Source organism: Ricinus communis, chromosome 5 (genome assembly GCF_019578655.1).
Source record: "Ricinus communis isolate WT05 ecotype wild-type chromosome 5, ASM1957865v1, whole genome shotgun sequence".
Lineage (NCBI taxonomy): Eukaryota > Viridiplantae > Streptophyta > Magnoliopsida > Malpighiales > Euphorbiaceae > Ricinus > Ricinus communis.
Genome location: NC_063260.1, coordinates 16,981,031 through 17,053,119, shown reverse-complemented (window position 1 = coordinate 17,053,119; position 72,089 = coordinate 16,981,031). Strand labels below are relative to the sequence as shown.

The 72,089-nt window shown below is 33.1% G+C and overlaps 1 protein-coding gene across 2 annotated transcripts; it reads right to left on the bottom strand.

The window, feature by feature from the left end:
• Nucleotides 1–27,093: 27,093 nt before the first annotated feature.
• LOC8261183 (protein SWEETIE) lies at nucleotides 27,094–69,705 on the bottom strand. Of its 2 annotated transcripts, none has more exons than XM_015717746.3 (48): nucleotides 69,392–69,705; nucleotides 69,089–69,296; nucleotides 67,059–67,165; nucleotides 65,394–65,630; nucleotides 65,200–65,289; nucleotides 64,995–65,082; nucleotides 64,339–64,403; nucleotides 62,369–62,473; nucleotides 61,298–61,387; nucleotides 61,138–61,218; nucleotides 60,797–60,865; nucleotides 60,228–60,353; nucleotides 58,116–58,219; nucleotides 56,916–57,048; nucleotides 56,727–56,833; nucleotides 56,139–56,249; nucleotides 55,846–56,013; nucleotides 55,577–55,663; nucleotides 55,236–55,329; nucleotides 54,438–54,506; nucleotides 54,224–54,346; nucleotides 54,079–54,147; nucleotides 53,818–53,922; nucleotides 53,525–53,613; nucleotides 47,314–47,470; nucleotides 46,486–46,635; nucleotides 45,975–46,024; nucleotides 45,342–45,441; nucleotides 45,197–45,253; nucleotides 45,033–45,100; nucleotides 44,552–44,645; nucleotides 36,725–36,951; nucleotides 36,007–36,148; nucleotides 35,828–35,896; nucleotides 35,154–35,210; nucleotides 34,681–34,767; nucleotides 34,461–34,589; nucleotides 34,071–34,274; nucleotides 33,516–33,971; nucleotides 31,965–32,030; nucleotides 31,238–31,335; nucleotides 31,038–31,128; nucleotides 30,739–30,883; nucleotides 29,537–29,847; nucleotides 29,312–29,446; nucleotides 29,056–29,220; nucleotides 28,849–28,974; nucleotides 27,094–28,251 (listed from the first exon to the last, which is right to left on the bottom strand). In XM_015717746.3, the coding sequence occupies exons 1-48, from the start codon at nucleotides 69,554–69,556 to the stop codon at nucleotides 27,367–27,369; spliced, it is 6,759 nt and encodes a 2,252-aa protein (XP_015573232.2). In that variant the 5' UTR covers nucleotides 69,557–69,705; the 3' UTR covers nucleotides 27,094–27,366. The 2 variants fall into 2 exon arrangements, with proteins under 2 accessions (XP_015573232.2, XP_015573233.2); XM_015717747.3 differs by having other exon boundaries at nucleotides 30,739–30,877.
• Nucleotides 69,706–72,089: the final 2,384 nt, after the last annotated feature.

Sequence of the window (72,089 nt, the reverse complement as noted above, 5' to 3'; positions counted from 1 at the left end):
TCTTAACAAGTTTACACACTGTATTTCTAATTATTCCAAAATAAAAACAAAAACTAGTATATAAATTCTTCTAAATTTTTGTTTATTTTTAATAATATTACATTCAATTATCAAGCTAAGTAATATGTATTTAATTTTTTTTAATTATTTTATATTTATTACTCATTCAACAGTAAAATATAAAATATTTTGAAAAACTATTACATTTTAGATTTCAATTTACCTTAAAAGAAACAAGAGTAAAATAAATATAGATTATTTTACTTTCTATTTATAAGAGAAATATGGATAATGACTTTAATATTTAAGTATATATATACATTGTTTTACTTTCTATTTAAACGGAAAAAATAATTTTTTCATTAAATAAGATTTGAAAAATAAAGCAGGAAAAATATCAAATATATATATATTTTTTCAGTTAGTGAATAGATGAATTATCATTTAAACTCTCAGTAATATATTATATTATTTAAAAAGCCGACTTGTCATTTTTCATCCTACAAAATATTAAATACGAAATGACAAGTCATCAACTATCTAAGGCTTGTCACATTTACTTTGCAATATAAATGATAAAACTAATAAACTAGTAATAAATAAATAAACGCATGAAATAAAGAATAAGAATAAAGTGTGTTTTTAAATAAAAAAATAAGAATAAAAAAAAAAGAGAAAAGAAAGAGTAATTTTTTTGTATATATGTGTATGACATTTATTGTATCACCTATTTATAGATGTAAAGGATTACAGAGATATAGTTCAATTTACACAAGAATATTTATTTATAGATATAACGATGGACATTCAATATAATCCAAATACTTTAATATTACCATAACACTCCCCCTTGGATGTCTATTACGATGAATATGCCTTGTTAAAACTTTACTAAGAAAAACCCTATGGGAAAAAAGTCTTAATAAAGAAAAAAATACATTATTCATGAAGAAACTTGTGCCATAATATTGCATCGTTAAAAGCTTTGCTAGAAAAGTCCAATGGGATAAAATCTAAGCTAAGGAAAAAAAATACAGTGCATCAAAATCTCCCCCTCATGAAAACGTGACTTCTAATAAAGATCTCTTAGTCGGCGCATGCCAATTTTGTTCACCAACTTCTCATATGTTGTTATATGAAGTGCTTTTATAAATAAATCTGCTAGATTATCAACAAATCAAATTTGATGAACATTTAAAACTCCTTGCTTTTAAAGCTTATGTGTGAAAAAGAACTTTAAATGTGCTTGGTTCTATCTCCTTTAATATATCATCCTTTGAGTTGTGCAATACAAGCAACATTATTTTCATATAGCATTGTTGGGCTTCCTTTATCAAATGGGAGATCACATATTTCTTTGATATGTTGGATCATATATCTCAACCATATGCATTCTCTATTAGCCTCATGCATTGCCAATATTTCAACATGATTAGATGATGTGATAGTTAGAGTTTTCTTAGTAGAGCGCCAAGATGTAGTAGTGCCACCAAATGTAAACAAGTAACTCGTTTGTGATTGAGCTTTATATGGATCAAATAAATATCCAGCATTTGCATATCCAATTAATTCTGATTTTGAGTCTTGTGGATGAAATAAACCCATATCTGATGTACCATGTCGATAACGGAAAACTTATTTCACACCATTTCTATATCTTTGAGTTGGTGATAAATTATATCTTGCTAGCAAATTCACACAAAATGCTATATCAGGTCTTGTACAATTAATAAGATACATTAATGCTCTAATAGCACTAAGATACGGTACTTCTTGACCAAGTATTTCTTCACTATCTTCCTAATAACGAAAAGAGTTCTTTTCCACATCAAGATGTCTAACAATTATGGGAGAACTCATTGGATGAGATTTATCCATAATAAAATATTTTAATAGTTTTTCAATATAAGTTGACTCACGAATAAAAATCCTCCAAATAAATGTTCAATCTGCAGGGTGAGACAAAATTTTATTCGTCCCAAATCTTTCATTTCAAATTCATTTTTTAAATAAATTATTATTTCTATAAACTTTTCAGAAGTTCTAATGATGTTTAAATCATCAACATAAACTGCAATTATAGCAAAAACTAGAATTTATTTTTTTAATGAAAACATATGAACAAATTGAATTGTTAGTATATCATTCCTTCAAAAGATATTCACTTAGGTGTTATACCACATTCGTCTAGATTTTTTTAATCCATACAAGGATTTTTGTAGCTTAATTGAATATATTTTTCGAGGTTTTGAGCTAGATACTTCAGGAATTTTTAGTCCTTCAGGAACTTACATATAAATGTCATTATCAAGTAATCCATATAAATAAGTTATAATGCCAGTCATAAGATGCATATGAAGTCCTTCTAAACTTGCCAAGCTAATTAAAAATTTAAATGTAATTGCAACCATAATTGGAAATAATTTTCTTCATAATCCATGCCAGGTCTTTACGAGAACTCTTGTGCTACAAGTCATGCTTTATATATTACAATTTCATCTTCTCATTGTGTTTATGCATAAAAATCCATTTATAGCCTACTGGCTTAATATCCTCAGGTATTAAAACGATAAGCCAAAAAGACTTGGTGTTTTTCTAATGAGTTTAATTCTATATGGATTGCATCTTTCTATTTAGGCTAATCATTTCTTTATCGAAATTCAATGAAGGATTTAGGTTCAATGTCCTCATTTTCTTTTGCAACATTAATTGCCACTGCATATGCAAATACATTGTCGACAATAGTTTCACTTTGATTCTATCTCTTACCTGAAGTGACATAGTCGATTGATATCTTATTGTTTTCATTATCTTCATACACTTGAACTTCTTCTAGGGTTACTTGTTTATCTTTGTCTTATGTTATAGGCTTTTCAGGAACATCAATTTTGGGATTGTCACTTGGTTTTTGTTCTCTTTTCTTTCTTGAATTTTTATCCTTGAAACCAGGTGGCCTACCACGCTTCTAGTTTGTCATGGACTCATTTGCTACAATATTAATATGTTATGTACTTAAACATCAATTCTAGTTGGAGCATTTTCAGCTGGTATACGAGATTTAGTAACTCTTTTTGGATCACAAAATGATCTAGTAATTTGTTTGCTATACTTTGCAAATGAATGATCCTTTGAACTTCTAGTTCATATTGTTTTGAATAAGGATCAAGATAATTTAATGATGGCTCTTTCTAAACAATTTATTTTTTTAATTACTTGTTCTCTCCCTTCAACTTAGGAAACAAAGCCTCATTAAAATGACAATCATTAAATCTCGCAGTAAAGATATTCCCCATGAATGTCTCAAGATATTTAATGATAGATGGAGATTCATATCCAATATATATTCCCAATTTCCTCTGAGGTCCCATTTTTATGAGATGTGAGAGGTTAATTGGAACATAAACAACACATTCAGAAGTTCTCAAATAGAAAATATTTGGCTCCTGGCCAGAAACCCACTGTAATGGTAAAAATTTATGATAACTAGTTAGCCTGATGCGCATAATAGATACTGCATATAAAATTGCATGTTCCCATATAATTATTGGGAGGTTTGTCTTCATAAGCAATGGTCTAGTTATTAATTAGAGATGTTTAGTAAAAGATTTTGCTAGACCATTTTGAGTATGAACATGAGCTACTGGATTTTCAACAATTACTCCAATTGACATGCAATAATCATTAAAGACTTTAGATATAAATTCATCAGCATTATCAAGACGAATCGTCTTAATAGCATATTCTGAAATTTATGCTCTTAATCGAATTATTTGAGCAAGTAATCTAGCAAATACCAGATTTTGAGTTGATAATAAACATACATGTGACCATCTTATTGATATATCTATTAATACCATAAAATATTTAAATGGTCCACATGGTGGATGAATTGATCCATAAATATCACCTTTATACGTTCTAGAAATCTAGGTGATTCATTTTGAATTTTGCTCGATAAAGGCCTAATAATCAGCTTTCCTTGAAAGCAAGCCGAATATGAGAATTCATTAGACTAAAGAATCTTCTAGCTCTTTAATAGATGGCCATAAGAGCTTTTAATGATTTTCCGCATCATTGTTGATCCAAGATGACTTAATCGATCATGCCAAATAAAAAAAATATTTGGGTCAATAAACTTCTGGTTTACTACTACATTTGTTTCAATAGTACATATATGTGTGTGATATAAAGGGTAACTTGCCCAGCTGGTATCAAACCTTGGGACTGTATATCAATTTGATACCAAGTCTTTAATTTGAATCAAAATGGTACCAAAATTACAGGAAAGTATATCAATTTAGTCCTAATGTCCAATTTCTGACAAAGGATGCTGACGTGGCAATCTGAGGAGGCATATTTCAATTGATTCACCCCTCAGCGTGTGCCACATCAATTAAAACAGCTTACTCAGCACAGGTCCCATTCCTTTCCCAAATTAAATCCTAATTTCTCCTAATTTCCCCTAATTTTTCCTAATTGAATCCCTCTCTTATTGAACCTAAAGCACCGTCGCTATACCTATTATCCCCACTATGACCTCAATCTCTCCTTCTGATCTCGTCTTTTCTTCGAGTAAGTAAAAGTCTATCCTTAAACTTAGTTGTTATCAATCGTTACCTGTGATTTGAGTTGCACATTGTTGATAAGCTATTGCACCATGTCTCTTGAATGGAGGCGAATGGAAGAAAGTGAAAGGCAACCTGTGCACTATAAGTCATATAACTTACATTTTATATAGTAGTTTAGCTTCAGTTAAAATAATGGTAACTTGCATTTTGTTCTTCTGTTCTATATGTTGCATGTTGATGGTTGTGTTAGGTTTTTGGTAACTTGCAAAGGATGGTCTTTTGTTCTGTGTTTTCTTCTGGTGTTTGGTGTTTTGAAACTCTTTCTCTTAATGATTTTCTGTGTATGATATAACTTAGTATTTGCATTGAGTGATTAGTAGAAGTATTTTACAGATTCTGTAATATAGAGAAAATTGATTTGTTTTATCCATTTAACATATATAGTGCCTCATACAGAGTACTTCAGTATAGATTGGCATTGTTTTGGGCAGATGCTAGGGGTAGGCTAGAAATTAGAGATGTTGGGAGTATAGATTTTTGTTCTGCTGATGTGATGTCAAGATTGGAGATAGATGCAATGACTAGAGAATTGGGTCTGGTACCTGCATCATTTTGTATTTTTAGAAGCATCTAAAGAAAAGTGACACAAATGGTTTGAGAAATTTAGATAAGGACAGTGATAGTATTGAAATGTCTTTAAGTATTGATGAGTCAAGAGTGATTCATGTTTATGCTAGGGATAAGGTAAATATGCAACAAGATTATTTAAATACTAAGAATATTGTGTATGCTGATAATATTGAATCATCTGAGGAAGTAAGAATGCTAAGTAGTAATGACACTAACTTAGAAGAGGTACAGATTAAACAGGATGGTCATGGTGATGATGATAGTAAGGAGTATGAAAGTGAGGCTGATGAGGAAGACCATGAATTTGTTGATTCTGATTATGACTTGCATGATAAAGACGATAATGAATTATTTGAAAAATTTGTTGATATGGAGTTAGAAAGGGATAGAACAAGGGTTAATGAAGAATTTATTGGTGGTGAGGGTTCAAATGAGACTGTTTATGCACTAAGTGATGAGCTTAGGTCATGCTCCTCATCTGATGACAGTGATATTGATTCAAGGAAGAGAAAATAGCCAATTTTTAATGAAGAGACAAATATGGCCAATCCTAATTTGAAGATAGGCATGTTGTTTAGTACTTTTATGCATTTTAAAGATGCAATGAAGAACTACTTAACAAGAAGTAGGAATCAAGATATTTTTGGTCCAAATACTAAAACAAAATGTAAAGCAAAGTGCAAAAAGGGCTGTGGATTTTTTTTTTGGACTTACTTGAAGACAGATAATAAAAACACTATGCAAAATCAAGTTTGCAAACTTTGATCACAGTTGCATTAAAGAGCACTATAACAGACATGTTAATGCTAACTACATTGCCATGAAGTATGTAGCGAGGTTTAGAGTTGATCCAAGTAGGACAATTCAAGGTATTATTCAAACTGTTAAGGAGGAGTTGATGTGTCTAAGCTAAAAGCTGGAGAGCTAGGAACATTACTCTGAAGTTCATTGATGGTGATGAAAGAGAGCAATTAGGTAGACTGCATGATTATAAACTTGAGTTGCTAAGGAGTAATCCTGGATCCATAATTGTGCTTCATTTGGAGGAACATGTGTTCAAGAGTTTACATGTATGTTTTGCTACACTAAAGGATAGGTTCAAGTATTGCAGACCTTTAATCTCAATTGATGGTTTCTAGTTGAAGGGGATTTATGGTGGGCAGCTACTAATAGCTGTGGCAATTGATGCCAACGACCTTATATATCTAGTTGCATAGGCAGTTGTTCAAAAGGAGAACAAGGATAACTGGAAATGGTTCCTAGACTTACTTGTAGCTAACTTAGAACTCAACAATAGTCACCACTAGACCTTTGTGAGTGACATACAGAAGGTACAAGCTTCTAATCCTTTTCTTTTAATTTAGTTTAACATTTATGTGAACTATTCTATGTTTGAGTTGTTAATTGTGGTTTATTCTTTTTTATGCTTAATTAGGGTTTAATTCCTACAATTGAAGGGATATTTCCCAATGTAGAACACAGATTTTGTGTTAGATATGTCCACAATAATTTCAAGAAAAAGTTTAATGCATTAGGTCTAAAAGAGTTAGTTTGGGGGGCTGCTAGGGCTAGTTATGTGCAAATGTTTCAGAAAATAATGGGTAAACTTGCATAAATTTCTAAAGGAGGATATAACTATATGAACAATATACTCCCCCACCATTGGTTTAGGTCACATTTTAAGACAACCTCTAAATGTAACATGTTATTAAACAATTTATGTGAATATTTTAATTGCTTTTTTCTAGAGTCAATGACTAAGGGAGTTATAACAATGAATGAGATCATTAGAAAAAAGTTAATGAAAAGGATTCACAAAAAGAGAGATGCCATGAAAAGAAATAAGAGTCAATATTATCCTAAGATTATAGCTAAGTTAAAGAAGTCTAAAGAATTCTGCTGGATATTCAGAACTGAGTGGTCAGAGGAGGGGGGGGGGGGGAGATAGGTTTCAGGTGGTTGGTCCTGGGGGACAGTTTGTGGTTGACATTAAGAAGAGAACATATACTTGTAGGAGGTTTGATTTAACTAGCATACCATGCTGCCATGCAGTGTGTGCAATCTGGTACAAGCATGATAATATTGAGAATTATCTAGATGATTATTACAAGGTAAATACTTATTTAAAAATATATAGCCACTTGCTAAATCCTACTACTAGCTATGAATTTTGGCCAAGAGCCACAATACCACCTGTGCTACCTCCTGCTCCAGTTCAACCAAAACAAAAAGTCAGATTTGTTACAAAGAGGAGATTAGAAGAAGATGAGATGACAACTCTACTAAAAAAAGGCAAAGTAAGCAAGAAAGAGTCAGTGATGACTTGCACTATTTGTGGAGCTAAAGGCCACAATAAGAGATACCATGGTAATGGCAAATTTAGATCAAAATAACCAAGGAGGAAAAAATTACAAGTAAGAGCAATTTTAATAAAACCTTATGTACATTAAGTTTCTTTAAAACACCTTAAACAATATTATTTACGTGTTTTACTAGGTAAAAAGAAGAGCAAACTAGAGAGACAGTAGCAGCAACCAAGAAGTTCCTCATGATGAGAATGACCAACTCCCTAATGACCAATCCTTAGAAAATTATCCAATTGGGACTGCACAAGTAATAAGTTCATATTATATGTATATATTTAATAAGTAAATGTATATTTATAATAACCTAATGTACATTTACTTTAACTTATGTAGGTGCAAAAAGTAACTCCTAACCAATCAAGCCAAACTAAGTTTAACATACCTAGTCATCTAGTAGATCTAGATGACTTTAATCTTCATTGGACAAATCTGTCCCAAAGTGTTGCAGGAGCAGAAAGACCTCATCAAAATACTAGAAGCATCAATGAGTTGTTAAGTGATATTCCAAGTCAATCAAGTGGCCTGAATGAAGGCTTGCACAGAGTAATACGAAGACAATTAAGGAGAAGGGCAAGGGCAAGACAGTGAAAGTTCACAAGATTTACCTCTAGATCACCAAGAGCCATAATGCCACTGTCACGACCCGATCTGTTGGGAAAGGGGAAAGATAAGGTGCAAGCAACAACTCAGAAGGCTAAGAGGAAAGGAAATATTGAGACTACAACCTCAAACAAGAAGAAGACTTGGATGCCTGCAGGTCTTGGAGACAAGAGCAAGCCTTAGCTTAGCCTTATCATTGTTTATGTGTAGGAACATCTTTTGTTGCTTTTGGGACTAAAGATGCTTTTGTGATCCTGTAGGAAAGATTTTCACATGATTTTTTATTGTGCTCAGTGTAAACGCTGTATTTTGAATAGGACCATAAAATCATTTAATTATATTGTCATGTTCTTGTGTTCCACACTTAATACAAGTTACTATTTTGTAATTACTTAAAGTACAATGGTTAACACTTTTGCAATATCACTACTTAAGCATTTGTATTTTAAAAAATAATCTACATATATAAATAGAAATAGCAGTTTCTTTTATTGATTTAATAGTAAGTTCTACAATAAGAAATCATTGTAGTTTTACTACACTATAACTGTGAAAGAGGTCCTACAAAATAAAATAACTAACACTAACACTAACAAAAGGTCCTACAAAATAAAATACTAACACCAACACTAACAATTAAAATCATATACACAAACAGCTTACAAAAAAGAAATACCAACTACAACAAACAATCCAATCTTGTAAAAATCTCTCATATCTTTAACTTTTGCTAACTCCTCTGTCGTTCTCTCCAACTTGGCTTTCAGTATAATATTTTCCTTTTTCAGCTGCTTTGACTGAACCCTACCAACTTCAACTCTAGAACAAACAATCAAAGTTTATCTAAGCTTGAAATCAGTCGCCTCAACTCTTCTAATTCAGTCACAACTTGAAGCCTACAACCATAATACCAAAGATTCATCAAACATACAGAATAGAAGAAAACGCAGAATAACAGAAGAACATCCTTTGCAAGTTACCAAAAACTAAACAAAACTATCAACATGTAACATACAGTATAGAAAAATAAAATGCAAGTTACCAATACTTTAATCGAAGCTAAACTGACACACTTGTTTAAGGCTTCTGACGAAGCTAAGTAGGTGGATAATCTATGGGAAAAGCTTCCGAGGATACGAAAATACAGACCACATCTCGTAATGGTTGTACTAATCCCAGCACTTTAGCAACTTACTGAAATTAATGTGGTCCTGTTTTACGCTCCAGTGTTGTTTCAAAGCATTTGGTTTAAAAACGATGCTTATCTTCTCTCTGCAATAGCGACGATGCTTTAGTTTCAATAGGAGAGGGGTTCAATTAGGGAAAATTAGAGAAAATTAAGATTTAATTTGGGGGAGGAATGAGACCCTTGCTGAGTAAGTTGTTTTAACTGACATGGCACATGCTGAAGGGCGAATCAACCGGAATATACCTCCTCAGATTGTCATGTCAGCATCCTTTATCGGAAATTGGACATTTTAACTAAATTAATATACTTTCCTATAATTTTGGTACCATTTTGATTCAAATTAAAGTCTTGGTATCAAATTGATATATAGTCCTAAGGTTTGGTACCAGCTGGGAAATTTACCCTAATATAAGCCAGAAGAGAAAGCAAGTAATTCCTCCAATACACATTTCTTTTCCATTGTAAGGATTATAATATAAAGACATTCAATATTTCCCACATTTGTTGTTCAATATGATATCGATTTCAGTGAATATCTTTAAAGATCAATAAATTTCTATGAGATTTTGGGAGGAATAATGAATTTTTAATAAAGAAATATGTACCTCTAAGTCGTAATATATTTGCTCTTCCTGAGCCTTTAATTATTCTTTTATCATAAAATATTGTATTACATAAGTCTTTAGGCATTTATATTGCCATTGCTGATCAAATTATCAAATTTTCCTTTAGAATCTTCAAAGAAATACGACAAATCTATACGTGCGAGATCAGCAAAAATATCACCAAAATCATATCGTTTTCTTCTATATCTTTACTTTTCTATATTTACTTCTATATTTTTACTTTTCTTCTTCAAAGACTCTTGATATAGATCAATAAGATGATTTGGTGTACAAGTACGAGACTAGTGCCATTTCATGCCACATCGATAGCATTAATTTTCTGAATTTTGCTTTGCTCATTATTCTTTTTATGATTCTTCCGTTTCTGGTGGAAAAATGTATTATTATTTATACCGCCATAATTATTGTTATTATAATTACAACGATAACCTTGGCTATGCCCTCGACCGTGATTCTTTTTCATCCATGCCTAAGCTTATTATATGTTGTCTCATTCACTTCAGGAAAAAGAGCAAAACCATTTGGATAACTTTCATGATTTTGTTTAATAAGAGCTCATTATTTCTTTCAGCAACAACATGAAATTAATTTAAAGTATTTCTTAAAACTTTTTTTTCGATATTGCTACTGCAGAAGTATATTGGAGGAATGAAAAGTAACAAATGTCTTCTCTAATATATCATGGTCAATAATATTTTATCTATATAATTTCAAATTCTGTAAACTATATAATCATATTCACTTACAATTTGAAAATCTTACAATCGTAAATCCATTCATTTATAACAAGTCTATTTATAGGTGTAAAGGGTTACAGAGATAGAGTTATATTTACACAAATAAATTCATTTGTAAATATAGCGATAGACATCTAATATAACTTAAATAGTTTAATATTATCATAATTATAAATAAATTATTATTTTTATGTATAATTTCACTGTAGGTATATATTTTGAGAATTTACCATTATTTATTCATAAGTAAAAAAAGTTATTATATTTTTAATATATAATGACTCGTCCTTGAGTTTATTTCATTGCGCATTAGCTATAGCCGGTAAAATAGTCGCCGGTTTCTTTAACATTCATGGGAAGTCGTGACTAATATGATTTTCTAGTGAACAACGACAAATTAGGGTGCTAACATTTTCAATAACTGGGCTTTCAGTACTTCGGGCAAGAAGAGGAAGTGGAGTAGAATAAGTAGTTATAAATTATAGGCAAAATATAAAAACGGACCTATTTAAACCTTAAGAAACTCTGCTCATGAAAAATTAGATATTTAAAATGTAATAAATTCAAAGAAAAAAAATTAGTTAGTAAATGTCTGATGAACAACTTCAATGTATATTGAATAGTTAATAATTTTAGTATTTTGTAATGAATAAATTTTGACAAACATTCTTTATATAGAGCACATTGTTAAGCTCGATTGCCAGTTGGGAACTTTCTGAAGTTTTTCAGGACATAATTTCTTTTTATTTTTATACATATAGGCTTTGAAAATTATTTTACAAACCCTATCTTTATAAAATTAATAAATTATATTTTATATTTAATTATATTTTAGTTTATTGAGCATATTCCTTAAAATAAATTACTAATTTCCTCCTGCATTTTAACTCTAGTTACACTTTTATCTGTTTTATTGGAAAATCAATCACATTGAATTATCAACAAAATGATGATTCCCTTAGATATTTGGGTAAAATTCTTTCATCAAGTCAAAGTTAACGCGGAAATTGCAGATTAGCTACTTATTGTTTGCAGCGGATAACTCATTAGGCCCTAATTAATAATAACGAAAAGAAATTAATGGAAGCCAAATTTTATTTTCAAGCTAGTCTCATCTCTAGAAAGAGATGAGAAAACTCAACCTCTGCGGAAAAAGAAAAAGAAAAAGAAAAAGAAAAAGATAAATTTATATCTCTAGGTTTAGATTAAAGAGTAAATTTAATTTTTCCAACTTTATTTCACAGTCCTGCTAGTTATCTTTTAACAGAAAAATTAAACTATTTGCAAATTAAAAATATAAATAACAGTTCAGTACAATTTTCAACAAAAGAAAGAAAAATATAATTAGACTAAAATTTCTGGAAAAAAGTTGTAACTTTTTTGAAGAATTTTCATAGTGCACCGTATTTTGGAAAATATTTTTTTACGGTTATTTATGTTTTTCGTTTTAAAATTCTTTACAGTTTTTTTAAAAAATAAAGAGAAGTGAAACACATATCTTTCGTATTTCTTAAATCATATACACATGGATCCAAGATATAACAATTGCAAACCATATGATTCCTCTATAAATAGAGGCACAAAACATAAGAATGAATGTAAGAAACAGAAAGCCATATATACTTATATACCCTCACATAGATACATCTATTATGTTTTCTAAAGCAGCAAAAGTGAAGAAGACAAGGGTGAGGGACAAGGAAAACATAAGTTATAATGAGGTAAACAGTTAGCATTCTTTTTCTATTTTTATTTTCTTGCCAGGATCAACTAGTCTCTTTGTCTTTTAATGTTCATGTCTACATAGTTATATTATGTTTTATTAATTTCTTGCTTTTAGTTGTCTCAAGCAAGGCAACTTTGCTCATTAGCAACTCTTCTTCCATCTCCCTTGAAATTTATCTTTTTTGTTGATATATGCAAATAAATTTTTGTTCATTTAATTTATAGAAAGTAGGGCTGAGCATGGATCTCGGTGATTCCCGCCTGAACCGAATAACGTACCGAAAAGTACCAGAACCGAAAAGACCGAAAGTTTTTATAACTGAATTGAACCGATCCGAATTTTTTTACTATTACGGTTTGGTACTGGTTCTTTAGTAAAAACCGTACTGTAACCGTACCAGAACCGATCCGTCTTGTACTGATCCGGACCAAACCGTAGAACCGAATTTTTTACATATACTTATAAATAATTATTTATATTATATAAATAATACATATATTAAAAAATAATACATATACTCTATAAAAAATTATTTTATATTTATCATTTATATAATTCAAGCAATTGCTATCGAAACACAAAAAATATTACATATTAAAAATAACTATAATATTATAATATACTTTATACTCTATAAAAAATATAAGTTATATATTAATATGTCACATAGTATATTGATACTAGTAATCTAGTATACATACTATAATACTAGATTTAAAATTTATTTACTATCTACAATTTTTGACAAGTTAATTAAAAAATTACTTAATTTAATAAAAAGTTATATAAATTAGTAAGCTTTATAAAAAGATATTATTATATAAATATAATATTATTTATACTATATTTAATAATAAATTAATTTTTAATTATATAATATTTTTATTTTAAGAATAATAATATTAATTATACTAAAAGTATTAATTTATATAAATATTAAAATTAAGAAATAAATATTTTAAAAATAATTTTTATATTATTATACTAATAAAACTTAAAAAATTAAATATTTAGAAATAATTAATTTATTAACTTTTAAAATATTATAAATTAATATTAAAATATAAAAAAATATATTAAATTATATTTATAAATTTATTCTTTTTTTTTGAAAAGGATAAAACAAAATTTGAGAAAAAATTGTCAAAACATCTTTTAACAATATAGAAGTTCTTTACTTCCTACAACAGCGGAGGTCCTCATTTGTTGTCAAGATTGGCTTAGAAGTTCAAATAAACCTATCCAACTAGAAGAATCAATAGAGGATATTGAAAGCATAGAGTCAGGTAACATTTCTTTACTTCTTACATATGTTTGTTTATTGTTGATGCTGTTAAGTCTTATTGACGTAATTTTTTACTTTTATTGTAGAAATTATTCTTGAGATTGGTGAATCCCTTATGCCAAGATTAAATATGGAGTGCTAATTTTGAGGGGAGGTAATAACATTCCTTTGCTAATTTTGGACATTTATTTTAGTGCTACATAAAGTTTGTAAATTTATTTATTTTAATGTTTGTCATCTGTAAAATATTTTTATGCTAGCAGTAATATATATTTTAATGGTTTGTATTTGAATATTGAATGAATTATTGTATTTGCAAGTGACTGAATTGCGAAACAGGTTGTTCAAGAATGTGATTGCAATTTTAATTCAGATTTTCATGCTCCTTTTTTTAGGTTGGTAATCATATTTTCTCTAAATGTATTTGATTAAAGATGAGATTAAAGTTGTGTTTTTAAAATTTTTTAGAACCAAAAATAGCACCGAACTGAACTGTATTGAACTGTAAAATTGGTACAATACGGTATTGGATCCTTTTATGTTTGGTACGGTACTGGTACCTTCAATTTTAAAATAACCGAGGTTTGGTATGGTACTGGTGATTTATAAATAACCGAATTGGACCGATCCATGCTCAGTCCTAATAGAAAGTATACGAAATATATATAGTTTTGATTTGATTTTAAATGGTGCATAACTATATTATTTATAATCTTATCAGGGATAGAGATATAAATATTTTAATTTCCTAATTTTTTTTTAAATTTTTTAAAGGTTTTATCTTTAAATTCCGATTTCTTTTTCTTAACATATTCTGGCTCCATTAATCCATGGAAATTATGATATATTTAAGAAGAAGAAGAAAAGATTTATATATAACACTTGTTTTTCTTCCCCTTTTCTCTATATTGTTCAAGTTGTTATTTTTATTCTCATATCATATGCTCTCTCTTTTTCTAGAACCCTCTATTTAATAATATTCGAACAAGCTAATATTAGCTCTTTCATTTAGCATTGACATAATTTATGTGTATGCTTTTTCTTTTGTAGAAAAAAGATGTTAAAGGCCAGACATAATTAGTTATGGAATACTCATTTGAGCAAGAAATCAGAAGTAACTTATGTTATGTAATGACTAGACCTGTTCATGGGCCTGGGTACCCGCCCGGCCCGCCCAGACCCGCACTCTTCGGGCCAGGCTTGGACAACAATTTTTGTGTACAAGCCGGCCTGGCTTGGGATTTCCATAAAAACCCAAGCCTGGCCCGGCTCGGCCCGATGTTTAGTTTAATTAGGAAAAAAAAATATCATACTTAGCATTTGAATTTGTGACCTTCAACTTATAATTAAGTGCTACATACCACTTAGCTACCTATTATTTTTGTTTATAATTTTATTGTTATTAATAATATATTTAAATAAAACTAAACTCAAGCCCGACCCGAACCCGCCCAGATCCGATCCGTATTTATAGGTTTAACAATTGGTCGGGCTGGGCCGGGCTGGGCTTTTTAAAAAAAATTCGAGCTCGGACTTGGGCTGAGAGATATTAAAAAATTCTTAGACTTGTTCAAAATAAAGTCAAGCCCGGTCAGGCCCGGCCCATGAACAGGTCTAGTAATGACCACACGTCTCACTGGATGGAGAGCCTCGACCTCGAACCTCCATCTGAGTTTAAAAATGATTTTATCTTTTATAATACGAGATATGTTACATGTCTTATGGTATATGTCACTTTGAAGAACTGCACTTCATATAATGTTAGAGTGCAAACTGTAAGAGATTGTAAGCAAAGATAATAAATAAGGAGTCATTTTCTCTTTTTTGTTATAAAAGTTAGGAAATCCAATATTCTTTTTATTCATTTGAATCGAATATGCAAAGATTATAATATGAAGAGTAATTATCTTTTTATAATTAGTATCATAAAAATGATGTCTTTATTAATTTTAATTTAATTTAAATATATGTCTCTATTTATATATTAAATTAATAAATAATTGATATTTATTTATTTTTAAATAATTATATATATATTAATTATTTAATATTAAAATATAAATTTTTATTTATATAGATATTTTTAATGTAAAATTTTTATTTATATATATATATATATATATATATATATATATATATATATATATATATATATTGCCCAATTCATATACTATAAATTAGATTTACCAAAAAAAAAAAAAAAACATAAATGAGAAATTTGAAGTCGAGGCCTTTCCATTCTCGCGCTAGGACAGTACCACTGGGACCACTCACTAATTGGCGAAACTGAACCACTTATTGGATGCTACAAGTCAGACAGCTAACCGTCGCCTTAAATTATTTGTCCGATAAATTAATAACAATATCCAACATTAAACAATAACGAAATCCAACGGTAAACGAACTTTTCTGGTTTTATCCAAAAAATTTAATATTGCCGCCACTTAAAGATTTTGTTTAAATAGTTTAGATGTGTAAGTTGAATATTTGTAATATTTATTTTGGATAATTATAAATTTTATCTCTTAACTATTTAATTTTTTTATTTATTATTTGAATTACTTTTTATTTAAATAAATATTTAATTTATATATAGTATGATGTTTTTATAGATTTTATATATTAAAATAATAATTTAACTTATTTTATATATAAAATGGATGAGATATCCTTATTCATCATTATTTATAATTTTTTTAATTTTATTTTTATTTTTATTAAATTTTTTTTAACACTAAAAAAATAAAGACGCTAGATTAGTTTCTTTTAATTTTTAATTATTTCTTTTTATAATAATTTAATCATAAATTTTTATTTTTTAAAATTATTTACCTTTTAAGAAAATTTTCTTTTCTTTTTTTTTTATTATTTTGAGGTAAAAGAACATGTTTTATTTTTATTTTTTTAAAGTGAATGCAAGAAAGTAAAGAAATAAGAAAATTGCACTTAAATTTTTTTTATTTTTTTTGTTTGGATGCATGGGAAAAGAAATTATATTTATTATTTTTTATTTCTTGATAAACAAACAAAAACATAAAAAATGCTAAAAATAGATTAAAAAGGAAAAAAATTTAAATGAAGGTATTTAAGTTAATTTACTACTCAAAATAAGTCAAATAAGCATTTTAACCTTAAAAACTGGCTAAAAACACCATATTGAATATTTTAGTAGATTCAAACACTTAATTGAACAAAAAAATTGTTTAGACACCAAAACAGAAAAAATAAGAAATTAAACTGCCAAATTTGTACTTTTTTCTATTTGTTTTGAGTAATTATTATGGTTTAGCTTTAAGCTAAGTCCAAGTGGGTTAAGCTAAGCCCATGTGGGTTAGGCGATGATCCCATATGGACTAAAGGCTCAAAATGCAGTAATTATGGGAATGCAAACCTAGGAGGCATATTCCCTCCTAGAGAGACGTGCCATCATCTCCACCCTTTCTAAGAAATATAAATATTGATCATTTACTCTTAAAACACAAAAATCAATAAAAAGCTAACACCTAAAATACTCTCCTAAACTCTAAATCTCAATATAAAAACATTCTTTCATTCTTTTCTTTTTCTGAAAACCTTAGCTTATTCATCCAAAAAAAAAAAGAAAAAAAAAGAAATCATAAAAAAGAAGAAAAACAATACTCTCCACCAATCTCTCCTTCCTCCAATCAATAGACAAAGAAACCAAAATCTTTTTCAACCATTCTTCATCTTTAACCTTTTATTTACTATCTCTACATTGAAAAACACTTAACCCTTGAAAAGACCTTGCTTAGAGAAGCATTTCCAAAAGTAAAACCCACCTTTGCTCTTCCAAAAACTCATTTTTCTTCAACCTAAACATTAAAACCCCTATTTTTCAACCCAAATAAGTAATTTCTTCCAAAACTACTAAAATCCATTATTGCACTCACATTTGTTTATTTTATAGGTCCATTTCCAGTCTATTCCAAGAGCTTTTAGAGCTCTTTTGGCGCTTGAAAAGCTTAGAAAAGCCTTTTTTCTACAAAGCCTTGCTTTTTTGCCTTTAACCATCTAAGGTATAACGCCGAAGGCCCAAACTCCAGATTAAACTTGCTTTAAGTGTTTATTTATATTCATTTTTATTTTATTTAGCACTTACATTGCACAAAATTTAGTTGTTTGTGAAGCAAACCCATTAAAATCTAAGTTTGAAGTTTTTATGATCCTTACCCCAAGCGGACTTTTGGTTAGCCCCCATGGGCTAAGGCTTATCCCACGTAGCGTAAGTTCTCCAAAAGCTTCACAAAGTTTATTTTTTGTATCTTTAAATGATTTAGGGCATAAAATTGTATTTTGATGTTCATGATGTTTTGAAGTATGATAATTTTTTGTTTAGATGTGTTTAAGTTAGATTTAGGGCTTATAATCATATTCTTTTAGAATAATACATGCCTTTATGTTTAAACATACTTAAATAGACTTTGCATGAATGATTAGTAGCATGTTTAGGGTTGTCTAAATACGTTTATTTTTTGTTTTGTTGGAAATGATTTGATTTTAATTTATATATAAAGTTTTTATTTTTATTATGCCTTGGATATTTTACGTATTAAAATCGTCATTTTATCTATTTAATGCTAGTATTTGAGTATTCAACTAATCTAATTTTCAGCATATTACAGGTGGGCCCATATTTGGCACGATCCATTTAAATGGAATTTCATTGATTAGGCTGGATATGGGTTTCATAATTGCATATGAATTTTCGTGATTTGTGTTTATGTTAACCAGGGTGTTAACTAATTTCTCTTTTACATTTTGTTAATATATTTTGTATCCTCATTAATTCCTTCTCTCCCATTTATTATATATGTCTTCTCAATTACTTTAGTACATTTAGATTTCACCTCACATTTTAAAGATAAATTGAATTTAGGTTGATTGATCACCTCACATGATAAACTAAAATGAATCAACTCATCCTGTGGCTCTACGGCAAGTTGGACAGTCAACTTCATTAATTTATATCTCGAGCTTTAGAGCACTATTACAGTTGGGTTTATATGTTGTTGGTATAATAGTCTAGTTTATGTGATAAAATTTATAGAGTGATCCAACGGTTGGATGTCCAGCAAATGCCCTCCGACTAAGGGCTGCCCAAGTGAGTTTGTCTTGTGTAAACAACCCTCTTTGTTTAGCCTTATCTTGAGTTTTATAACTCCAAATAAGATGGAATCTATAGAAACTTTGGTTTGTCCTCTAAAAATGTTTACTTTTAGGAAAGACCTGATTCTATTGTTTTGATGGTCAATTTGAGTGATACATTTTTGTGCTCAACCTGTCCTATGTGGTAATTTATAGATAATTGAGTAAATTGATAGTTTTAATTGGATAAATGCTTGAGTAAATTGTATTATTGATACTGTATGATTAATAAATGATGTAATTGATGATATATTAATGGTGAACATTTAGTTGGTAAATAAATCAGAGTATTTTTGAAATGAATCATGTGTGATTATTGATAATGTGGTTATAAATATGTATGAATTGAATATGATGAAATTTGCATGTTGATGTGATGATGTGTGATGTCTATTTGTAATCTTGCTTATGGCGCTCAGAATATAATTAGGAATTCTAGTTCGCTTCTAATAGTTTGGTTTGGATTAGATGTTGAGAGTCAATGATCGTCTAGGGAGTCGAGTTAACGGTGCACACTTGAGCCGAGGCTTTTTCAGGGTAGAAAGGTAGTATTGGTTCTTTGTTTTGCATGTCAAAGGTGAATAATATAACATATATGCTTATGTGTTAGTCCTCTAGCCCCTTGCATTTCATGCTTATTGTGTGATAAAGAATTAAGCATGTATTATAGTTGTGAGATAAGCAAAATGCATCGTGGTATTATATATTATGCATTTGAATGACGGGGATGAGTTATAACGACCTAGCCGATGGGGAAATCATTGGACCATGTGTACTCTGGCATGATTGAAAACTTAAGAATGTGTTCATTGTGGTTGGACGATTGGGCACTGAACCTTGAGGGGTGATGGGCGTCTCCATATATGATAGGAGGTACCACAAGGTTAGACACCAAGCTTTGAGACGTGACGGGCTCTTGTTGGTGAACCACACAAGGTAACTGGCAGGTCTAGCACTGAGCCTTAAGGGTGACATCGTTTTAGCAGTAAATCCTCAATATAATGTTTAGAAAGTGGTAAGAGCAATAATTGCATTCTTTCTATATTTTCCTTGTCTTATACATTGAGCATCTTGAGATTTGGTATGTAAGTGCGTATATAATTATATAAATGATATATTGCATGAATGTGTGCTCCACTAATGTTAGAGTATATATGTTATATTATTCACTCAATGAGGTCTGACTCTCCTCAATTATCTTTTCAGGTTAGCTCGTGACTTGTGAGATGTGGTGCTATATTTCTTCTTTGTGGCACTTCGCGATTGGTTTGAGTATTCATTTGGACATTATATTCTTAATATCCATAGTACAAATTTGGTGTAGATTAAAACCTTAGATGTGAGATGATAAGTATTGTATTGTAAATTATATAATTGGTTAATAGGTTTAATGATTCTTATGTTATGGACTTGTAAATAGTATATTCGAGAAATGTTTATATTTAAATTATGGAATGAAATGATAGATTATGGTTGATAATAAGTTGAATACTAATTCATTTAGTATGAATTGAATTATTTGGGAATTGGGGTCTCCTAAGCCTTAAAGGTTTAGTTGAGCTGTGATAGAGATGCACGAATTCAGTTTATGTTGTCTCTTGATGCACCAAGAAGAGGGAGTTGAATTGGTGTGTAGAGGTTAATAGGAAATGAAAAAAATTTAATTAAAAGACTAGATAGATAAGAAGGAAAATCAACACAAAGATTTATAGTGGTTCGGGTATTAACCAACCCTACATCCACTTCCAAACCTACAATTGGGTATCTCACTATCAATAATCCTTTTGCGGGTGCAAGATCAAACCCAAATATTTCCAAGCTCACAATCAAACTTCTCCCTAGGAGTTTTTCCAAGCTCACCCCCAAACTTAGTGTTTAGGCTCACACCAAACCTTAAAAGAGTTTTTCTTTCTAAGCTAACTCTCAAACCCTTACTCAAGCACTTAAGGCTAATACTCAAACCTTTATAAGTGTTTTATGGCTCACACTTAAACCTACACAAAAAGAATTTAATGTAGAAAGATGAGAAATCGCTTTGTAAGAGTTTGGGTACTTCGAAAATTGAACAACCATTGTCTAAGTCTTTAAGAGGGGTATTTATATATATATCAATCTCTTGGAGACATTATAAATAGCCTATACTTCATTAAATGCAAAGTAAATATGATTTGGCATAACTTTCTGCCAGAGAAGCACCCTCGTGCTTTAAAAGCGTCCCCGCGCTTTCTGAATATGGCCGTTGGAGCTTCAATGGCTCTTAACATGTGGCGCTGCTTTATCAGTTGACGACACAATAGTCACTGACTTAGCATTTAATGTGAATGTCAGCCCCGTGCTGGAGAAGCGCCTTCACAATTCCTTAAAGCGCGCCTAGAAGCACTACTGCGCTTGAGCTCGCACTACTCTCTGCCATACTCTATCTTTCTCTTTAATGGGAGGCGCCCTCATGCTTCATAAGGAAAATACTCTTTGACTGTTAGGTGTCAATGTTTGACTGGGAGGTTTCCAAGTGACTTTAAGAAAAGCACCCCCACACTTTGAAAGCGCGCTCGTGCTTTTGCAACTCTAGCGAAGCTATTTGATTTTCTCCAAAACTTTGTGTCCAATGCTTAAGCCACTTTAACACTATATAATAGTCACTCAAAGTATGATATTACTACACCTCAATTTGATTGTCAAGATCAAAATCAAGGTTTCCTAAAGACATCAAAGAACTTAGGCTAACAGTTTAGAATGTATGAATTTAGGCTTGGTGTGGGCACAGTTAGCCACGTGCATCTCCCGCGCCAATCCAGCCTCGAGCTTGGGTCATCACATGATGATGATAGGCATGATTTAGGAAGAGCTGGGATGGCTACAAATCAAGGCCCATCAGTTGCCCCCGCGATAGCTAATCTTCCTGCTACAATTGATTTAGTTACTATCGCTGCTGAAGTTGCCACTACTACTACTACTGCTAATCTGATGACCCTGCTATAAGGGAATGCCTTAGAATTTTTAGGATTTTAATGAGTTTATGCTAGATCAAGCTAAGAAAGAGACTGCTCTTGCTACTAATGAGGCCGTGAGTGCCTTGAGCGCGAGGTTCAATAAGATGCAAGGGATATTGGAAATTAAGGACTTGGACCTAACCTATGACTTTGATGAGTTGGTCCTGACTAGTAAAGACAAGCTGCCTGCTAAATTCAGAATGCCTGAGATGAACAAGTTTAATGGAACTGGTGATTCGAAGGTCCATCTAAAGCAATATGCTGCTATCATAAGGAGTACTCAACTAAGTAAGATTCAAATTGTTAAGCTATTTGTACTGTCCTTAGAAGGACCTGTCATGAACTAGTATCATGGCTTAAAAAGGTCAGCCAAAGCTGAGTGGTGAGAATTATGTAACTTTATTTTAAGCAATATGATTATAAAACTCATGTTGAAGTTTTGGTTAGAGATCTTGAGTTCACTAAGCAAAATCCAAACAAGTCCTTCTCTGATTCCCTAACCAGTGGAAGAATAAGGTAGGGTTGATGAAGAAAAAACCTTCTAAGAAGGACCAAGTTTGTATGGTGGTCCAAAATCTTCTTCCAGCTTGGGTTGAGTGGCTTTAGATGATAAATCCCAAAACATTCGTAGACTTGTGTAACGATGGACTACAGGTCAAAGAGATTGAGAACGACAAAAGGAAGAATGTCTAAACTAGCGGAACAAAGAATATCAAGCTGGAGATAGCATAACTCTTGATGTGAATGTTGTCCAGCAACTAAGGAGGTTCTCCAATATTAAGTAGTCTTTTTGGAAAATCTTCCAAAGGCTGGTGCAAAATGGCCTACTCTTATCCACTACCTTCAAAAACCCACCAAATCCTAATGCACCTAGATAGAAGCTAAACACTTATTGTAAATTCCACCAGGCACTTGGACACCATACCGACAAGTGTATTTGCCTCAAACATAAAAACCAAGACCTAATTGATGCTAGAGAGCTAACTGACCCTAACTAGCCTAGTACTAAAAGAAATCCACTACCAAACTACAATAACACATCACCCCTGAATTAGGTTTCCATGATTAGCCCTAACTTAAATGAAGAGGAACTCATGAATTCTTTCTAAAATGTACCTGAAACCTGAAATAGAGGCTAAAGCCCATAAAGAATCTTCACCGATCTGGGGGCATCAATATCTATAGTGTTCCAGTCACCTAGTAAGGAGTAGGAAGCTTGAACTGCTAACACCAAGAAGTGGTCCAAACCCTCACAGTGGCTAATACTGTGCGTATCATCAGACCTTTAGGTATATGAAAAATTAATGCAATCATTTGAGGCACGAGATCTAAGATCTAATAGATTATGGGGAATGGCAAGTGAAGCAACCTCCTCAAGATAAGTGTGAAGATTTTTTAAGGCAGCCTTCGGGAAAGTTTGATCTCAAGGTCTATTATTTAATCTCAAGGTCTATTATTTAAAGCCTTCTTCGACTGACATTCGGTTTGAAGATATTAATTCCAAGTGAATAGGGATTGGATAATGAAGAACAAGTGATTGGCGACACTTGCATCATGGAAGTGTAGAAATAAGGAGAAAAGAAGTCAGTCATGGCCATCAATATTTGGTATAGTTCTTAAGACGTATGTGAAGTCCAAGACAACGGTGCCAAAGACATTTAGGCAGATAGTGATTTTGATAAGGAAACTATGCGAGAGCCTAAGAGTAGTGACAAGGGGGCAAAGAGCTGAAGCAGGTTGAGAAAGAATCTGAAGAAGAGGATAAAGGGTTGTTAGAAGAGCTAAAAGATAAGAAGGCAATTAACATTTGGGAACTACTAATGCACTCGCAAGATCATTAGAAAGGCTCTGATTCAAGCCTTGTCTAGTATCACCATAAGCATGATAGCCACCCTTTAGAAAATAATCAAAATGTAACTGACAAAACTACTGGGATGATTACTTTCTCGGATGAAGATCTGCCGCTAAAGGGAAGAGGTCATAATAAGGCTCGTTATATTACAACTAAAGTGAAAAGGAAAAGTACTCCTTGTGTAATGACAAATGATGGGTTAACCATTAATGTTTGTTCTCCTCACATACTTCCTAAACTGCGAATGACTGTAAAAGATCTAAAGCCATCTAACATGGTCATAAGAGCCTATGACGAAACCAATAGGACGTGGAATGGACATTCTTAGCTCTAGTGGAGCCATCCCTATAGAATCCTGGTTTAAGTTCACTATCTTGGATATCCCAATAACTTTTGCTATATTATCGGGAAGGCCATGGTTTCATGCACTACGAGGAGTGCCATCTCCTATGCTTCAAAAGCCAAATTCCCTCAGAGAGATAGTCACTATCAATGCCGAATGTGGTAAAGTCGTCTCAGCTATTCAAGAGACTATTAAGGAACTTGATACCCCGACTGGATTTTAAGTTGTTCTCCTCTATGAGGATTATATAAATTTGAAGGTATGTTCAAGAAGACAGACTTCATACCTAAAATGGGTCAAGGAAAGAATCGGTAGCGAATTGTAGAGCTGCCAGACTTCAAACTATAGAAGATTTAACACGGGCTAGGATACTATGAGGATGAAGATGAGGGCAAATAGAAGGATAAGACTCTACAAATGTTTTTATCAAGGAGTACAAGCCTATTTTGGGGAACCCGATCCCATTACTATAGTTGGAACTAAGGTGCCGGGATTTGAGATCTTTAGAGCTTGATTATCGACAGAATGGTCGAGCTGAGCATTAGAGATGTCCAAAAGAAAGTCACTACCAAGGTTGAGGAGCTGAAGCTAGAGGAATTTATCCATCTGCTTGAAGGCTTCAGTCCTCAAGGTTTAGCTACATTAGTAGAGGAAAATATTATTGATGGAGAAATTGATATGTAATAACATTCGGTTTTTATGAGGATTTGCTTCTGCAATCAATATTATGAACTCCAATTTTGCTTACTTGTATGATATCCTTTCTGATGGTAGTATGCATTTTAATGATCATGGCATGTGCATATTTGATATTAATTTTGCTCAAATTGATTCATTTAATCTAGGCACAAATGAAAACCCTAAGAAGATTCCTATCACTCATGATATAACTTTTGAGAATAGGAGAGAATTTGAAAGAATATTAGAAAAAAAGAAAATCATAATGTACTTGGTTATATGACGATATGCCATGATTGAATAGAAAGATAGTGGAGCACCATATGCTAACCTATCCGCATATCAAGCCTATCAAGCAGAAGATGAGAAAGTTGAGGGCGGAATGAGTAAAAAAATATAAGAGGAGGTTGTCAAGCAGGTGAAAGCTAATTTCCTTGATATAGTCGATTGCCTTAAATGGTTGGTAAATGTAGTCCCAGTCCTAAAAAAGGATGGAAAAGTTAGAATGTGTGTAGACTATCAGAACCTGAATAAGGCTTGCCCTAATGATGATTTTCTCCTTCCTCGTATCTATGTGATAATCGATAGTGTGACTTCAAGCTCAATGTATTCTTTAATAGACAGATTCTCTGGATACAATCATATCGTGATGGCAGTCATGGACAAGCTGAAGAAGACATTCATCATCGAATAGGGCACATACTGTTACAAGGTTATGCATTTTTTATTAAAGAATGCAAGAGAAATTTATCAGAGAGCAGCCACTATCTTGTTTCATGATATAATGTATAAGGAAGTTAAAGTATACGTTGATGACATGATGGTCAAATCTGAAACAAAGGAAGGGCACTTTCAGCCTCTAGATAGGTTCCTAGGACGAGTAGAAAGGTATAACCTAAGGCTTAACCTGAAGAAGAGCTTATTCAGAGTAACGTCAGGAACCTGCTAGGGCACACGTAGCTAGATATATGTGCAATTTGCATCAAGCATCTAATAGAAATCTTGTCAAATCAATCTACAAATGCCTACTTAAGAAATTAGGCATCTAACTGAAAAATCTTGAGAAATCAAATTCACCCCCTTGGACGTCTATTCCGCACTTTCAAAATCTATAGTATTTCCTCCAAATTTTTCATGAAGAAATGATATGCTATTAAAAGTCCCCTATACATAACCAGCATAATAGTCATTTGGTTCTAAAGTAGCCAACTTTGCAAAAACCTCAGCCCTTAAGTTTCTATTTGAGCTACCATAAACAAAAGTGCTAACAAATAATTGTTCTAGTCATCAACACAACAAGCATGAATGAAGTTTCTAGAACTACCAAGTACCTGAATAAAGGCATCCTCTCGCCACTATAAAGTTGGTCCTCCTCTTGTACCTTTAAGATCCATATAAAAGGCTTGATCATACTTAAACTTTATCCTTAATCTCTCCATAGTCCTCTGTTGATTTTTAGTCTCCATCAGAAAAACAACACGGGGCCTTCACACAAAAATGAGTTTCTTGAGAGTATGAATGTCAGTGAGACCCCATTCCCTGATAGTTCCAGCTTAACCAATTCATAGCTATTATGTGGCTTTAGGCGAGGGAATAGCGCCCTTAGAATCATACTCATGAATGTTACTCCCTTGACCATCATTTGAAACCCTAAGGACGAAGCACTCCAACTGAAGCGCGCATAGACGTCCGAGCAACTCAAACTGAATTGTTAAACTTGCCTTATCTTGAAATTTTCACTCACTAACCCTACATAGCTAATTTTATATCATATTATTTTAGAATATTTGGTATGTAAATATTATTTGAAATATCTTTTAGTATATATTTTAAATTTTTAATATCAATTTTATATATTTTAGTATAAAGTTATAGCTAATTTAAGATAATATTTTAAAATTATTTTTTTATAGAAAATATAAATGTCTAAGTAATTTTTTTATGAGAACTTAGACCCTTTCAAATATAAATGTCTTAATATGTCTCTCCACTATGGTGGTTTCTATTTTGTTAATAGGTGACTATGGTGAGCCTTTATCATTTTTTTTGCAAACAAAGTTTCATATCTCTATTTAAATAAAAAAATGATAAAAGAAATGTATAGGCATAATAGAAGCGGCTCAAGTGCTACTAAAAGCGGCAGTACATCTAGAGGGATTAGTTTTAGCAATATACACACATTGGTAATTGTGCAAGCCTTACTTCAAACTAAGGTAAAGATAAAGGCTCTCTACCTCCTGCACGTGCTTTATATTTAAGATAGAGTTGTAGTTTTACTTAGAAAAAATAAATAAAAGATGAAAAAAGAATGAAAAGAAGAAAAAGGCACAAGTCGAGTAAAAAGAAAATAAAAATAGATAAAAGTAAAAATAAAATATAGCTACAGTATAAATGAAAAGGAAAAAATCACCGTATAAAAGATAATTTTTCAAAAAAGACAGTAGTGGAATTTCCTCAATGATTAATATGCAAATTTCTATCCAAGTGATTGCAGTTTGCATAAGTCAGCCTATTTCTTTTACAAATTCCAAAGTCACTACTATTGCTGATCATTCAGACATTATTTCATCCATTTTGCCCTTTTCTCGGCCTTCCGAAGATTCCAAAATATCACCTCTCTTGATCCTGGTCGTTGCTCTTACTTCCATCCACCATTTTTCTTGTAGCATCATCTGCTGCAATATGTTTCTCTCTGTTGGCATCGTTCTCTGCTTCCCATTGACTTTGAGGAGGCAAAGGATTGAAAGTTTCTGGGACATCATTTCTGTCATCCAGAGCATGCTCGTGGCCTTCAACTATTTCAAGTGACCTGCTCTCAAGATCATCTGATAATACCTGATGATACTCCTCAGCTAGACTCCCCTTTCTCTGTTCAAAATCCTCCCCGAAATTCACTATCGATCCTTCTGCATCTCCAACTGACTCAAGATCGGATGAGATCTTCATCTTACCTTGGGTTGATGCTACTCCCCCTTCACCCTCTTGGCTTAGCACTGTTTCCTCTTTGCTTTTTTGATGTTGATCATGGTGTGCTTCCATCTTGCCTTTGTCTTCAGGACTACCAGAAATTTTTTCAGCTTCTTGATGCTCTGCCACAATCATATCATCTTCTCTGGTCACGTGCTGTGATGTAGAGAACTCCTGAATTTTTTCTATTCCAGATTTGATTTCCGAAACAGATTTTTCAACTAGTCCAGGTTCATCCATAGCACTCTTTACTTCTGAATCTTTCTCAGCAACACTGGTAGAGGCAGGAAAAGATTGGAAAGCATCCCAGTCATCTTCATCATCTTGGTCCTCATCCAAACTGTCCTTGTCAGAGTTAACAGAAGCTTCTGACAAGTGGGAATTTCTCTCCTTAGTCTCTTCTACTGGCAACGATGAGACAACCAATGGTTGGGAATCTTTCGGAATTGGCAATTTAATTTCTAATGAAGATGAAGGTTTTGTCAATGTTGCACTGTGATCTTGTTCTACCGAAGCACGAATCACACCCTGAAAGTAGAGAACACGTGATCAAAATGGAAAAAGTTCTCTGTTAAGCACCGAGTGAAAAAAAGATAACTACACCAGCGGCACCAATCAAGAAGAAAAATGGTACAAAATGGGTCTTGGTGAAGCTAATTCTGTTAAGTATTTTCCAGGATAATTCCTAGACAGAATAAAAGACTAGCTCCTAAAAGACAATAAGAGAAAAGCATCCATAGACAGATGTATGTAGATCTAGCTTTTGATCAATAATCTGTGTCATAAGAAAGGGTGGAATACATCTAGCTAACAACACCACAGAACGTCAGAAATATCAGCCCTCAAATAGAAAAAAATCGCCTGCAAAACAAGCCACACCCCCAGCCTAGGTTGTTTAGCCTGGTTCAAGGGGTTTCTAAACTAAGATATGCTTAGGAAAAAAAGTGAAGAAGAACGTAAATCATTAAGATCTCTATTAAACATATTATGATAATAACAGTGCCTATCTAACAAAATACAACAAAGCATAAGTAGTATTAGCAGACCTTCTCTTTCGCTCTATATAGATGGACAAACAATATGGCATAAAGTATACACATATAGATAAATATTCCAAGAAATCACCTGAAGTTGCTGCCTATGCATCACAGGCATTGATAACAAAACATCCTTAAAGTGAACTGCTGAAGAAGAAACTTGGGCAAGATGAGAAACGAGCTTTACAGCAGTGCTTCTTAAACCATTTAATTCCTGTTAATTAAAAAGTAAATGTTTTAAGGGGAAAAGCTTAAGGCCAAGTTTATTTTAATCGAGTTATTAACAATTATTAACCTGAGAAGGATTATCCTCTGATGCCAAGAAGACCATGATAATTGCAGTAAGAAGAATATTCATAAACCCTCTCTGGCATGCACTAGCTTTTGATTGTGTCTGTAGAAGTGCTATGAATCTCAAGCCCTCACCAGCAATGGCCACTGATTCTTTACTAACAGGTTTCTGTCACCAGTAGCATAGAATGACTTGATCAGGATAGCGACATCAAAGTTTAAAAGCACTCTGTAATTTTAACAAGCAGTTAACATTAAACCTTCAACAGTGTCTGTATCATGGCTAAGATGCCTGTAACAAGCTCTCCACAAAAGAATATGGGAAACACAGTGTCTTCTAAGTTGGTGCTCCTCTGTAGTGTAGTTTTAAGCACTTGCAATCCAATTGCTTGAACCTATAAATAACAAGATTTACAGAAATCTTTCAGTGCTTAGTAAACAATAAATGGCCATGCCTAGATACATATATATGTGGATCGAATTACCTGTACATTAGAGTCGCTCAGTACAGTATGGAAGTATCTGGTGCAACATTTGAACACTGTATAACAGATTGGACTACTGCTTTTGGTTTCTCCAAAACATTCAATTTGACAAGCTAGCTTGGCCAATGATATTGTTTGTTCTAGAGAGAAAGCAAGCTTCAATTGCAGTAATTTACGCAAGTCAGATCTTTTGTTCTCCAGAAAATGAATGCCTTTCAGACAGTCCTCGGTCAAATCAGCAACCAAATTCATGCAAGTTCCAATGGTTGCTCTCAGATGGAGACTGCCATCATCACAATGTATGGAGGAATCTACAATACAAACATCAGCTAACTTCCTACGGAGCACTGTATCACTTCAACTTGAAAGACTAGGTAATTATTACTGATTAACACAATACAATGGAACATTTGAGAGAATATTGTTCGAATGTTTTCGTCTCCACATGAATTCTATTTATCTGCAGCCATGATAGTAGTTGACAATTAAGTGCAACTCTGTGAAAAAGAATCCAGTCAATTCTTTATTAAGAAATTAAGGGAGAGTGCATATAAGCCCGCGACCACAAGGATGCGGATGTGTGCACAAAAAGCTAACACTTCCATTATAAGGGGTGCAATGTAGGACTATCTCCAAATTTCATCCTAGGCTTTTGTGGCATCCTACTGAGAAATAGCCTACTTTTTCTCTTTTCTTTTGTTTTTCTATTATTGTCATAATAGCAGCAGAATTTTCACACCACAACTTTAAGAGGTGAAGGGAATGATACAATATATCAGTTCTACATTCCTAATAGGGCACAAAGTATATGAATAAAAAACTAAGAATTACAAGAAATCTTAAAGTCTATGTTCTCATATAGTACCAATGCGCCTTAATGATCCATAAACGTAGTTAAGGGGAAAAAAGAAAGATATGTAACAACCCCACCCCGACATGCAGACAGTTTCCCTTTTGCCGCCCAGTGGTTTTCCACTTTACACCAATGCTGATGGCTAGAACTTTAGATTTAAATTATCAACCTAAACTTTATGCATCTGAAATCGTGCAAAATAATGTTGCTTGTGGGTTAAGAATACATTTCAATTGATTTAAAAAGAAAAGGCAACTAGCAGAACACAAGGGGCTGTGTCACATCAAAGAGCAAAGGGTAACCAAGTCAAAATTGGGTGGCGAGTAAGACTGAAGTATCAAATACTCACCATCAACCAAACCCTTGAGCAAGGGGCTGGTAGACCTGACAAAATCGTGAACTGTTGAAAAGCAAAATTCAGTGGAAGCTTCTCTGATGCACTTGTAACTGACTAACAGAAAGATCAACACTACAGACTTCAATTTCTTCTGCATCTTAAGACATGAAAATATTTCACTCAGCAGTTTAAGATGTTAATAAAGATAATATGGATGTAGGACGCTTGATTTGTGAATTCTTCAAACCAAATATAGTGTACCAGAAACACCACAAAGAAAAGAGGTAAGAGAACCTGACACCCAAACCAACCTTTGTCTCAAAACGCTTTACAATTGTCTTTGCTGTAATAAATAGAGGAGGTAGCAAGTCCTCCCGATTTGGGTGATCTAATACCTCAGTGCTGAGAACAAAAAAGTAAAGAACTATTAGCCAACAGTTGTCTATTAATTACATCCATATGCATGTTTTTTATTAAAATAATTTCTCATATCAGTGGTAAAATAGGTGACCTCTGTAAAACATTGAAGATATAAGCCAAAAGAAGTTCCACAGCCAAATAAGCGAAATTTTCTGCTTCAAGAAAGTCGTCAGGGCAGTTCTGCACAACCTGTTCAAAATAAATGAATTGAATTCAGCCCATAGTCCAAACCTTGTTGTAACCTGTCATAATAATGCAAGACCTCTATAGACATCAAACAACCACCAAGCATCTATGCTGCGAAATTGATAAAAATTCTTTTAGAGAAACAGTACCTTTTACAATGCCTATGGAGCTAATAAAGGACAGTGGCACAAAGAACTAGCTCTTGCAAGTTTAAGTGGTTCATAATATCGCAGTATAAGAACAATGTGACATGCAATACAACTATAAAGTGCAACTGTCACTACCATAACCAAAACATATAAAGGTATATGCAATTTAATAAGAGCAACATATTCTAAGCAGTTACAAACAATACATAATCATTCCCTATAATTTTGGTAAATGTTACAGTAGTTACACATCCTATGAAAGGTGTGGCAATGGGTAGGTTTGAACCCTAACCCATGAAAAAGAACTCCAAATGGGATGGGTCAAACATGCAATTGTTTGCTACTGCCATCACAAAAGACATGATTCAACAGAGTGAAGCTCTAATTAATTCTGACTTAATCAGAGCTGTCACAGAACAAAATTATTGCATAGATTTTAGAATAGAAACTTAGATTATTTTGACAGATTCAGAAAAAGCTTACCTGGGATAGTACTGATATGGCAAGACTATTCCAAGAATTATCCATGTAAATGGAGTATGATAAAACCTGCATTGATTCAGTATGATGTCTGCTTAATAGTGTTCTTTAAAGATCATAGCCACCAATATTGACAAAAGAAGGCAATCATCTCAGCATCACAGTCCAGGTAAAATCAGAGCTAGCGATGGTGATACAAAGTGAGTCAAAAACAGAAAGTGAATAAAGGACGTCAGCTCAAATTACTTTTTTATGCATCCAATCAAAGTAGGTTGCAAATAATCTTTAGATATGCAAACAAAAATCCTAAGCTAGAAGTGAACTGAAATCTGAAGCCTTCCTAATGACAGTTATATAGCATGCCCCTAAATAGACAAGTCTAGATAATTAATTCTTAATTAATCAGAAGAGACCATTTAAGCTTGATAAAGTAGCTAGAGAAATGGCCAACAAAATGTTTATTTCTTCAACAAACACCGAAAAATTGATCCAGTTTATGCTTCTTCATTGTAATATCTTCTAAAGAATATTCAAGTAGGACAAAGCTAAACACTCCATGAATAGATTAGCACAGTGTTATGGGTAATAACATTCACTTATGTGAAGGAACTAAGTAAACTTTGATATCCTTTCTCTTATTCTGGTTATATATAAGATAACAATACAGATAATTTAGTAACAACCCCGAAATTTTCTTTTTGAATAATCCTAAGCAGAAACGAAAACCTATTTATAAAACATGTATCATTTTCAATATCACAGATTTCTCAAAATAAATGTTCTTCAAAGAGAATAAAGATAATAATAATTAAAAAAAATTTCAGAAAATTACAGAGGTGCTTGTTATTGTTTTTGTTTCATGTTTTTTTATTTATTTGTTCAAATAAAAAAGAATGTTTGTTAAAATTATTTTTGTTTTCCCTTTTCAAAACTTTTTACAGTATTTAGAAAACAAAATCTATTTTCAAAAAACCACTAAATTTTGGTCTTTTTTCCTATTTTTTCTCTTCACATTTTTCATTCCTATTTGTTCTCCACTATTCACACTCCCCACAACTTATCTTTTTTTTACTCTTTTTTCTCTCATTACATTTTTATGTAAAATTAAATTTAAAAAAGAAAACTATTTTAAGAAAACAACTAAAAAGCATTAAACATTTCTTAGTTTTCTATAAATAAAAAACAAGAAACAAAAGTTAATACCAAACTAACCCTAACCTTTTGTTTGACAAGTTACTTCACCTCCTATTTCTATCTTAAAGAATCCTTAGGGAAAGGCAGTTTGTTTCCCCCAAGCTCAAGGTAGAAAATTAAATTTCACAATTCCAGATGCATCATCAACAGAATATTTGCATTAGAATCATAGAATATATCCTCTTTATGCTTTGTAATTAACATTTTGTTTTGTGTTCTGTACTATTAGGGCCAAGTGAACGACCACAAATTCTTCCTAATAAGCAAAGAAACAAGACATATATTGTATCTAATGAATGAAGCAAATAAAGCTTCACACAGGCTACAAGAACCGAAGGGACAGAGATAGATCAACGATACCTGCAACAACTCTTGGCAAATCTCTGCAGTAAGAAAGTGAGCAGCGAAAAATCTTTCTGATAATAGAAACTGGAAAACAGGCAGCACAATCTCATATAACTTCAATGCTGTGGGATTTGTTTCTTCAGTTGGCAAATCTCCCCCATATCGACTTTTAGCACTGCTCAGCGGAATTATTTGTCTAGTAATCTTCGGATGTTGCTGCTGGAATAGAACAAGCAGAGCAAAGCCCCATAGAAATTGATATTCTTCCAAGTCCAATTCGACCATGCTATAACCAGATATTAAATTATTTCTCAATATATTCTCAACAGCTGTCCTAGGACTCCCATCCCCATTCGAAGGAATTGCATCCAATGCAAGAGCTTGTAAAATTACTGGCCAAGCTTCTTCTAAACTAGAAAGCAAGTTTCCTGAAACTAGAGGTGACTGAATTCCGTCAAGGAATGGTTTCCACTGTAGAATGAGAGAAACATCATCCATTAAGTTTCTTACTGTGCCAAAATAAAATCAATAAAGGAAAATTCTAATGGATTTCAAATTAGTTTCACTTACATTTTTCTTGAGATTCAAGCACAAGCAGATGTAACTGTAGTCCTTCAGAACACCAATCCAGTACTTCCCCAGAATACTTGAACTCTTTGAGAACAATGGTAATAATGACAGAGACTCATCTGGAACCCCACTATGATGTCTCCTCAGTAATGCAAATGTGTAACATTTGAGAGAGGCATGAGCAGCCAGAAGTCTTATCTTGATCTATTCCATATTCAAAAATTTAGTAAAAGTCATTTCCTAACAAAAGAACTAATTTTAGAATGAAAGAGATGTAAACAGCTGTTATGCTATCTTAAGTTATGAGTTAATTGCAATTATAGCACTCCCCAACATTTCCAGTCAACCAACTTCTACCTGCCCCAGAAACCCACTCAGAGAAGAAGATACCTTGCAAGAGACCCATTCTGCAAAAGAAGGATAATAAACATCCTTGAACTCATTTAGTGGACGAGAAATTAATGAAAATATGCGTTTGACTGCAGCTTGATCACCACCAAGTATTCCGCTTAACATTATCTACAAAACAATAGTCCTTTCATCTACATCTCTTAACAGCATATATTGCGAACTGATGAAAGAACAACAAACATATATATGAACTCCAAACCTTAGTTGCCAACTGTAACCCTGCCTCCAGAAGAATAGGGCCAGAGGATGCATCTAGTGCAGTCCGGACAGCAGATATAAGTTGGGCCTAGTATCAAAGAAACATAAATTCCTCAAGATATGTTAACAAATTCATGAACCATCTATATCAGATAATCACATGTGTATGCATGCATATATGAGCATCCCTCCATTTGAATATATTTGATCTTAATAGGAGGTAAAAAAAAGAACCAATAAACAACTTATCATTGTTCAGTTCTGATATTGTAAAAACGCCTTCTTTAATGAAATTTTCAATACAAGAGAACAATTATGTTAAACAATCTTCCACTCATTTTCTATAATATGTTTAATATAGCTATTAATGCAAGGAATAATAGTTTCGAGATATTCCCCCAATTGGCACAGTATGGATAGATAAGCAAGTAAGTGAATGCTTGACCAGATATGATGACTAGGCCATCAACATACCTGAAACTGTTCCAGCAGAAGGTGTCCTGGAAGCTCTGGATCAGGTATTGTTTCAAACTGTATTCAGAAAAGAAGACACAAAAAAAAAAGGAAAAAATTAACAGTGATGTGAAAGAGAGAGTCTGCACCAATAGACTTGCATCAAAATGCCAGGACCAACGAAGCAATGCCCAGGTAAAAATTATAGCAAAGCAACACTTAAGGCAGCATGCTTTAGCTGAATATATATTTTCCTTCCCTGCAACTTTCCCTGAACACCAGCTTGTCCATATATAATAGTACGCAAACACCATGGACACAAGAAAGAGATGGAAGCAAACATCAAACCTCTCAGAACCAAGCAATGTAACAAAAAAAGATCCACTATTATCTCCTACACATGCGAATAAAACAAATTGGACTTTCAATTAACCAATTTTATTAACGAGACTGAATGATAGTTCGAAAAAATTGAGACTCCGTTCTCATGGACTGCTCTTCCTTGAAGACAGGCTTGCTGAGGTAAAATAAAACAGATAGAACTAAACTGTTGTAATAATTTGTTTTTGAAGTTCTAAAAGCCTCTGAAATAAGACAACAGAAAACTCAAGAAGCTATATTTCTATGGACAGATACAAAATATAAATAAATAAACTACAAGCTTCGGTGCAACAGATTTTCCCACGGATATTTACCTTATCCACAATGGTACTAAGAAGTCCCACGCCAATTGGCCGCATATTCTCAAACTGAATTGTACTTATCTACGATTATGTAGGAAAAGTAAAAAGATATTAATTCTAATCTACACATAAGAACTTTGGCATTTGTTTGAACTAAGATTACAGCCCAATATATATTGCAAGTCCAGAACCTGATAAGCCAATGAAATCAACTCTTGTACATGGAGGACCAGCCAGTCTCCAGAGCTCTGTCCAGCCACTCTTTTCCTTGCCAAGGACAGGTCAAAATGAGCTGCATTATTTCCCACAGCTGTAGGTAGATGACTCAAACACCTATATATATTCCAAAATAATTATTAGTTCAATTTTGGATGATAAATAAAAATGAATTTAAGGTGCATCTAGATTGAATTACTGACTAATGGTTTGAAAAGAATAGATAAGTAATCAAGTTCAAACAAGCACTCAGGTTACACATAGTGTCAGTTGCACAACAGCCTTTCATTATTTAAATTCAAATCATTTACCAGTTTAACTAACAAACTTTGTCAGGATAAGATTCCCATGCCATTACAGAACATCATGATTAATGTACTTTTTCCTGAATTATTCGCTTGTTTCCACCATCATATAGCATTGCATCTAGAATGTATATGTGCATTATCAATAACTTGACAAAAATATCATCATATCAAGTATGAGAATCAGGTCTTGTTTTTGGAGGTTCAAATCAATCAGAAATTCAACTCTACATTCTATGATACGTAATCATAAAAGTTTACACAATGACCAACTACAGTAGCCATTTTAGCATCTACAACCAATGAATTGGCAAGAAGTCGAGCGTAATGTAAAGAGAGAAAGAGATGTAAACAATGGAAAACATATTAAAAAAAGTACAGGGCATACTCAGCAGCAAAAACTCTTGTTCGGTATCTGAGGTGCTTATTCCTACTAGGATTAATATTGGAAGCTTCACGTGCATAACCTGGCAATGATATGCCCTTAGACCCAGAGACCATATTCTCATCATCTTCTCCAAAGCCCAAGCTGGAGTCATTTTCTGAACCGTTAAGACGATCATTTGCCCTGTCATTGCTGGCTTCAGCATCATGTCTTGCTGACATAGCAAGAACCTGGACAAGGTTTAAAGAATTCATTCAAATAGCTTGCACTGCCATGATAAAAATATTTCCTTGATGGCTTGACTTTTCAACATCATCTCTTAATGAAAAAAAAAAATATAATTAAATGGTTCAGATTTGGACGTCCTAGACTAAAACCATTTTAATTTAGCATTTATTTTGACACTTCTCCTGTTGCTAAGTTAATTTCTGTCAGGTTATTGATTTTTGTGGCAGCCACTTATAATTGGCCTTTGTATCAGTTAGATATCAAGAATACATTTCTTCATGGAGATTTTCAAGAAGTAGTATTCATGGACCAACCTCCCGAGTTTGTTGCTCAGGAAGAGTATGGAAAGTTTGCCAGCTTCGAAATCTTTGTATGGCTTTGAAACAAAGACCTCATGCTTGGTTTGGAAATTTTAGTCATGCAATTGAAAGCTTTGGAATGTAGAAAAGCAAAACTGATCACTTTGTACAAACAGTCTAAACCCAGCATCATTCTGTAAGTAGTTTATGTGGAAGACATTATCATTATTGGGAGTGATGCTATAGGAATCTCCTCTTAAGTCCTTTATTCACACGAAAGACTTAGGGATGCTAAAGTATTTCTTAGGTGTTCAAGTCACAAGGCGTAGAAAAGGTATCTTTCCATCTCAGAGAAAATATGTGTTCAACTTGTTAACTAAGATAGGAAAATTGAGAGCAAAGCCATCTAGTACTCCAATGATTCCTAAAGTGCTACTTGAAAAAGATGGTGATCTGAGAAATACAAGAGGTTGGTTGGGAAATTAAAATATATGACGATAGCTCGTCCAAATATTGCATACTTTGTTAGTGTTGTGAGTCGATTTATGTCAGCTCCAACAGTTTAATTATCGGGCAGCTTTGGAACAGATTGTGTTACTTGCAAGGAGCACCTGGACATGGTATTTTGTCTACAAATCATGGCCACTCATACTAAATGTTTCTCGGATGCAGATTGTGCAGGTTCCAAGGTGGATAGAAGATCCACATCAGGATATCTTTGTTGCAGGAAATTTGCTCTCTTAGAAGAGAAAAAAGCCACTAGTTGTATCATGTTCTAGTGCAGAATTAGAATATAGAGCTATGACACAGTTTGTGTGAAACAATATGGATATATCAGCTTTAACTGAAGTTGGTCTTGAAACTTCGATTCTAGCAAAATTATAATGTGATAACCAAGTTGCTCTTCATATTGCATCTGATCTCGTGTTCCATGAACAAATGAAACACATTAAAATTGACTGTCATTTTGTCCACAAAAAACAATCCAGCAAGAACTGATTTCCACAGGGTATATGAAAACTAGAGAACAACAATTATAGTCAAGCTCACTCCAAGCACATTTCAAGGACTGGTTTACAGTTGTTTCACTCATGGTGAGAAGAAAAAGAAAGTGTTGGCAATATCTAAGAAGGAAATACTGGCAGCAGCTGGTGATTCAAAGAATTGAAGATAGCAATAGTTTGTTTTAGTTAAGTTCTATGTAGTAGTTTGTTTAGTTAATTTCTATTTAATGTAATTTCTTTTCTTTGTAACTTCCATGTAATATATAAACATAGGAAGCAGTTACTATTAGAAATAGCAGTTATCTTAGTAGGAAGTTTCTGCTGTAGGGAAGTTATCTTTGTAATGTATTATAATCAAGTTTGTTGAATGAAAACAAAACAAGTTGAACTTCCAAAACTCTGGTGTTGTACTTAGCATATATAGTTGTATACTTAATATTCCTGTAATTATTTCCTGTACTTTCATGTATAGTTGACTTACCTTAAATAGATCTAGATATCTTGTATAAATACCTTGAGATATATGGAATAAATAAGGGTGTTTTTCAGTCAATTGTTATTTTGGTATCAGAGCAAAAGAAAAATTTTCAGCTACCTTCTTTTGTTCAAACCCCAGCCGTCATCTAGCTGCAATTTTTTTTTTCATTTGTGCTTCTTGCCTATCTCCAATTCCAGCCTAACCCCATACTCTGGTTATCATCTAATTTCAATCAATGTCTACTAAAACTAACAACAAAGAGATTGCTGATAGCAAGAGACTCTCGACGGTGACCATTCATGAGACCTCTTCTCCAATCCATATTAAATTGGATGATTCTAATTATCGTGTTTGGTCAAAGATTTTAGAGATGCATATTGCTGGCAGGAAGAAGAAGGATTATATTACTGGAAGAAAGGCTGCACCTACAGAAGATGATCCGTGCTATGATGAATAGGAAGCTGAAGATGCCCTTGTCAAGTCTTGGCTTATTAATTCCATGACAGATAATCTGATGTCACACTTTGTTCAGTGTGGGACATCTAAAGAAGTTTGGGATGCATTAAAAGAAGCTATCTTGATGTTTCTGACTCTTCCCAAGTATATGAACTAATGAAGAGGTCATTTCAATTGCGCTAGGGTGGTCGACCTCTCCCAGAATATTACAATGAGTTAAATTCAATTTTCATGGAGCTTGATTATCGTAGGCCCAATGACATGACATGTGCCGCTGATATTGAGAAACAAAGGAAGCGTATTGCAGAGGATGGCATCTATATGTTTCTTGCAGGTCTTGATCACAATTTGGATCAAGTTAGTAGTCGTGTTCTGGCTACCTCCCCTTTACCAAGCTTGGAAGAAGCCTACTCTTTAGTTCATCGTGAAGTGCAGAGACAAGTCACCATGGAATAGAAAATCATTCTGAGGCTTCAGCTCTAACGATCCAAAAGAGCACCTCTCAGTTGACTCCTATTCCTGTGAATTCTACTGCTTCCAATTCTCACTTTTGCACTCATTGCAACAGTAGATGTTTGTTGGAAGAAGCATGGCTATCCAGAGTAGTATAAACTTCAACAAGCTGAGAAGAAAAATAAGAAATCTGCTCAGATTGTTGTTACTGACACTTCTCCACCTTCTGCTTCTCATGTCTCTCAAGTGTCTCCTCAACAAGGTAATTCTAGTTTGACATATATTTCTACTGCTTCTAACACTTGAGTTATTGATCAGGGGCTACTGACCATATGACTAGTAATTCTTCCATACTTGCCTCTCTAATGTCTTCACATGTTAAGTCTGTACAGGTTGCTAATGGGACTTCTATGCCAATTACAGGAGTTGGAAATGTCTCAATTTCTCCTACATTCTCAATGTCATCTGTCTTACTTGCCCCTGATCTTTCTAATAATCTTCTTTCCATTAGTAAGATTACCAAAAGTCTTAATTGTTCTGCAATATTTGATTCTACTCATTGTGTCTTTCAGGACAAACGTACGAAGATGACGATTGGCATTGATAAGGAAAGAGGAGTCTTTATTACTTAGAGGGGGCTACGGAATTTAAATCTAAACCTAGCCATGGCTTTCAAGTAGAGAGAGTCGTTTGATAGAAAAAAGATTCTTTTATGGCATTGTCGTTTAGGGCATCCATCTTTTTCTTATTTAGAGCGTTTATTTCCTAAATTGTTTCACAATGTGGCTATCTCTAGTTTAAGATGTGAACAATGCATTTATGCTAAAAACCACCATGTTCCTTTCCAAACCAGTTTCAATAAGAGTTCTATTCCTTTTTCATGTGTTTATACTGATATGTGGGGTCCTTTGTTTACTCCATCTGCTTCAGGCCATAAATACTTTGTGTCCTTTATTGATAACTGCACTAGAGTGAGCTGAGTATATTTGATGAAATTTAAACGTGATGTTATACAAGTGATCCCTCAATTTTACAAAATGATTGTCACACAGTTTCATACTCAGGTCCAACTTTTTCATTCTGACAATGGTCGTGAGTTTGTAAATCAGTCTCTTACCAATTTCTTCCTAGAACATGGCATCCTCCACCAAACAACTTGTGCCTACACACCACAACAAAACGGTGTAGCAGAGCGTAAGAATCATCATATCCTTGAGGTTGCTCGGACTTTAAGCTTTACTATGCATGTTCCTAGCGTTTTTGAAATCGCTGTCTTTCTTATTAATCGAATGCCTGCTCGTATCATTAATTTTCAAACCCCTTTAAAGATGTTGTCACAATTTCACTCTATTCCTTCTGCTCTAAATATTTGTCCTAAGGTTTTTGGTTGTGTATGTTATGTACATGTACACTCTATATATAGGGATAAACTTGATCCACGTGCTCTTAAATGTGTTTCTCTTGGTTACTCTAATTCTCGAAAAGGCTATAAATGTTTTCATCCTCCTATAGGTTCCATGGATGTTCAGTTTTATGAACAAGTATCTTATTTTTCTGGGGATGTAGTATCTATGATTCCTCTTCAAGGGGAGGTTAGTAGTAAGGAAGAGGAACGGTTATGGTTAGAAGAGAAGAAGTTGTGGATGTCGAGTAAGGGGGAGAATTAAGCTATTGTGGAGAATAAGGAATCTTTAGATGATACTTGTTCTGTTGAGTTTGAGTCTGAATTTAAGGAGAAAAAAGGATGAAAGACCAGCTAGGTTATTTCAAAAAGGTTATATAAGAAGAAAACAGAATGCCACTGTTATGCCTCCTCCTGACTCTAGTGTCCCTCTTGATGATACTACTAAGCCATCGGATGACTCTTCTACTATTAACCCTGAGGTATGTGTTCCCTCAACTTCAACTTTAGAGAAAGATTCTAGTCCTGTAACATTAGAAAATGTTATTTTGAATCTAAAAGTTATGGATCACGATCATGGTAGGAGATATCCTCCTCATGAACATAGAGAACCTGATAGGTTGGGTTTTTCCAAGTCAGCTTTTAATGTCACTTATCCTATTTCTGATTTTATCTCTTATCATCGTTTGTCTAAGGCTCATTTAGCTTTTGCTCTACAGTTGTCTTCTGTGTCTATTCCTAGTCATTTTCAGGAAGCCCTTGGAGATCCTAAGTGGAACAACCTATGGAAGAGGAAATGAAGGCTTTCCAAAAGAATTCTACTTGGGAGATGGTTGAGTTGCCACAGGAAAGGAAGACAGTAGGATGCAAGTGGGTGTTTACAGTGAAATACAGATCAGATGGGACAGTTGAAAGGTACAAGGCTAGACTGGTGGCCAAAGGTTACACTCAAACCTATAGGATTGACTATCAAGAGACTTTTGCTCCTGTGACTAAGATGAACACCGTTCGAGTCATTCTATCTCTTGCAGTCAATCTAGACTGGTCATTACGCCAGTTTAATGTAAAAAATGTTTTTCTCCATGGTGATTTGATAGAGGTATATATGGATCCTTCTCCAGGATTTACACTAGGAGAAGGTAAGGTATGCAAGCTGAAAAGACATTTTACGGGTTGAAACAATCGCCAAGGGCATAGTTTGGCAAGTTGAGCTACTCGATGAAGGAGTATGATTTTAAGCAAGCTTTGGCAGATCATACTCTGTTTAATAAGAGGGAGCACGATGATATTACCCTTGCTTACTGTTTATGCCGATGACATGATTATTACGGGTAGTAATGCTAGTGAGATAGAGAAACTTCGAAACTACTTGGCCAAGGAATTTGAGATGAAGGACTTGGGGGTTCTAAAATACTTCTTAGGTGTTGAAGTATCTCGGTCCAAGCAAGGACTTTCCTGTCCCAACAGAAGTATATTTTAGATCTCTTAGCTGAAAATGGTAATTCTGCCTGTGAACCTGTAAATACTCCCATTGAGGTGAATCATGGTCTATCTATCTATCCTGATCAGGTTCTGACTAACAAGGAGAGATATCAGAGACTAGTGGGGAAGTTGATTTATCTAACCCACACTAGGCTTGATTTATCATATGCAGTTAGTGTTGTCAGTCAATTTATACACAATCCAAGTGATCGACACATGAACGCAGTGAATTGTATTTTGGCTTATCTGAAGTCCTCTCCAGGTAAAGGTATTATGTTCTCCAAACATGGGCATTTGGATATTATGCGTTACACAGACTCTGACTTTGCTAGCTCTAAATTAGATAGAAAGTCTGCTTCAGGCTATGTGTCATTCGTTGGAGGTAATCTGGTGACATGAAGGAGTAAGAAACAGAATGTGGTGTCATTGTCTAATGCAGAAGCTGAATACCGGGCTCTTCATCACGCAACCACAGAGCTTGCTTGGTTAAAAATTCTCTTAAAAGAACTCGTGTTTAGTCCAAAGAAACCTATAGTACTTTATTATGATAACACTGCAACTATTGAGATAGCTAACAATCCGGTTCAACATGATCGAACTAAGCACATTGAACATGACAGGAATTATATTAAAGATAACCTAGATTCTGGTATGATAGAGGTTCCTTACATTAAAAGTGCAGATCAGCTGGCCGACATGATGACTCAGCTGTTACTAGTGGCTCATTTTATGCATCATTATCCAAGTTGGGCATGTGTGATATCTATGAACCAATTTGAGGGGGAGACTTAGCATATATAGCTATATACTTATTTAGGAATTATAGCTGTAATATTCCTGTAATTATTTCCTGTATTTTTCATGTATAGTTGACTTACCTTAAATAGGTCTAGGTATCTTGTATAAATACCTTGAGATATATGGAATAAATAAGAGTGTTTTTCAGTCAATTATTATTTGTTGTTAATGAGATCGTTGGGTTATCTCTGAATGAGCCCAAATTCAGTTAATTCACAAAATAGGTCACAAGGGCAAAAATTCTCAAAAGAGCAAACCAAACACTAATCCACATTTTGATCCCCAAGTTCACAAACCCATAACTCGATCTTTAACACGGTACCATAACAACTAGGAGATATTTTCATGAAAGCTCTAACTCAGGTTCGGATTGATTATCCTTGTAACAAGCTAGGTACAACCAATGTCTATGCTCCAGCTTGAGGGGGAGTATTACAGCCAGTATATTGATATACGAAAGTATGTACAATTGTGTATAGCTTGATTTTAAGGGATTAATTAAATTCTAATTAGGTGTCCTTTGTATAGGTTTCCTTCCTAGAATAGGACTTGTACTTGTGTACATATGCATGCTAATTATATTTAATAATAACACAAGAAATTCTTTCCTCAAATTGTGTGTTTGCAGGAATAATAAATACCAGAAAGCTTGTGAGAAATGAATCTCTAGTTCCGAAAAAAGATTGCGAAGTCATATTCTCCCAAAAGAAAAAGTGATAAGTTATTTTTTACATTTTTTAATTTAAAGTTGAATTATTTTAATTTACAATTGAATTAATTTATTTATTTATTTAATAATTAATATTATAAATATTATAAATATTGTAATAATTATAATTAATATTGCAATAATTAATTTAAAATTTTAATATAATAAGAATAAATATAAAAATAATAAGAAGAATTAATAAAGAATTAATATAAACTAAAATTTAATATAATTCTATTTCAATGTCGAATCAGGATCAACTTGGACAAACATAAAGTTAGCTTCAGTCATTATGTATTGAACAGAAGCAAAAGCCTCGGTAATGGTCAGACGTGCCCCATCCCTTTCACTCATAACAGGCAGTTACAATTTAGAAAACTCAATCATGGTAAGACCTAAATCCATATTTATTGTTTTAAAAGTAACATTTCAGATTGGCTGTGATTTGGCAACTATGTTCTTTGGTGTAATTTTTTACCAGCACAAGAGACATGACAATTTTATTGGAGTGAAGAGCTTACCATTTTACGGCATATCAATATCCAGTGAGATGGACGTGAAGGGCATGATGCAAGTAGCAATCGTATAATAGTCGCACGTACCAGATTACCAATCCTACAAGAATGAAAGCAATTCAAAACCTCACAATGACAAGAACAGAATATCAAAACAAATCCTCTCTATCCAGATATAATATGTTACCCAGTGTACTAAGTAATGCCAAAGACCTGCAGCAGTTAGGGTGAGATTTGATCCATTCTATTTGAGAATTATACTTTTTAAAAGAAAATGACTGAGCATTCATGATTAGACCATATGATAATCATAATCTCATTAAACTGACTTTGACACTCAGATTTCCTTTTTCTTTTTTATTGATTGATTTCCTATCAAATTCAGCTAACTCAAGCAAGATATTGATGAATAACAAAATGTAGGGAAAAGAAACTGTGACTGTGTCAAGCACATAGAAAGTGTATGGACAACGAGATGGCAACTTACTCAGAATCAGTTTCCTCATCTAACATGTGAAACAACTTATCTTCTATTTGCTCATCGATGATGGAAACCTGTCACAAATAATATTAGCACAAGCATCTGAAAAGGATAAGGTTGGTTGAAAGATGCGAAAGAGATATAAAAGGCACTATGCCCTAATTACTTACTGGATCCTTCTCAATAAGATGTCGTAGGGTGGACACGGCAAGATGCCGTAAAGTTGGCTGCTCTCAAAGACACTAAATTTTATTAGCAGAGCAGAGATAACATATCAATATATCAGGAAAAGATTTTATGATAAAGGAACAAAACCTGTCTTGAGGACAGAGTGGAGAGAAGAGTTTGCACATGAGAATGCACAGAAACAGCATGTGGGGCAAAGAGAACAAGTTGTTGAGTAAAACGGACACTCCTACCAAATTGATCAGTATTAGTTAAAAACTCCTAAGAGCTAAAGGAACCAAAAAATAAAATTTTAGGCTAATCTCTCGGATTGTTCAAACCATACTAATTTACAATGATGGTTATTCACTTATTCTCCAGATCTAATCAATTATACTATACTTCAATTAGAGTTGAAATCACAGCTGGCACTCAACTTAATTATAGGCTAAACTTTACCATGTTCAAAGAATAAACCATGATAGTAAAGTTTAATAAAGTGTCGATGAAGGGCTATTCCCACTACGCGCTAACTAGAAAAGGAGGAAATGAAGAGAGTGAGGGCTGATTCTATAGCAGCTCCCTCTGGCATTCAAGAAGCCCTTCTTTCCCAAGCGATTCTCTTGTGCGCCTTGGATCTTTTAGTGGTTAAGCCATATCTTATTAGTTTATTTTATTTCATATCATCTAGAGGGGTAAAGAAAACTGCAATGCCTCTAAATTACGGAGTATCATAAAATATGAACAAAAGGGGGAAAAAGAAAGAGTAATTTGCAGACTTACTCGAGCAATGTAGCTGTTTCTTGCCAGGATCTTATCTCTGCAATAACAGACTGGATAAAGAATACATTATATGAATTACAAAACCAGAATTTGAGAAGAAAGGCAACATAATCCATACACTAAAACGAGTACTTCTCATCAAATATATCATATACTAGTTTATGCGGAGCATAGGTTGCTCGAGCACGTGAAACATTAAGGAACGTGTATAATAAATCATATGCAAAATATCTATTATCACATCATCTCATAATTAAAAGTATTGTTTAAGTATTCCAATCCTATAAAAGATATTCAAACTCCAAATTAAAATTAATAATAAAACATCAAAGATTTTTCGGACTGAGATTGTTCTATTCACTATTGATGGTTATTTGCACTTTGAAATGCAAAATGTTTATATTCCAAATTGCTACAAATCAGCTACAGAGACACTGATGGTTATCAAGTTTCTCAGAAGCAGAAGTCTTAAACACCGACTAGACCAGAAATCAAACATTGTAAGAATTACCTTGCAACGTGAAAAGAAAATGCTGCCGGGGGCAAGTTCAGGACCAAGTACTGCAACAATAGCATTTATTAGACAACCGACTCCTTGTTGAAGGTCAACCAATCCATTCTCTTCAGACAAAAGGATGTCCATCGCAAGGCCAAGTGTTGCCTGCATATAAAAGAAAAATACAATAAAGAAAGAAAAGAATAAGGGAAAGAATGTAATGTTGAAAGATCAATGAAAAATAAGAAGTATGCGAACACAAACATGAAATGTGACAGAAAAGCAAATATCCTGCAAACATAGGAAACTACACCAAGCATTATATATATGTTACGATGCTTTGTATACAATTTATGAAAGTGTGGAACATGTTCTTTGCAGATATAGAACAGCAGCAGCAGTAAGTACACCAGAAAGATAAACCAAGATTGAAGAGAGACCAAGAAACTCAATCAACTCTCTGTGATTGTCATCTACCGTTAAAAGATTCCCTAAAGCAAAATCATCTAGGAGTAAACAATAAGATGATTAGTTCTCAGATGCAGGTTGAGTAACTTTTTTGATGCTCAAAACACCTCAAAAGCAGACTTTTAAATTAATACGTGTTCCATACATGAAAACATCCAAAGAAAAAGAGGAAAAATAATTCAATCCCACCCTTTACAGTATCGTCCTAGACCCTCTTTATGCAAAGGAATTGCACCAGAAGGACCTCAACACAGGCACCAATCCTCAAGTAACCAACATAGGTTTGGTCCACCAGGATGGTAATACAGATATGACATAGTCCAATAGTAACCAGACAAGAATTTTGGACAATACAATTGAGACACCTACAATTACCTGAACATGAGATACATATGAGAAACCAGCAGCTTCAATGGTTAGAAGAAGTCCATGCAAAGACCAGATCTGTAAACTAGTGATTGTACTTTTAGCCAGTGATGATATTGAGCTCACAGTTGAAGGCACTAAGCTAGACAATGCCATTCCTCCTGCACTGGAGGTCAGGGATAAATATAGTAAGAAACTGAGCATAAAGATGCAGTGAAATTCTGAGGTGGATATAGAACACTCAATGAGCACTACAGTGAAATGTAAAACTAAAACAGAAATATAACTAAATGGCATTCTATTCCAGCTCCCCAGCTGTAAAACCAATTTAATATTTATAAAATATAAAATTGTGATGAAAAACCCGGCCCTATTCTTTTACCAGCTTCTCATCATTATTGTAGTTATATATGGTTTGATCAAATGCTGCAATTAAAACTAACACAAGATTCTCTAACAAGAAAACAAATTCACAAAGAATCCAGAGTACAAATGACAGTGTACAGCCATTGCACTAACTCAACCTCCAAATAGTCTTTAGGATGCCCAGACAGATAATCTATACTTTCAACTCATTTTAACTTGAACTATAATAGCTACCCTTATTATCAACCAATAGAGTGATTCTATCCAAACTGCAACGATACATCTACTTCCATGCATTACACAATCAATAAAGAACAGGATGTTCAGAAACCGTGATTACTACTAATAAGTAGATTGGTTGATCAGTCATCAAAGTCTACTTTTAAGAGAATCTGTACAGACAAGGGTTTTCAAAAAGATGTCAGCCTTTTTGGGTTCTCCATGACCTCCAAAGTGTAGAACTTTCTAAAGATTACTATATACCCAGAAGTTCTCAGCTGATGTTTCTAGCTATTGAAAACATAGGATTATAAGCCGTCAGAATTACAAGATATAATTGTCCAATGCTTATAAAACGTCAATAGAATTTCCACGTCTTTGAGCAGGATACTTCTTCAAATCTGACTTGTAACCTTTTTCCCCTCTTTAATAGGTATTGTTATCAGCAGAAATAAATCTGGTATAGCTCTATAATCCACTAATCCAGTTATTTTCACTATTTGATTACAAGGTCATAAGATTTAAGGCTTGTTGTTGGAATAGGAAATATTGACCTAGCTGTAAATATAGGAATTCTAGGCTACATTAAAGGAGATTAGGCCAATCATTAGGCAGATTTCTTATATAGCTGTAAATTGTTGTGATTATGTTCTTTCTTTATTAAGATGATGTTTGTACCTATATATATGTACAATGTAATACATGTAAATTAAGGAGCAATACAACCTATCTTTTCTATTTATTTGCATGGTATCAGAGCCATCCGAAGAAAAAAAAAAAAAAAAAAAAAAGGAAAAACCTACCCTCCTCAAAGAAAAATCTAGCCACTACAATTCCACCATGCCTGCAACTCCATCTGATGGTTCAATCACTAATCCTACTTCTGAAATACCTACTTCATCCAATCAACAAAAAATCTTAGCCACATCTGATTCTCATTCAGTCCAAATAACTACTATTAGGTTGAATGGAGAGAATTTTCTACGCTGGTCTCAGTCTGTGCATATGTATATTCGAGGTAGAGGGAAGAATGGATACTTAACTGGTGAGAAGAAGGAACCAAATATGGATGACCCATCCTATTCTTCTTGAGATGCAGAAAACTCCATGGTTATGACATGGCTAGTCAACTCTATGGAGGAAGACATAAGTTCCAGTTACATGTGTTATCATACCGCAAAGGAACTTTGGGATAATGTCAATTTAATCTATTCAGATCTGGGAAATCAGTCTCAGATATATGAAATCATGCTGAAACTAGGGGAAATCCATCAAGGTGAGGATAGTGTCACCAAATATTTTAATTCTCTGAAACTTTGATGGCAAGACTTGGACTTGTTTTAACTTTTATTAATGGAAATCCACTGATGATTGCAATCATTACAAAAAAAAAGGTAGAAGATGATCGCATTTTCAAATTCCTCATGGGACTTAATGTGGAGTTTGATGAAGTGAGAGGGCGAATCATTGGGAGACAACCCCTTCCATCTATTGGCGAGGTATTTGCTGAGGTTCGACGTGAGAAGAGTCGCAGGCTGGTTATGTTGGGGAAAAAAGACTCAAACAGCAGCACTGAAAATTCTGCATTAGCAGCAGCTGAATCCTATGCAAGAAAAGTGAAGAAATTTGATGAAAAGCCCCGTGTTTGGTGTGACCACTACAACAAACCAAAGCATACACATGAAAGCTGCTGGAAACTTCATGGAAAACCAGCTAAATGGAAGGGAAAACATGAAGGCAAGTTCAATCGGACTCCCTCTACGAATGAAGCTGAAACTGTCCCCTTCACTCCTCAACAAGTTGATCAAATACTAAAGCTGCTGAAATCTAATTCTGGATCATCTGGTACTCCTAATGCTTCCTTGGCACAAACAGGTAGAAATTTAAATGCCTTATCCTGTGTGAGTCTAACTGCTCCATGGATCATAGATTCTAGAGCCTCTAACCATATGACAAGTGTCTCAAGTTTATTTCACACTTATGTTTCTTGTTCTGGTCATGAAAAAAATTCTTATAGCAGATGGTTCTTACAGACCAATTGCTGGTAAAGGTACAATCAATTTGTCAAAAACCTTGACTCTTAAATCTGTCCTCCATGTACCTAAACTTGCATGTAATTTATTATCTGTCAGTAAACTGTCTAAAGATTCCAATTACCGTGTCATTTTTTGTGACTCCTATTATGTGTTTCAGGACCAGAATTCGGGGAGGAAGATTGGCAGTGCTAGGATGATAGATGGGCTCTACCATTTTGAAGGTGAAGCCTCCAAAGATGAAAAGATTAGGGCATCCTAGTTTTTTCTACCTTAAAAGGTTATTTCCTACTTTATTTAAAGGAATAGATTGTTCTTGTTTTCATTGTGAACATTGCATTTTATCAAAAAGTCATAAGCACATTTATCATTCAAAGCCTTGTCAACCCTCAAAGCCTTTTTATTTAATTCACAGTGATGTGTGGGGTCCCTCACGGATCCATACTTATTCGGAAAAAAAATGGTATGTCACATTTATCGATGATCATACTCGATTGTGTTGGGTTTTTTTAATGACTAACAAGTCTGATGTTAAGACGATCTTTCAAAATTTTTACGCTATGATTGAAAATCAATTTCAAACTAAAATCAGTACCCTACATATTGATAATGGTACAGAGTATTTCAATGAAACGCTTGGAAAGTTTTTAAAAGACAAAGGTATTCAACATAAATCTACTTGTGTTGATACGCCCTAACAAAATGGTATAGCCGAGCACAAAAATAGACAATTATTGGAAGTGGCTCGTGCTATTATGTTCTCTATGTATGTACCTAAATATTTATGGGGAGAAGCTATTTTAACTGCATCATATTTGATTAATAGATGCCTACCTATGTTCTTGATTTCACTACTCTCCTTGAATGTTTTCAACGTTACTTCCCACAACATCATCTTTCATCCAATTTACCTTTTAAACTTTTTGGCTGCACAGCCTATGTCCATTTATCTAGCAACAAGGATCAATCCAAACTAGATCCGAGGGCTGAGAAATATGTTTTCGTTGGTTATGCATCAAATAAGAAGGGGTATAAGTTTTTTAATCCCCACAATAAAAAGGTCATAATTTGTATGGATGTTATCTTTCTTGAAAATCAGCCTTATTTCAAAAGGAATTTTCTTCAGGGGGAGCAATTAGAAGAAGAAAATAAATGGGACAGCATTGTTTTACCCAAAATTGTGGCTTCTAAGCTAAATATTTTTGAAGATAAAACTTCTATTTTGTCAAGCAATATTGAATCTATGACAGAGAAAGAAACACTTCCAAATAATGAGCGTGAGGTTCTTGTTTATACAAGAAGAAAGGATCACAAACAAGGTAGAGAACTCATCATCTCCTCAGCACCTAGTCAATCCACTCCGAATTCAGGTACTCAAGATTCTCCTCAAAATAATAATTCTTTTGATAATCCTCAAAAATCACATGAATATTGTGATCTTGATGTCCCTATTGCACTTAGAAAAGGAACCCGTTCTTGTACTAATCATCCAATTGCAAATTATTTATCTTATAATAAACTCTCCAAGAGTCATATAGCATTTGTGTCAAAAATCTCAAATCTTTTTATTCCAAGAAATATTCAGGAAGCACTTGATGATCCAAATTAGAGGATGGCAGTAATGGAAGAAATGGGTGCGTTGAAAAGGAATGGGACATAGGAAGTGGTAGAACTCCCCAAAGATCAAAAAATTGTTGGTTGCAAATGGGTTTTTACTGTAAAATGTAAAGCAGATGGCAATGTGGAGAGATACAAGGCTAGGCTGGTGGCTAAGGGGTTTACTCAAACTTATGGTATCGATTACCAAGAAACCTTTGCTCCAGTAGCAAAAATTAACTCTATACGTGTTTTATTGTCTCTTGCAGTTAATTTCAGTTGGCCACTACACCAACTAGATGTGAAAAATGTCTTTCTCAATGGTGATTTAGAAGAGGAAGTGTTCATGAGTCCACCTCCTGCATTTGAAAAATCTGTTGGCAAAAACAAAGTTTGCAAACTTAAGAAATCTTTATATGGCCTCAAGCAATCCCCAAGAGCATGGTTTGAATGATTCGGGAAAACAATGAAAATATATGGATACAATCAAAGTCAAGCAGACCACACCATGTTTTATAAACATTCTAAGGAAGGTAAAACAGCAGTGTTGGTTATGTATGTTGATGATATGATTTTAACTGGTGATGATGAGGATGAATTAGCTAGTTTAAAGAAAAAGCTAAGTCAGGATTTTGAGATCAAAGACCTAGGGGCATTAAAGTATTTTCTAGGCATGGAGTTCGCAAGATCATGAGAAGGAAATTTTGTGAATCAAAGGAAATATATCCTTGATCTACTAAATGAAACAGGTCTTCTAGGTCGCAAAGCAGCTGAAACTCCAAAGGAGGTGAATCTCAAATTAAATCCTGCAAAACCAGAGGACATAATTGAGAAGGAGAGGTTTCAACGTTTAGTGGGCAGACTTACATATCTGTCACATACTCGTCCTGATATAGCATTTGCAGTAAGCATGATTAGCCAATTTATGCACTCACCAGGCCAAGAACACTTTGAAGCTGCCTATAGGATACTTAGATATCTAAAGGGAACACCTGGAAAAGGACTAATGTTTAAAAAATCTGGTCATTTGCAAGTGGAAGTCTATACCGATGCTGATTGGGCAGGTAGCACTGCAGATAGAAGGTCAACATCAGGGTACTGCACTTTTATTGGAGGAAATCTTGTTTCCTGGAGGAGCAAAAAACAAAATGTTGTGGCACGTAGTAGTGCTGAAGCTGAATTCAGATCTCTTGCACATGGAATTTGTGAAGCAATGTGGATTAAAAAGTTACTACAAGATCTGGAACTACCTATTTCCTCATGAAAGTCTATTGTGACAACAAAGCTGCTTGTTCCATTGCACATAATCCAGTTCATCATGATTGGACTAAGCATGTTAAAGTTGACAAGCACTTTATCAAAGAGAAGATTGAAAGTGGACTGATTTGTATTTCTTATATTCCTACATCTCAACAAATAGCTGATATTTTTACCAAAGGACTACTGAAAAGACAATTTGATTTTCTAGTAATCAAGCTGTCAATGGGAGATATTTTCAGCCAGCTTGAGGGGGAGTGTTGGAATAGGAAATATTGACCTAGCTGTAAATATAGGAATTCTAGGCTACATTAAAGGAGATTAGGCAAATCATTAGGCAGATTTCTTATATAGCTGTAAATTGCTGTAATTATGTTCTTTCTTTATTTAGGTGATGTTTGTACCTATATATATGTACAATGTAATACATGTAAATTAAGGAGCAATACAACCTATCTTTTCTATTTATTTGCACTTGTACATTGGCTCTTTTAGATACCATTAAAGGAAAATTAATCACAGGCATGAGGAGAAATGTCTGCAAAAACAGATCTATTAGTATGTATTATAATTCTATGTGAACAGTCAAAATTTAGAACAACAAAAATTATTTTAATGCTAAATAAAAAGAACTACAAAGAATATATAAGATCACAGGCATCCAAATACAACCAACAGATATTCAGAACTTTTGATAAAATGTATGCTTGTGTGCATGTGTGTAAAGCTTCAATGAATTTGTATTTCACCTGCGATGAATGCATCCAAGTGCAAAAGCAATTGATCCTGCATAGGTCGAATCAGTTGCTGCCGTAAGGTCACCAAGAAGCAACCTAGTCTTTTATCATCAGATGCAACAGAGACAAAGAGAAAGTGGGAAGGAAGGGGTCAGAACTACCAGATAAATACTAGGTGTAAAGAGCTTTTCCAAATCAGTTAAGCATAGAATTCTGATTAATATAAAATAATAATATCTTAACTTCTTTTCGTCCACAACTACAATAAAGAATAAAGTAGCTTCAGCCATAGTGGTGGAACTAACCGTTCTGGCTGTAAATACATCATTTCCAAGGCGAGATAAAAGACCAAGACCTTCAGATGATGCTCTACGTTGGGATGCACAGATGTCTCCCTCTGCCAGAATACTCTGTCCAATTAAATAATAAATGAAAACAAATAAGGCAGTGGCAATGATAAAATCAGTCAGCAAGAGACTCCTATTGCAGAAAAAGAAATTTTAATGTAGAAGAAGGAACAGCGACTACATCCTAGAGAATGCGGAACTACACGAAAAACTCATTACCTGAAAAATAGCTTGTGCAGGATTTAATATCTCAAAACCTAGAGGTTGAGGACGCAAAGCAATTAAAGCCTGAGAAAAGCATGGGATCAGTTGTAATGTAAACCATATGTAGAGCTTTAAGCAGGTTAAAGAAGGTAGCAAAAACCTTCAATCCAGCAAGTAACCCCACACATATGTTAGTAACACTGGCTGCATGCCATATTTGTTTTTTGCCAGCTTTTAGACACTGCTCAATCATTCCAAGAAGCAGCAGCATCCCACCACTATCCTGGATACAAATAGTCCAAAGATTTAGCAGCAATTGCAGGAAGGCCAAATTTCTCACTAAAGAATGAAAAGCATATGTCCAGCCACTATACCTGAGAAGCAAACATGATTCCAAAGCAGAGGAGCATCTGGTTCACCAATGTCTTGCTTATTGTTTCCGGCTTCAAGAAGAAAAGTAATACACAACATAATTTAAGTAAATCACAGATGAAAAGCCACAAATCTGACAGAAACGACAATAAACATCTACCATGCAACTATAAACAACAGCCTTTAGAGACTTCTGTGGGTTTCAAATGCAGTGGTTCAATGGCAAAATAGATTGTGTACAACTTTGGAATTATGCCTTCTTTGCAGTATTATGGAATATTGGAATGGCAAGGTATGCACACAATTTTAAAAATTCTGGACCTTGACTTAATCTCATGTGGAGTAAGTGGGTTGTCCTAATTTTCCTATGAGCTTATGCATCAGGAGCCTACAGAGAAGCATCTTTCAAGTATCATTCACTTTAATCAGCGTCCATGTTAAAATCATTCTTCTTTTATCTTAAAAATAACATCTTTTCTTTTTTTATTAAGAAATATAATTTTTCAGAAGGAATTCAACTAGATAATACCAAAACAGAAAAAGCAATTATGGACTGCATGATTGTACATATACACATTTATTCCTCCTAAAGACAACTAAAAAATAGAAGTGCACTCCAGTGGAGCTGACTGGCATTTAGAGGATTAGAGCAACAATATTTAATTGGCAGGCCTGGGAGGAGTGGGGGAGGTCCGGTGAAGAAATTCAAATAGGGTTAGAGAAAGTCTAGGTGACACTAGATTTCCTTCCTCTATATGGACAGTGAAAGAAAAAAAAAAAAAACTCATGCAGCTTATTACCTGAGGGAAACTTGAAGGTTCATTCTCCCATACACAAGGCATAAGGCCATCTTTTCCACCTTGGAAAGCACGAAGTTCATCTTCAAACCAATCTCTGATTCAAGATATCAACAAGAAACATGATTTTAACTTAAAGCATTCAAAAAGGAGTTCAAACTTTCTAGAGAAACAACTAAAATAATAACAGAGCAAAATTTAATAATTTGTAAACAAACAGTGAGCCTCAATCCTGAGTAGCTGGGACCAGCTACATGTTAATAATACACTGCCAGCTGAAATTAAAAAACATAAAATTTGGTTCAAGAAGACGAGAAATGACCCATAAAATGAAAAGCAGATACCTTCCAGGAATCCATGGACCCAACCATGCATCTCTTTTGTCAAGAAGCAATCTCAAGCATGAGCTTTCCTCGCATTTAAAAGCATCCCTTTTTACATAACCAAACATGAAGGAACAAATAGCAATCAGTCATACAAAACTTTGTGTGTGTAAGGTATAACTTTGTGCACGAAGACAAATTGAAAGCTCACAGAAAAGTTATTAAAAGAAAAAGAAGAAAAAGAAAGAAAATCAACATAGTATTACCACACAAGTATAGGAAATAGTTACCTATATGGAGCTGCACATAATTGAATAATACGGGGATGATCACTTTTATATGCCATTGGATCAGGAAGGGATTGATAAGCAAGTAGTGTTCTGATGATGAATATGTCAACTGCTGGCTTAACATTTGACAGTTCTTTGCTTTGTAGCCATAGTATATAGGATAAAGCACTGTTTTCCAACAAATTTAGAAATCCTCAATGATGTGAACCAATGTTTTCGAATTTACAAAATGATAGAAGCATTTAACACCAGGATGGGTTAGGAGACAGAGGTGAGAACATAATATAACTTACCTGTTTAAGTATACCATCACTGGCTGAAGTAGGATGCCATTGTTCACAGAATTGGGAGAAATGAAACATTTTATAAATGTTGTAAGCGCATCAACAGCAGCAGACCACACACTACAAGAGGCCAAAAGATGAGATAAAAAATGAGAACAGATAAAGGGCTTTGGTGGAATAGCAATGTCCTTAAAGTCATGGGAGTAAAAGGAAATTACGAGAAGAATTTCAAATTTTGCACGGAGTACTGTTTTCATCCTAGCTTTTGTAAATAGTATAAAAACTTAGGGCCGCAACTGCTCTTCAGAAAGCATGTAGTGTTATTATATATGGAAGAAAACAAGGGATACTAAAGTAAATTTCTAAATACAATCAATTCTTTAAGCAATCTGCAGGCCTTGTGGAATGTGCCTTGCAACTTTTCATCTGGAACTAGCCTAGGCACTAGAGCCAAATGCCTGAATTTAGTAAAATGCTAAAATATCATTTTGCCTCTTCCAAGCAAGAATTGAGACAAGTTCCAAGCTTGCATTCAGACTTTGGTAATGCTGATATACCAAAGGCAATTAGACTAAATCCCTGCTTATAAAGACTTACCAAATCCTCGCTGTCAGATCTCCAGTTTGCTTAATTTCCTGTTCTGGAATTCCACCAAAGAGGGGAGCCCACAATGAGAGAATATCAAAGACTTGGTCTTCAAGCTCCTACAAGTTTCAAGAATAGCTTCATAACATTCATATAGAGTAGCATCATTAATGCCTAACCAACTTATGAAAATATTTCTACCTCCTTCGGCATAGAAGATAGTAGAGAGGACAGAAGTAGCCATCCAGCTTCTTTTTCAACTGTTGCAGCCATAGGGTTGCGACTTGATTCTGTTAGCATTTTCTTTGAAACTTCAAGTACTGATTTCGGCAATCTGAATGCAACAAAATAATAAATAGGCTGGTAAAACAGAATGAGACATCAAGGACATACAGCAAGACAATAGAAATCAACAAAGCAATGGTCATGCAGAAACCTGCTCAACAACCAGAGGCCCAAAATAGTATCTAGTTACAAACTGTTTTATAGTATCTTCTGGAACTGGCAATTTATTGGAAATTGGGTGGAATAAATTGGTACCATTTCAAAAATCAATATGTAGAGTGATATGTTAATATATCATTCGGATCCCAAAATTTGTAGTATACTGGTTAATACTTGGGGAAGTCAAAGCATTAGTCTCTTTCAACCTTCCGGTGCACACATTGCATGATAAATTTCTTCCTTGAGGCATTTAGCATGTGATAGGCTTTGTGGAGATGAAACTTACAAATTAATGAAATCATTAAAAAGGAAGCAAATGGGGAGTCAACCAATCATCAAGAGTTCCCTACCTTATTCTCTATGCCTCTGAGCCAGTTGTTTATGTTTGTAATGGTTTAAACTTTGTTGTTTATGCATGTTTAAATATTGATTACAACATATTGTAAAGGATGTTTTGAGTCATTTATATGCTTTAAATTGTGAAATTGTATGAATTGACTAACAATTGTAACAACCATGTTTTTGAGCTAATCTAAAACTCTTTTAAGGCTAAGAAATAGGTCAAAACCACCAAAGTTCAGTAAAAATGCATCATTTTGATCCAAGGACAGAAGTGTTAAATTTCAGGAAACTCGAGGACTAAATTTACTTTATCTTGCAAAAAGGAAGGAGGATCAAAGTGTGTATCTACCAAATGTCAAAGAGCATTTTGTATTTATCTTTATATCATATTTAACCACCATAAAACACCATGCACAAAAAGCAGCCAATATTTGCAAGGTTCTGGGATGTAAGGAAACCAAGAATTATCTAGATTTCGCGTCATGGGAAGACGTAAAAGGTTAATCTCCATCCCCAACACCAATCTAGGATGAGAGGGAGACAGAGAGACCACGAGGTTGAAATGTAAACCCATGCAATAACTTCCTTAATGTACAAAATGAATAGAACCATTACCTAGCTGGATAACCAAGAGGTAAGTTGGGTGAAACAGCCACCAAAGCTGCCAGGACTGTAGCTTGCCCATGCAAAGAATCAAGCTCAACTTTTAGATTGGTTCCCTGAGAAAATGAAAATCACATATTAAAAGCATGTACAATAAAAAGGAAACAGCGGTACATAACATTTACAAAAATAAGTGTCTTGGTGCACAATGCTTCCCGCATTGCAGATTCTAGGGAGAGGTAAATGTATGCAACAATTCCATTAGATTTCATGGATTGACTATGTAAGCTCTATTTTAGTGGAAAAACCTTGTTCCCAAAAGAAAAAAAAAATTAATCAGAAAATTAATCTTCTCAAAATGGTAATAAATTGAATTATAGTTTATTCACATATAGCACTTGATATTAGTGAAAAAAAGAGTTGTGAATGTTAATTTAGTAGCAAGCAAAAAATTTAGTCAGAACAACATGCAATAAACAAATATATTTTTTAGGTTATAACAATATCATTGGTATTAAACAGTACAGTCGGCATTAAATTCATTCATGATCTTGAACATCAGACTAAATATTAGAAGAGATACAGATAATAACTTCATACTGTGCTAGTAAAATCACTCAAGTTCGTTGTTTCATTTAAATAAAGCCCCTATTACCAAATCTTTTTACATAGGTTTAGCCAAAATTTTAATTTATTGGAGAAGAAAAGGGGTACAGTTCATAAAACTACATGGTTTGGCATTCTTACACTTGAGGGATAGAGGCACTTTTTGTATCAAAAGAGTAACATGTATTTTGCTTTTTAGCACTTTTTAGGTATATACCATATTTTTTTATGTTAGATTGTAAATATTAATAGAAACAAAAATTTTTAAGTAATTAGCATCCAACTAGATATTTTGTGATCATAACAAATTATTCAAACATATACTTTAATTTTAATCAAATTTGAAAAGATAATTCTTTTAGTAAAATTTTGATATATTATGAAATCTATGATGCATTGTTAGATGTCATATTACTTATAGAATCATAATTTATTACTAGTTCAAGTTAAATACATGCAAAACTGTATAAAAAAATAAAAACATAAATGTATACTAAAAAAATAAAACATGCGATCCTCCTTTGATACAAAAAATATATTTGTCCCTCAAGTGTAAAAGCATTAAACCACATGGTAGTTTTTTGAACTTTACCCGAAAAAAAAAAATTATGGTGACACCCCCTTGAATATACAACTGGTATTAATTGGTAAGTGGAGAAAAAGAATATCAAAAAAACAAGTCTACACATGGATTTATGTAATTCGGCTTCAAGCCTATGTCTGTGGCCATGAGAATCAAAGAGTATCCTAAGACATTATAAGACAACTCAAAAAGGCTCTGTAGCCCTTTACTCAATACACTGAAATCTCACTCATAGACTACTCTTCTCTAGCTTTGCTTGCAATTTTGCTCTCAAGTCTCAAGTTTCAGCTTTTTTTATTCTTTCCCGCCCTCCACGCCTCACAAGTGCTCATCCAATGGCAGATTATAGCATGCAAGATCCTCATATCCATTTGTCAACATTTTTCTGCCAGGTTTGGTTTAAATTCTATTTCGACAGAGGTGGCTAGAAACATGGATGCAGTGGCACTGAAACTGTCATTACCCACCAATTTCAAATCATGTCCACAGCTTTCATCTAATTCATGCATTCAAGAGGATATCTTTTATCTTTATGAAAAAAAAAATATCAAGCACTCGCTACACAAACCCTAGCTGCATATATGGAGACAGACCAAGAGTCTTGAAGGAGAAAGCAATATGTAATCCATCAAATGCTAATGAACAGAAATTTAATACCCTAGCAAGCAGTGCGGATAAGAGGAAAACAACTGAACAAAGTTATCCAGCTAAATACAAGAACATAGGGTTATCTGGTGGTTTGAGTGAGAACCATACAAGAGAAGAGGGCTAGATTTTAATCGCTTTTCTCTCAGAATATTAAAGAGATTTTAAATTACTCATGAGAACCATTATATTAAAAAGAAAATTTTGCAATAAAAGTAATAAAAAAAATATAAAAAGAATGAGAGAAAGAAAGAAACTAGATAGTCTTACACCTACAATATTAACTATACCTTTTCAAAAGAAACATTTTCTCTTAAAGCACTTAGTGTCGTTACTCCATAGGAAATCAAACCACCGACACAAGTAGGATCAACCTCAGCCAAAACACGCAACGCTAAAGCAGCCTCAATCCGTACCTAACCACCAAGTTCCAGTTTATGTTCCAATACCACAAAAGTAACACTAGAGTTAGAAACATTACACCAGTCCAAATTACTGTAAAGAATGGAATTAAGCAATGAACATGTATATACAACACTAACTGTATCGCCTGTCACATAAAGAAATTTATATAGAAGAAATAGTTCAACTCAGAACCCATAACATTACCCAAATAAGCTTTCAGGAAATTCTTAACATTACAGCTTTGACATAATTATTTACAACCCAAAACATAAAGATTTACAGAGTTATAGATGACAACTAAAATCTAACTACAGTCACAAGAAATAAGAACATCAATTTCACATATTCATGAAACAAACGAAATGAATTCACACAAAAATAATTGGAGGATAGATTAACATAACCAAAGACATTTAACATTCACATGATTAATATAACAAGCTGAAATACTTACAAGTTCTGAAGAATGAGATATTGCAGCAACAACTGTGTCGTCAATAACTTCCTTGAATTCTGATGGAACCTGCAAATGGGAAGGTCAAACACCAGCCTACTAAAACAACATTATGTCTAAATCTTATAACAAGACATCGTAAAAGTTGCAAACGAAGAACTCAGATGAAAGTAACAATAAAACAAAAATATTAAACTCTATAACACATAACTTAGTACATCATCAGGAAATTCGCAATTTCAGAACCCTTATTCATACCATTTACAAAAACACACTTATGGAGACTGTAGTGCAGGCTCATGACCAATGAGCTGGCCATAAACAATGTAATAATGCCTCACCTCGCCCAATGTTTTCAATGTGTATGACAAAGTACGTAACGCAGCAATTTTCATGTAAGGACTGGCATCAGAAGACTCAAGCTGCAAGTTTCCATATGAATAGTGTGAATAACCAAATTATTAAGATGAGAGACCTAAAGGCTGAATTATGAGAACGTACCTGCTTTCCCAGGAAAACTAAGAAGCTCCTCTGAGTAGGTTCAGTCATCTGATCAGTCACACCAACCCGCAATATATAAAGAATGCAAGCCTTCAAAAGACCATAGATATGAATCAGTAAGCATCTATCTGGATGCTCTTGAAATATAGCAATTTGCTTTCAAGCTTAAAAAAAATCTAAACAATTATGAATCTTTAAGTTTTTGATAATTAAACTTCTCCATCAACACTTCAAAATCCATGAACTTCACACACTAGAATATGTTAGCATACATAACCACCCTTTAGTCTTTATTATCTGCAATGGACCAAAGCCCTATTCATGACAAAAGTCAGTTCCTCAGAATTGACTGCAACACCAACAGTCAGTCATGATAAGTAATTTTGATCTGGAATCTTTTTGGTCAATCTGAGAGAGTTGGATATGTGCAGATCCTTTAGAGACTTCTATTGGTGCAAAACAGGGAGGGTTTGGTGGTGCAATGATGCTGAAGTTCTATAGAATTGGAATTTTCCTTGCAGTCTTATGGAGTAGTAGAATGGAGATAAATGCCCGCATTTTCAAAAGCCGGATGTTGTCTTTTACTCAACTGCTAGATAAAAGTGGTTTCTTGGCTTCTTTGTGGGCTTGTGCTTCAAGGGGCTTTAGAGGAGAATCTTTTAGTGTTGCACAGCTAGATTGGAGAGCTGTTCTTTGAGTAGCATCTTTTTCTGTCGCTAGTTTGTTTTGCGTTCTTCAGATTGGATGGATCCTTATCCATCCAGCACAAATCTCTTGATAAAGTTTCTTTTCCTAACAAATGAATAGAAACTCCTAAAATAATCTTTGTCTTAATTCGCTTACATATCAATTTCTGAAAACAAAATCTTGCTTTCTAACTTTAGACCCGTGTAATTGCAGCATGCTAGTCCAGCAATCACTAACATGGCTTATCTTCAATAGAACGGTAGGCTACAAGAGATACAAAACTAAATTTGGAACAGCCAATTTGGCACAATATTGAAATATCTGTCAAACTTATCGTATGAGAATAATAAGAAAACAGAAACAAAAAAATTTCTAAAGACATACCAGTGCATGGGCATCAACAGAAGTATCCGCACGAAGCATTTCCATAACCTGGAGAGCATAGTTTTGAAGCTCACTGTCTGGATGTAGATACTTCAGTCGAATAGCCTGCAAGGATAATTCAGGGATAGGAGATATTAGCACCAAGAAAATAAGGTTCAGGTTAACTTAGAATCACACTTCAACCTGGGTCAACTACAAAAGAAATAAATGAAAAACAGAGAATTGCGCGATGGTGGTGATGAAGCTCTGATAATGACAATAAGGATTATTTTAAAAGTCCTGGTGACTACTAAAATCAATTTTACAATTGACTTGCATCACTTGGTAATAATTCTGACAATACCAAGACATTTACTTTATATTTAAGGAGAAATTGGTTTTGAGAAAGAAAAGGGTGGAGAGAATAATATCATAATCATAACTTACATCAAAGTGCGAATGGACAAATTCACTGAAAGGGCCTTGTGATTAATATTGTTAAGATTGGTCGAGTTGTTCTTTTACTAATTTAATATAATTTAATAGGAAAGATAATAGATAGTAGTAGTATAGGGATAAAATTTGTATAGAAATAAAACTCTAAAAGACAAAATAATAGATAATAATAATCGCTGTATATGATTAAAATTAAAACTCTAAAAGACAAAATAATAGATGTATATAATTAAAATAAAAACTCTAAAAGATAAAATAATAGATAATAATAATAATGATTAATAATTACAAATAAAAATAATATTACAATAATAGATAATAGAAAAATTATAATTTAAGCATCCAATAAATCTTGGTCGAATGAGTGTAAATATTAAATAATTTATTTTATTATTTATCAAACATTGTATAAATTTCTATCTATAAGTTAAAGTACTGTACATGTTTTTAGTTTTATATATTGTAAAAAATATATTATTTTTTTGTGCTTTTTATCATATTTTTCTATTTTATTTATAGAATTATTAACCCAATTATGATCATACCAACTAAAGTCAACACTTCAAGTAGATGTATTTTCTTCATTGATTATTTTATTTTTCTTTTAATGCTTATTATTAATTGAAATTGTCTAAAAGATTTTATAATAATGAGTCTAAATAGAATAATACTTGATCTTTGAATTAATGCACACAAGAATTACGTGAGAAAAAATATATATAATAAATTAATAATCACAAATCCAATTATTAACTTTCATGTACAACACACGTGGACGAAAACCAGTCTCTTCTAAAGGGATGAAAATAAAGGAGGAGAGGGGTACCACTTTTGAGACAATAATCTACTGAAATGTACAGTATGATTAACATTGTTAGTAGCTTACAATAATTATGTAGTTTCCACCAATATGTTTCTTTTAGCCCATGAGAGAACAATTATAATCAAAAGACTAAAAATTGTCTTATAAATTTCTATTTGAAGTATAGATAGATAGATAGATAAAAAAATACATACAAACATATGAAATCTATATTATAATCAATATTCAAAAAGGTGTTTCTCTACTATTGATTTTCCTTACGGGGAAACAAAGTAAGGATAAGAGAGTGAAACAAATGTAAATTCCATCCCAAGTGCAAGCTAGTTTCTTCGCCTTTATTCCTACATAAAATAGAGCTTGTGTAAGGCCCAGAGCAAATTTCACCATTCTGATAAATTATCCCCTCACTCTTCTCAAGGTTTCAAAACATTCATAACCCACATTTCAGTCCCCACCCTTTCTTGTGTTTCCATACATATGCTTAAAGAAGATGTCAAGGTAAGTATAAATTTTGTTTGCTTTACTTTGTTTCCTTCCTTTTATCATTTACTTGATAAGAACTAAGAAGTCTTGTTTACTTCCTTTTGACAATGATACTTATAGAAAGGCAGCACAAGCACTAGAAGTAACAAAATGAAGAAGAGATGACAAAAGGGTGGAGAAGGGAGAGGGAGAGAAGGAGGGTGGAAAGGCATGAAATATCAGCTTTTACCTGCAAAAATGATACCCAAGATAGAGTTATGCCCATTCTTGTGTCCTTCCCCCGTATTCCACTAGCTGCAATTTGAACAATGATTGTCAAGGGGGGCAAAGAGCAAGTTTGCATATATGATATCTACTATAAGTTCTATCAACTATTCATGAGCCGCCTAAGCTTTTATAGAGAAAATAGCAAAAACAGCCAGAGATCTCTGTACTTTTACTTAATGTGCATTTAGCCATCATTTTTCAAGGAAAAGAAATTGCTCAATCAAGAAAATGTTCATTTTCATGTCATATAAACCAACATACCATTTTAATGTTTGTCATAGAGCACTCGTGAAATGCCCACTTGCTATGTTTGAAAAAGTTAAAAGATCAATAATAAATTGCTCACTTTTTGAGAAAGCTTTGGAATTCATTAGGAACCAAGACCATATTTTGAAGATCGATTTGTACGTTATTTTGTTTGTTTACTTGATGCAATTATAAGGACAAATGTCATAAAATAGCTAAATCTATGTTAATATAAGTCCTTGTTATCGAAAATACCACACCCTAGAGACCCTTTATACAAAAGAACAAAAGCTACAACTCAAATACTACAGTTCCACTAGAAATAATTAAATAAGAAAGCAGGGAAGGTGTATCTATTTCATCAATAAATACCTTTTGTGAAGGGCAAAGCTAAATGCCTCTGCAAGCCACCTTCTAGTTTCTTTGCTGGAGGAAAAGGACCTTTTCCCCTCGGTTGAACCTAGCAAAGGGTAAAAATTGGGAGACTGCAGAAAGTGTTTAGAGAAAGAAAATGAAAGCACAAAAGTGGGGAAGGGGAGACAAAATGGAAACAAAAAATAAACTACACTATGTATACCTGTGCCTCTGGATTCATTCCAAGAGCAAGCAAAGAACCCAAAGCTTCAGCAAATGCATCTCTAACAGATGATACAGGATCCTCAAGGGCCTATCCAAGGCAATGGTTACAGCTCCTCATGACATCATATTTTCGAATCTTTTGAAAACTTGTAAATAATAGATTGAAGAAAAATTAGAAATACAAATACTAACCTTCACACAATAAGATGCCGAATTCTCGAGTTCTCCAACTCCCAAACCAGGCCCTCCAATGTTGGCAAATGCCTTCAGACAACGAGCAGCAGCAATTCTAACAACAAGTGATTTATCCCCAATGGCAAACCGTGTGATAAGACGGAATGCTTCAGTATAAGCTGCAGAAACAGCAGTACCACCACAGCCTTCCAAAGCTTTTTGAAGCATGAGTAAAGCTTCTTGCCTCACAAACTCCTGATAATATCAAGCGAAATGAGTAATTAAACTACAAATGAATATCAATTTACAGGAAAGAGGGAAAAAAAAGAAGAAGAAAATATACACCAAGCAATGCTAAAAATTTTCTAAGCCACATATTCTCAATCAAATATACTTCTAGAAATTTCTAAACCTAACAAAAGAACCAAGATGAACCAAAGAAAATGGAAACAAATAGCCAAGAGAGAGTCCTCAATACCTTCAAATCAATTATAACATCTCTTCCCAATCTTTTCCTTTTGTTTTTGGATAAGCAAAGAGATATTACTAAAAGCAACTAAAGGGATACAATCCAAGTACAAATGAGGGATTTTACTAGCATAGAATTAAGCAACAAATCCACATCAGCAAAAGGAATCTTAAGAATTTTACACAGTCCCAGCAACTAAGGTTTAACCCATCCATTAATAAGTGCAAATAGAGGCCTTTCATTTCCCAAGAAAAAACACCCCCTCATACCATTCATAGTGATGAATCAAAAAATGATTCTTTTTTCTCTTTCCATTTTCTATACAGTAAGACATGCACCTCTATCCATACTCCGTCCTAGATTAAACCTGCCACTTTTAAGTGTCAAATAACCATAAAGCATGAAAAATTCTTAACGTACACATCATCCGTAGACAAATTGAATTAAATGTTGACATGTGGCATTATTCATTAAGTGTTGCATTTGCATTGGTTTGTTTATTTATTACCATTAACCGTCCATGATTAAAAACCAACCAATACAAATGCAACAATTAATAAATAATGCCACATGTCACTATAGAATTGGTTTTGTCTATAGATGACGTGATAGAGTCTACCTAAAAATTTCTCATAAAGCATACAGACCCCCAACCCATTAGGTTGAAAGCATGGACAAGCATTGACCAGCCTTGCCTTGTGCTGAAATTTTTAGTTAATCAGAAAAGGTTGTTGGTAATCAAACTCTAGACATTTTGATCGTAGAAGCTATAATATCACGTCAAATTACCACCAAACCCAATCACCAAATGCTTAAGTTGTTCGGTGAGGCTTTAACAATAAGAAATAAAAATAACAACCTACCTATAAATCAGAGATCAAAAATATAGAGACTCCTTTCAAGCATTTTAAGAATTACAACCCTTGAGCTAGCCACAATCCCAAAACGTATCAAATAATTCAACACATCATTATCCGCACTTCTTCTAGCAGTTTGCAAATGAAGTAGCGTAATCAACATTTTCCTATAAGTTTTTTTCCAAACGCCAATTAAGCACAAGAGTTCTCAACAAAAAAGTCATTCCTAATGCACTACCTGAGAAGATATAACATAACTAGAGTAGAAGCTCCTCATTCTGCACTCATGCTATCCCCATGTTACAATAATGCATGTGTTCAAAATACATGTAGCCGCGCCAAATTTAATTACACTACCTCATGAAACTTCATGAGTTTCGTTGCAATAACCGTTGTTTCAAGCAAACCTGAAGTAATTCTTCTTCCAAAATGCTGATATAATTCTCCCAAACATTGTGCAGCACCTACATTTATGTAAGTCACATAAAATTGAAGATAAACTGACTAAATGTTTTGCATGCCAAAAAGAGAGAGAAAGAGAGAGCAAAGTATTGGAACAATGGACTACACTCAAATAGTAACATGCATGTGACATTCTGATAAGCCTTGTAAAGGATTGACAATTAGCATAAAATTGTTGATTAAGAGCACCATTTATCAATCAGAGAGAGAGATTCATCTTAGTTCCCTCTCTCTCCACATATACTGTACTCATTCCAACAGTAACATATTAGCAAACTCCAAAACATGAGATCAGCATGGTATTAAACTTTCTTTGATATTGATATTGATTATGAAAATATTTGAACATGAGATCATAGCACTTGTCACAACCTTAAAGGATGCGAAAAGAGTGGTGTCATTAAGATCAGCAAAAAAGAATTTATATTTTAATTCTTTACAGGAATCTATAAGCAACTTTGTTAAGATATAATAAATAATGAATTGAAAGGAGAAATTGTCCTAAACTGACAATTCTAAAAACCAAATGTACAAAATCATTTTTCTAGAGACTAATTGTCAAAACTTACAAAATGTAAGAACTAAATTGCCACTTAATCCTTTTATTAACCACTCCCTATTATTCCAAAACTAGTTATTTTTGTCCCTAAGCTTAATAGCATAACAGTAATCCTTGATAATAAAATTATCAACTTTTTTATGAAAGTTTTCGATTGGCCTAAATGTTAGTCCAATCCCTCACTTAGTCAACAGCAATGGTAAAAGTTGCAATATTGTCCTCCTTCCCTCCAACTGGTTTACCTTGTCTAATGGCTTGCCTTATCCTACTTACAACAAACATAGGGCAGCAAAACAAATCTGTTTTTCTTTCATTCATGTGCTATCACGTCCTATCCTGTTCTACATCATCAAATTCCCCACTCGAAACACTTTGCAACATACCTAAAGAAAGTTTTGTAGGTGAAAATTATGAAGGAGATTAAATTCACAAATCAAAAATGTACTTTGATCTATGCTAAGGATCCAAATGATCAAGCATGTGAAGGGAAATATATCTGTATCCATATCATTACATAATTTAAAAAGTTGTTAAAACATTGATGGGAGCGAGCAGCGTATCTTTACTCCTAGAAAATTTTTCGTCATAAGAATTAATATGACATTTTCACAATAGGACATATAAAGAAGGGTGATACTAAAAGGATTATTTGGACATTCAGTTAGTCATTGAAAACCAATTCTTTACATTCAAGGCCAAGTTCCTTGCAATAACAGGATCTTGATGGGGTTTAATATTCCTTTGATGCCTCAATTAATCTAAGGAAAACCCATTCTAAGGAATTATTTAATTAAAATGATTTGATGAGCTGAAACCTTTCAGCAGTCCTAAATAATATGTCAAGTTAATAATGTAACTAATACAATAAAGGGATATCACTAAACTTTCTAGATATGTATGATTTCCTAGTTAAAGTAAGACATATAAAAACAACCCCCAAGCATAACCTATATCATATATGTATCAGCAACTAAAATATATAGAGAATTAGACTTCTTGGGTTGAATAAATCCTCCTTCTGAAAGAATATAAGACACCTAACAGCATATTAGGCTTCCATTAGTTGCTTTTTCCAGTTAGCAACAATGACTTAATGTTCACGAGTTATCACAAGGCAATCAGCCCAATTTAAAAGTTTCTTCACTATTAATTTTTGTATATACACTTGTTTGGAAAGTCTAAAGTGCAGGAATTCAATTCAATTCTATTTAATCAGCTCGCATACTTGGAAAGCTCATAGTTGCTATAATTCAATCCAAGCATTTTAAAAGAAATAAATCAAGTAAAAATTTGAGACGAAAGACAAAAATCACTCCAAACAAGACTATATATATATATATATATATATATATATATAAAGACTAACCAGAAACTTTCTGTGGTTCACTCTTCCTTCCATCAGAAAGAAAGCCTTGAAGAGTACTAACTCTAGAATAAATAGAAATAGCGTCTCCTTTATATATAATCCTCGCCATTGCTACCGATGCTAAATGACGCACCGGTCGTCTCGCACCTAAAACCAGCAATGAATTTAACGCGTCCTCACATTTCCTTTGCCACAACAAAATTGACTCCTGTAAAAAGAAATCCAGATAAAAAAAAATTAAGAAAAAAAAAAAGAGAAGAACAAGCGAAAACGCATTGTTCTAAGGACAGGGCAGGAAATGACCTTGGGCTCTTCGTCGATAGCGGAGATGAGATCGGAGAGGAGATCGAAGCAGAGGAGAGGATCGGGGGATTGCTGTGAAGAGGATGCGACTATTGATTCTAGTTGTGCCACTAGCACGCCGAATCGCGAGAGAGGTACGTTCTCTCTCACGTAGTTCTTCGTCATTTCACAACTTTGCTGTAACAATATCAGTGTGTATTTCAGATTGAAATCTAAAGATCCATCCTAAACATGTCGGACCTTCTTTGGATTCCGATTCCTGTGGATGAGTCGGGTCAGAGATTGGTTCTTTCAATTACAAAATTTTTATAGAAGTTGTTTCTAAATTATTTTTATAAGACCCTTTCATATAAAATCAATATAGTCAACTAATAAAATTGATAATTTAAAATTATTAGATTTTTTAATTAAAATAAAATTTTATTTAATTTTTAATATAAATTGATTTAATATTAATAAAATGAATACCTTTTTATTTATTTCAACATCATATTTCTAGTATAATCGAGTTCGAAAAGATTTAAACATATTAAATATATTTTTTCAAAATAAAATTATTAAATTTTTGCATAAATTAAATTTAAATAAAATATTTTTTAATAATTAATATTTTATTGAACACTTATACTAAAAAATAAAATTTTGCTTATATTAATCTTATTCAAATTGTTGATATAAAAATTTATTTTTAAATTATAAAATTATCATAATCTTAATAAATTTGTCAATTTTAATATATTATATAACATAAATTTTTAATTTTTTTATCAAATTGAAGTAGAATATTTATTTGATATAATCTAGCTCTACTGTATAATAAAAATAATAAAAATGATATTTTTAACTAAAAATATTTATTTTATATTATAATTTAAATTAAATTATATAATAATTTAATAATATTTTTATAAATATAAGTAGTTTTAAAATGTTTAAATTTTATCCTAATTAAATTAAATTAAAAATACAACAGTTAGAGTAAATAAAAACTATTAATTAATTATTTTTATTACACATTAAAATTAATTTGTGCTAAAACTAAGATTTTATTATAATTTGATAAGAAAATACAATTTTGGACGAATTTGATATTTAATATTAAATTTGTGGATCAATTTATAATTTTAAATTATGTTTTAGTCCTTTAACTAGATTGAGGGTAGTATATGAAAGATAAATACCCAAACTTATTTGACATGACTGGTGGTGAGTAGTTAATTTCGAGAACGAAATTTTCTAAGTGGGGAAGAATTGCCACAACCGTACTTTAAATAATAATTAATAAGCATTAGCATATCATTAAACATGTCATTTGCATCATAATTTCATAAAATACCTTTCACTGTATTATGTGATAGAAGGATATATGAGTGTAGTAGAATTTATGGGTATTTTAATTAAGTGAGAACAAAATTATAAGGATAGTTAAAGGAGTTATTTGTAGTATAAGTTTGAGTGAGGGGTTAATTGATTGATAGAATTCATAGTGAGGGTTGTATGGGAAAGAAAGTTATGAAGACAAGTGTCACTTTAAAAGAAAGTGATAAGTGGCAATAATAATAATAATAATAATAATAATAAATAAATAAATAAATAAAAATATAAAAAGGTAAGTTGATAATCTCTACCATCATCACTTTATTTCCTTTTCTTCCTTTCTTCTTCTATTCTTTTTTTTTTCCTTTTTCTCAAACTCCATTAACATCATTTGAAGCTTTTGATAGAGAAGATAATTGAGGTTTAGAGAAAGTTTCATTGTTGATAGATTTAATTAAGAGCAACAAGCTTAATAGATGTGAGTTTATCTTTAACTATCTATTTGAGTGATTAAGTTAAGTTTTTGGATAATTAGAGAAAAAAACTTGATTTAAACTTGTAATACTGTAATTAGGACATGATATAGCATGAATCATGTGTAATTTTGTGGAAAACATATCATTTGATGTTTGATTACATGAATTATAGATATTTGCATGTTTCTGATTTTTGACATGTGTAAAACAGTTGCAGTATTTTGACTATAACTTGAGTTATATAAGTCCAGATTTAGTGAATTTAGTGTCTATGGAAACTTTAAGACGTTATCTATAAGCCTACAAAATTTCATGAGAAAATTCATCCATTCGATTAGTTGTTTAAGAGACAACTTGTTACTGCTCTACTGAGACGGGAATTGGAGCAATTGTACTAAAATTATCATAACTTATTTATATAAATGATTTTGATGTAATTCTTATTGATATAGTTTTTAGATGGATGTAAGTTGACTCTGAAAAAGATGAGATTTGTATTATTTGTATACACTTTCTGGCGTAATTTTAAATTTAGTACCTGTAAGCTGCCTATAAAAATAAATACGTTGTCGTGTTATTATTCATCTCATGCATCATATTAAATCAAGTATAGATGATCATTTGATGAATTGAGATATTTTTAGGGAGATTGAGGACTGATATATATATATATATATATATATATATATATATATATATATGTACATGCTCAGTTATTGAATTGTACTTTATACTGAATATATGAATAGGTGTGTCCAAGGGCAAGGAAGTGGTAAGAATAAAAGAATAGGACTGCCTTATTGTCCTATAAATTTTTATAAGTATTTAATAGACTAAACTTTGTTTATATTGAATAGAAATTGCTATGTTTGATTATTGGACATGACAGGTTTTGGTATTAGAGC

What these genes read in the sequence shown, in the direction of transcription:
- LOC8261183 (XM_015717746.3), bottom strand. Translation starts at nt 69,556, where the DNA reads ATGACGAAGAACTACGTGAGAGAGAACGTACCTCTCTCGCGATTCGGC. An exon ending in TATCTCATTCTTCAGAACTT is followed by an intron (nt 60,354 to 60,796) that starts GTAAGTATTTCA and finishes CTTGGTGGTTAG; the next exon opens with GTACGGATTGAGGCTGCTTT. An exon ending in GCTTGAATCTCAAGAAAAAT is followed by an intron (nt 33,972 to 34,070) that starts GTAAGTGAAACT and finishes CTCATTCTACAG; the next exon opens with TGGAAACCATTCCTTGACGG.